The following is a 72,089-nucleotide window of genomic DNA, read 5'->3' on the forward strand; positions in this document are numbered from 1 at the left end:
TCTCCCTTATTTTTGTGTCTGGTTTGCTTCACTTAGCTTAATGTGCTCTGGGTTCATTCATCTTGTTGCAAATGGCAAAATCTCTCTGAAGACGTAGAAACGGAGTAGAACTGTGGTGGGGAGGAGGGGAAAAGGAGGAGATGTTGGTCAAAGGGTGTAAAGTTGCAGTAAGATAGGATGAAGAATTCTAGAGACCTCATATACAGCCCGATGACTATAGTTAATGCTGTACTGAATCCTGGAAATTTGCTGAGAGTAGATTTTTTTTTGTACTCTCATCACACACAAAATGGTAGCCATGTGAGGATCTGATATGTTAATTAGCTTGCCCATCAGCATTTTCCTATGAGTATGTCAATCAAATCATGTTGTACATCTTAAATACATCCCATCTTTATTAAAAATAAAACAAAAAATACACAAGTACTGCCAGAGGCCAGCTCCAGCAGCCAGGGAGTGTACGCTTTTTCCCGATGGGAGAGGGATGCGGCGTCGCGAATGAACAATTAAGGAGACAGCCTCTTTGTCCCTTCTTTCAGGGCGCTGGACTGCTCAAATTTTTATTGGCAACACTGGTTGAATATATAGACAGTTTTTCACTATACATTACATTACAGTGTTAAAAGTACATTGGTTAACTATTACATGGTATAGCAGCTATGCATCCTGTTTTAAGTTCTCTATCTTAACTAAACTTAGTGAGTACTTTGAAGAGGCCATAGACACAAGAATTTGGCATTTACAAACTTTGTTTGTAGACTGGTGTTTATCTTCAAAGCGTTATGGCAGGGAGACAGTGTGAGTAAATATAAACCAACTTAATTAAACTAGCTATCACTAAAAAGCTTTTAAAATCAAAGACAAAACTCACAGCTAGGTTTTTTGGATAAGATATGGCTAACTTCTATGGACCTCATTAAAATCCTAACTCTAAAGTTTGCTATATAACTAGTTAATAGATAAACACTATGTTTTAACTAAGTTGGATTTAAATAGGGGAAAAGTCTTTCAGGATGAAATTTTTATACTATTGTTGTAATTTTGTTAAGTCACAAATCACCACAGGACAATAAGAATGGGAAATAAGAATAGTAAGTAAATAATCAGGAAAGACTGAGGAAAACTGAATAACAAGACAGCAGGAAAGACTAGGTCACCCGAGAAACAATCCATGTTCTCCAGCGCAAACATGGAAATTGCTTTCCCAGAAAGGCCCCAATTCTTCCCCATCAACATCAAAGTGAGAGCTGTGTAAACAGAGGCCTGCCCTCGGCTTGTACCGTGGAGGCAGGCAGGCTTTCATCGTGACCAGAGGCCCACCTTCGGCATGCACCGTTCAGGTGAACTTTTTTCCTGACCAAAAGCCCACCTTTGGCTTGTACCGTTCAGGTGAGCTCCCTGTCTTGGTTAAGAACCTGCCTTCAGGTTTTTCTGACATCAGGCAAGGTCCTTGTTTTGAGTCCCTGCATTTTCTCGGCTCCCCACAAAGTACTTTTTAAGTGAATTAGTACATGAATAAGCTAATGAGTAAACATTTCAACAGATGATCTTTAAGTCTTGGCAACAGCAAGAATATAATATCCCTGGTTCCCTGGATATTATTTTGAAATATATGAAATTTTAAGAGAAGGAAAGAGAAAATGATATTTCCAATATTGATGTAATTACAATGAAACTGCAGAGTAAGCACTATACCATTTTCAAGATTGCTAATTTCTTCCACTATTAAACTTCTCCAGGACTAAAGACTGATTATAGTCCTTGCCAAGTTTCCTTTTACTTTCTAAGTAAAACAATTTTACTTCAAAGATGAGAAAAGTGCATCATATGGGAAGGTGTCTTGGGTGTGAAGTTATGGCAGTGCGTTTTGTTTTTGTTTGTCCTTTAATTTCAGTTCTAGCAGGTGATAGGTGTAAGACTCTGGAAAAATAGCTTCATTGTCCTATACGGGAAAATGAAGGGAGAGGATAGGAAAAGGTAATATTTTTATTTATTCATCATTCCAGCCATGTGACTTGAAACTGTGAGGGGCAGTACAGTGCAGGAGTTAGCAATCCAGTCTCTGATGTCAGGCGGTCCTAAAACAACAATAAATACCCATCAGTGAGAGATGAGAAGAGCCAAGCCTGCCTGACTGAAAAGCACATGCCTTTCCCAATCCAACCTCCTTTGGCCTAATAAATGAATGACTATGAGAACTAATGAAACAGCATTGGACAGAGAAGAACTATATTCATCCTTTAAAATTGCTGATATTTCTGCTTATCAGTAATACTATGAAACTTGACTGTTTTTCCCAAAACTGCCTTGTGTCGAATTCAGAATTGGTTCTACCTTTGTGTGGTACATGATTCTGGAATGCTGGCTGTGAATAATGAATGTGTCCAGGAAGAAGTATGTTTCCCAGATCACATCAGTTCAATATAGCCTTATCAGAAAAAGTCAGATCAAGGGTACTATTTAATAATGAGAAACATATGTAGCTTCGAGTCACACAAATTTAAGCTGCTTCTGGGTGATTTACAGAACCGTAGAACAATCAATGTTTTAAAAAAGATATGGCAGGATGAAAATAAGAAAAACATGCTTCCTGCTAAAAAATAATTTAGAGTTTTTTAAAGGATATCTTATAAACATATATAAAGATATATGTGTACATTTTTAAAAGAATAAATCATTGTCTGCACTTTTCCTCTTGGGAATAAATATCTTTCTTCTTGGGAGAAAAGTTAGTAGAAGATTCACCTTATATTTTTCCAGCAAAACTTTTACGTAGTAGTGTGAGTAACTGGTTAACAAGTACAAAACATTACTCTCAAACAGCATCAAAAACTCCTGGCTGTGTTGTAACTAGCTTGGATGAACTTTTGCACAAAGTTCCAATAAATGTCTTGATATCAGCTAATTCCAACACTTCTAATCTCTGTCACCTTCCAATAACTTGAGATGCTAAAACAGCTTAACAATCTATTCCCTTTGAAATTGTACCCATTATTCCTCTAATTTAGGCTCCTACTTTTGTCCTCTCTGCCACATTCATGTTTTTTGTGTTTCTGTTAGCTGGTTCTACCATAAATCAACTACCGTGACTATTCTGTCTATGCTTTCCTCTTCTTATACAAACCCTCGTCTTTTCAAAATCAATGCCCTGCCCTGTGGTCCCTCAACTTCATGTTGATGACCTTCCAGCCATCACACAACAGTGGCAGGGCGAGGCTATCAAGAACAGTGATGTTGATGTTGTTCTTCTGATAGTTATCATTCCAAACTAGTCATCTTTTATTCTTGAATAAAACTGTTGAGTTCGATTATCTCTGGTCATAATGCTGTCTTTCATTCTGTTTTCACTTTTACTCACTGAAGATTAAGTCACTGGCATTACGTTTTTAGGTCCCACCGTTATCCTAGGACATAACTATCTTTGTTAATTGACATTTATGCCTGATGTTTTATAATTGTTTCTCCTCGTAAATATCAATGGGTCTAAGCTTCATGTCATATACCTCCTCATATACTTCTTGGCAACAACCTAAAACTTTGTCATAACCCAGAAACAGACAATATTTTATACTACAGAATTCCATGATCTGACATCATGCTTTTCTAGGTCTCAGTTTCTCCTTTTAAATATGTCTACATTTTAAATTCAGAGACATCCTTTTTTCCCCATCAACTTGTTTGCTACCAATCCATTAGCTACATTCTAGCTTTCATTTCTTTCTCATTCAGGATTCCAGGGCAGGTTGATTGCTATTACAATTTTTTTCATTGCTGATTTTCTTATCTGTAAGTATCTCTCAAATCACCTAGGCTCAGTTAGAAAAAATCAGAATGATACAGAACTATGCCATGCCAATCCTATTTAGTACTATTTTAAAACTTGTTTAACATGTCAATTTCCAAAATATAGAGCTTTTTAATAAACCTAATTTTTGATCAGGTTAAGGTTTTCAATAAAATTGACATAAAGGTACAAAGACTTCCCATGTACTCCTAGTCCTCACACATGGGTAACCTCCCCCATTATCATTATTCATTGGAATGGCACTTGTTTTCTTTTTAAACCAAGGAGGAAGCTACATTGACAAGTCATAATCATCCAATGTCCATAGTTTCCATCATGATTCAATCTTGTTGAACATTCTATTGGTTTGGAAAAAAGTATGATGACATCTATCCATCATTATAATATTAAACAGTATTTTCACTCCCCTGAAAATTCTCTTTGGTTCATTTACACATCCGTCTCTCTCACCTTCACCTGTCCCCTGCCGCAATCAGTATTTTTTTTATTGTCTCTCCAGTTTTGTCTTTTCTAGAATGTCATATAGTTCAAATCAAATAGTATGTATTCTTTTCAGACTGGCTTGTTTCACTTATCAATATGCATTTAAGATGTTTTCATGTCTTGATAGTTCATTTCTTTTTAGTGCTGAATAATATTCCAATGTGTAGATTTTTCTACAGCTTACTAATATATACAGCTACTGAAGGACATCTTGGTTTTTTTCCAAGTTTTGACAATTATGAATAAAGCTACTTTCAACATGTATGTGTAGGTTTTTATGTAGATGTATGTTATCAACCCTCAAGTAAATAGCATGAAGCAGGATTGCTAGATCATATAGTATGTTCTATTTTGTAAGAAATTTTCAAACTGTCTTAAGTGGTAGTACCATTTTGCATTCCTACCAGCATGTACAGAAACTATAGTTAAGCATATTTTAAAAATAGGAATGTCTATTTAATTGATTTTTATTTACTGTTCTGTATAACATATATTCAAACAAAATAGCTTTTAAATTATATTTATGGTCTTTAATAAGCATTTTTCTCCAGAGTCATGTATTTCCTCTCAATTGTATTGACCTAGATAAATGGAAAAAAACAATCAACTTCTATAAATGTAATATTTTTCAAAGGCTCCTATTTTTAAATGTTGATTCTTTTGCTTCCTCTATGTTAGTGTCATTTTTATTTTAAGTAGCTATGAATATGATTTTTAGAATGTACATACATAAAATTGTACTGGTGCTACATAGTCTGCTTCTTAATGAGAACTGGTATTTGTATGCATGTTAAGTTCTCATAATGCAATACTAATACAAAAGTATATAAAATAATATTATGCTTTGAATTTCAATTACAGATAAAAGCAGTAGATTGATGTCTATTCTGGTATACTATACATGATATAAGGATGATTGTGAGTATGTATTAGGAGACCTTGACTGGAAGAGTCCCAGCTCAACCACTAGTCTTTTGTTATTTTTTTTTTTTATTTTGGCCTTGGATAATCGCTCATAACTTTTGCTTTTCCCATGGAATAGAAGAAGAGGAGATGCTCTCCTTTAACTAATGCAAGGGAATTTAATAAGATTCAAGTAAAAAAATGCATTGTCTGATACTCATCTAAACTGTGTACATTCTACAGCATTATACAGATATAAAATTTATAATCTTTTTTTTTTCTTTTCTTTTTTATCTTTTGCCCTTTTAGGGCTGCACCCACAGCATATGGAGGTTCCCAGGCTAGGGGTCTAATCAGAGCTGTTGCCGCTGGCCTACGCCAGAGGCACAGAAACACCAGATCTGAGACGCCTCTGCCACAGCTCACGGCAACACCAGATCCTTGATCCACTGAGTGAGGCCAGGGATGAACCTGCAACCTCATGGTTCCTAGTCAGATTCGTTTCTGCTGTGCCACCACGGGAACTCCTACAATTTATTACCTTTCTGAACTTGTATTGCCTTTTATAATATAGTTATTTTATACTAGTATTAGATATTTTTTAATATTTATTAAACAAATAGTGGGTCTAGTACTGAAGATAATAGCAACTACTATTTATAGAATATTTACTAAATACCAAGCCCTGTGCTAAATGTTTTATATACCAATATGTCATTTAAACATTAAACAACACTGTAAGTTAGACATTTAATTTTACATAAGAAACTGAGTTTCAAAAAGGTTAAAGAGACATCTGCTCTATGTAAGAGAAAGGATACAACATCAGTTTTATCTGACACCTATCTGTTGGGCAAATCTCAGCAAAAAATCAGAAAGGCATTATGAAGTGGTTCATAATTGAGTTTCTACGGTAGGACAGAAATGGATTTGAGTCTTCCTCTACTATTAGGCATGTGACCTCGGGCAAGTTAGTGTGTGTGTGTGTTTTCATTTTTTTTTTCATTGACAAATAGGAGAAAAGTGGAACTCACCTCATGGAGCTGTTATTAGGTTTAGATGAGATCATGATATATGTATGAAGAAATTGGCATTGCACCCATTGCATAATGCTTACACAAATGAATGTTTATTTCTTATTATTTATTCTTCTTAAAGTTCCTCATTTTTGAAGTATGAATGAAATAGCACTTCCTTCAGAAGGATGCTGCAAGGATAAATAAGATCATTCAAAATGTTCTGTGTATGTAAGTGCTCAATAAATGGTAGTATTTTCATCATCATTCCAAAGATTGATTTATTGATTTTATCAATCATATATTTATGTAGCAGAACTGTTTGTTAAATTTTGTGCATAAATTTAGGCAAGAAGAAATCCTGACATTTTAAATTTGTTTTATTCGTGCCTATCCTGCTGCCAGTGGAAAACAGAGAAGTCCACCCAAGTCTTATGATATATGATCTATCCAGTCTAGGTCTCTTGAGAATCTACCATTAAGCACAAATAAATATATTTTACTTTAATTTCCGTTTGTTGTGGATATTTTATCACCTCTTAAACCATGATGAGAAAGGTCCTATGACTCTGATGAATTGCCTAGCATTCTGTTAGGACTCATTTATATATTAATAGTTTAAGGAGAGAATATATTTTGTGTTCTTTTCTAAGCCCAAAAGACATGACCACCACCAACAAAGTCAACATTTGAGAACAGGGACTTTGCATTATATTTTTTTGTGTAACACTCAAAGTCTAAGTGAACATCCTTAAAACTGGCATTCAGAAAAATTTCTTAGTCAAACGTAATGAAGAAAATAGTTCTGGAATGAATGATAGTGTGATATTAAGACACAAAGATCAAAATGTACAAGATATATAAAGAGAAATATACGGTCTACTTCTGGAATAGTAGTTTTTTAGGCTAAAATCAATGTACTTCAATATAAAGTTGGAATTAATTTAGGAAAGGTCTTGGATTTTAAAAAGTGTAGATTTTTCCATCAGTAACTGAATAAAATGAAATCTACCTACTTGGTTGTTGATTCATAATGATATGATCATGAAGTATACAAGGGTACGACTGGCAGGGAATAAAGAATGGGATGCAGGCAAAGAGAACTAAGTAATCATCAGGGGAATGCAAACTGAAGCCACCCTTTGACATTACTTCATACCTGTCAGAATGGTGATTATCAAAGAGACAAAAAAATAGGATGCTTTGGTGAGGATGTGAAAAGAAGGGAACCCTTGTGTTCTGTTGGTGGGAATGTAAATTGGTACAGCCCCTGTGGAAAAGAGTATGAAAGTTCCTCAAAAATTAAAAATAGAACTGTCATTGAAATAAGCAATTCCCCTATTGGGTATTCATCTGAGGAAAGGGAAATTAAAAGATACCTCCACCCACAATGGTCATTGCAGCATTATTTACCATAAATGGTAATACAAAGAACTTAAATGACAATGGACAAATGAATAAAGATAATGCGATTTATGTATGTACAAACATATGCAAGGGAATAGTACGCAGCCATAAAAAAACAACGTGCTTTTGCCATTTGTAACAACATGATGGACCTTCGGGCACATGCTAAGTGAAATAAATCAAAGAAGGATAAATACCATACCATCTCACTTACTTGTGGAATCTTTGTAAAAAACAAACAAACCAAAGCAGGAACAGACTTACATATAGAGAACAAAGTGGTAGTTGTCAGAGAGAAGGAGAGATTGGTCAAAATAAGTGAAGGAAATTAAAAAGTAAAATTCCAGTTATAAAAAAATAAGTTATTGGAGATTTAATGTACAGCATAGGAAATATAGTCAATAATATTTTATGACTATATTCTGTATGGAATATACTATGTATGGTATAACAAATGGTAACCAGACTTATTATGGAGACCATTTAAAAATTATAAATATGGAATCACTATGATATATAGCTGAAACAAATATGAGATGGTGTATGTCAATCTTACTTTAATGAAAAATAAAAAATATACTACTGTAGAAAAAGAAAAGTAATCTTTTAAAGTTTAACAGGAATTCCAAACACTTTAATTACTTTCGCCTTCAGTAATGTAAACAAAAATTTATAAATTTTCTTTAGTTTTTTTCCAAATACTATCAACCAACTTTACTGTTTTCGTTTGAAAAATGAAAGTCAATCACACCTTCCTCTTGATTAGGGGGATGTCTCTATGTGTACATGCACACATATAAACACATTCTTTTCTAATGTTTGCTATGGTTCTACCCTTAATGTATTAATTTATTCAATAGTACATTTTTTCACTGAGTGCCTTTATATTCAGGCATTGTTTTGGGCATTGGACAGACATTAGTAAATAAAACAGAAAAAGATACCTTTCTGTGCTCTAGCAGGGTAAGGCAATATAAATGACATCATAAAACTAATAAGCATAACATTAAATATTGCTAGGTGATTAATAATCTGCCATTTTCTAGAATTACATATATTCTCAATACCATGGGGATACTCCCACTCTATGTTTGATAGCTTGATTATCTTATCTATATTTATTTCTTATCATTGAACAAGTTATACACATCTATTTGAATGGCCAACATCTAGGAAAAGTCCACATCATGTTCTCTTGGACAGCTGCGAGATGCATATTTTTACTATTTCAAGACTCCTTTAAATTTCCAATTTTCTATGCATCAAAACAAAGAATAAATTTGTATTCAGCAAGCATGGGGGAATGTTTCCAGCGTGTGAAGATGTATAAAGACATAGGAAAATGTGCTGTTCAGGCCACATGGAGGCCTGGAGTCCTGAAGAATTTGTTCCCCATAGATACTCAAGTGCTCCCTGTAGACACTACACACTTTATTTTAGTGGAATTTGTTTACTCATATATCATGTTTCTACCTAAGTCTGTGAATTCCTCATGGACAGAAACCCTGTGATTCATCATCAAACAGGCTAACAGCCACCACCACATCAGAGAGGGGCTCTGGGACAAATATAAAACATTAACTTTATTGGAATAAACCTATAAATATTTATTTTTCGGTGTTTTATTACTTATTAAAATTGCATGAGCATGTTTGTGTTGGTAAATGCAGTTACCTTTTTCTAAAAAAAAATTGTGATAGTTAATTTACAATGTTCTGCCAATTTCTGCTGTACAGGAAAACGACTCAGCCATACATTATACATACATTCTTTTTCTCATATTATCTCCCATCATGTTCTATCACAAGTGATTCAATATAGTTTTCTGTGCTATACAGCAGGACCTCATTTCTTACCCATTCTAAATGTAAGAGTTTGCATCTATTAGCCCCAAACTCCCATTCCATCCCACTCCCTTCCCTCCCCTGTCTATTAGTTAGTTTTAACGCAGTTGAGTATCTTCTCTGTCTTTCCTCTATGAATTTCTTCCATTCATAAATAAAAACTAGTGTTAAATTGTTAATTTTTGCTTTACTTATTCTTATTATGGGTTCCTGCCTCCCCCTGCTCTCTATTTCTCTCTAGGATCTTCCATTCTTCATAACAGTCCTTATTTTCCTTAATGAACTGACTCAGAGAATCTCTCAGACCCTCCCATTTGATTCTCCAGTAACAAGCTCACCTTTGCAAAATTAGTAATTGAAACTTCCCTCAGGCAGCAAGTTTGCTCCAGGATAAGGAAAGGAATACTTTCCTTTTGCTTATAAAGTAAGATGACCAAGTCCTATGATCTAAAGCCTGTTGCAGAAAAGAAAACCTTGGCATATGTGGCCTTGGGGATTCTCCGAGGAATGCTAAGAGGATTCCTGGCCATCCCCACACTGAGTCCTCATATCTCACTGAGTTAGAGCCAGTTTGTATCTGAATTTTACTGAGGTTTGATGATTTCTGTTTAGGAAAGTAGATTAAGGGTTTTCCATGTAAGACCAACATTTTTACCTTATAAATATAATTAAGTTATAAGAACTCATTGCTGACATTTTTCTCTTGCTTCCTCTTTTCAAGCTGTTTCTATAAGCTCCTTCATGCTGGACTTTTATAATTGAATTTAGCAATCAAGTCAGGGAAACAGAGTCATGTCACAAGCTAGCTGATCATGCAATTGAAATAATCGAGGTATGGAAGATGGGTCTTTGAAATGTTTCTGGGCATATGGACAGAATAGAGTAGCATGGTTTCTGATGTCAACTGGGGAAATTGTAGAAGTTCCAGAATTTAGTTCAATAAACAGACTCTAGGAAAGATCTGAAAGGTAGAGAGTAGTGCCAGTTTTGGCTTGTGGCAGAAAGTCCAAGCTGATAACCAAAGTTACATGGATGAGCTGTGCGCCAAGTTAGGTTCCTTCCACATTATTTGGGTCGTCAATACCAGGTGTCATAGCGGGGTAGCCAAATAGCCCAAAAGGTATTAGTGAGTCTATCTAAAGTAATTATTTTCAAATTGTGTAAAACTATCACATCATAATAGTGTGGCTTTGAGCAAGTGATGGTTTCTCTGATCCTTTAGTTTCCATGTCTACACAATGGGGAGAATAAAATGCTAACAATTTATAAGCACAATTTTATGCAAAGGTGATTTATAAATGTTTGCTTACAGAGGAAATTTTGCCTAGTATCTAAAAGTTGAATGATGGGAGCAGACAAAAGTAACAGTAAATATTTAATAGGACAATAGTAACGCTTTGCTTTTCTATAGTGCTTCACTGTTTAGAAAACAAATTTATATTTTCTCAAATTCTTATGCAATATATAGGATGCAGTTGTTCATTTCAAAATTGAGGATTAAGAACCTCTGAATTTAAATAAATCTATTAGGGATATTTAATTTGTAAGAGACATAAATTAAAACCCAAGATAGCTCGAGTTAAATGATATCTTATCGGCCTATGTAGTTAACAGTCTGAGATCAGGGAGGCTTTCAGGCATGATTGGATTCAAGGCTAATAAGAAAGTAGTTTTACATTATTTCTCAGAAATATCAATACTTCTTCTACTTCATTTCACTCCCAGGCACGGAGCTGTATCCCCAGCTGGCTCTAAACATACACCCTGTGGTAGGGGCAAGATGACTGCCATCTCTCTAAACAAAGTTATCATAAAGGTAAATTCAATTTTTCAGTAATGTCTGCAAAATTCCTGAGAGTAATTCTGATTTGAAAGGCTTGCATTACATGCCTTATCCCAACCAGTAGTTGGGTATGGAGGAATGTTGTTTGCTGTCAGTCAAGGCCTCAATGCATGGAAGAGAGAGGTAGAACACTCTCCATCTGAACACATGAGCACCCTCACTTTGCGGATTGATGGGTAACCAAATGCAAATTAGGGAAGATGTTTGAGAAGGAAAGGTTGCTGGGGCTGCCAACTGAAATGTCTGCCTCTGAGGATAAACAGTTAAAGCTATAGGATGCAGATAGCAACAGAATGCAGGCACTCCACATATATACAATGGAATGATTTTTCTAATTAGAGATTAAAAAATATAAAATATATGTGCAAGTATAAAGTGGCTAGAAAACTAAAAGAAAAAAAAATGGTTGCAATTATTACTTGAGTAAAGTTGTTTGAGTTATTGTGAATGAGCCCTGCAAAACTTCATGGAGGGCACCCCACTTAGAGAATTACACAGGCCTCCTTTGGATTTTCCATTGGCATTGTAAAATTCACACTGAAGGTATGACCAAATGAATGCGATAAATCATATTTCCAGGATAGACAAATCCAGGGAAATTCTTTTTCTAGTCAATGGATTTTTGGCTGCCTCATTTCACCAGACTATATGCATTAACAGGTTTAAACACTATTAAACAGTAATAGAAACATGCAATCATCTTTGAAATATGTGTATAGCTGATGGTATTTCCTACTGAAAGCTTTCAGCTCTAACTCTGAAGTTACAGCCTGTAAATGTAGGACCGACTCCTGAGCAATTACTCTTTCCTTTCAGATCAGAAGGAAAATAACCTCATATATTCAAGGCCAACTCTATTAGGTGGTCAATGATTATTTGTTGATTCACACATTGGTTTTTCATGCAGGATGTTGTTATTTGAAGGGATTTTCTCATGGGAAAAGATCTAATTGGATTGCTTGTATAAGCAGCATGGCCTTCATAAACAGCTGACTGTGCTATTTGTTGGCATTTGCAAATGCAGATTAGTGTGGAGGGAGGGAGAGAGGGGAGAGAAGAGGACTGATAATACATTTCCTCAGCTTGGCTTATTGGTAATCTGTAGCTTCGTCCAAAGTTGAGATCAGTATATAAATTTATTTACTTATTTTTAACAATATGTTGATGTGAAGAATAAAAAAAAAGCTGGAGCTAATTTGGTTACTTAGAGAAATAAATCATATTGATAGCAGCCAATCCAAACTACTGGATAAAAAGTGGCTAAACCTAGAGTTTAAAATACCAAGGTGATTGTGTTGAAGCCAATGTAGTGGCCATTTAACTCTGGAAAAATATTGCTATATTGGAAATAGATAATAATGATAAATGACTTAGCATGGCCTTGACAACTTAGTAATATAATAGGAAGATTTGTTAAAATTGGCCTGAAGAACTTTATGGGGCTATTTTGCAAACATGACCATAAATCCTAGTGGTCCTATTAACCTCATTTGGAATTGTCTGTTTCTTAAATGGTAGAAACATGAAAGCATTTAAGAATATAGGCCAAGTCATTTGAATGCATATTCTGTTGTCACTTCTTTTGACCCTAGGGTAAGTTAGAATTGTTTTCAAGTTTCCACATAGTCATTTGCATATAAAGGAATTTTAATTTGATATGATTAAAACATTTAGGCATTTTTATCCTAAAGACTGCTAGCAATGTGTCTATCCAGGACTCTAGGCAAATAGGAGCTTTGGAATGTAGAACTATAAGACAGGACAAATTCTGCAGTATTTTCTTCTCTACTTGATTCTAGAATGAGTTCTTGGTGCTATGGGTGAGATTAAACAAACCACTGAGAATTTCACCATATCTTTATTTATAGGAAAACTAAAGTACATTTTTAAAATAAGGAAAAGTTCAATTGCGTGAAAGTTTAAGATGATGAAAGTGAGGAAGAGATTTGGAAAGGAGAGGGTGGGAATAGGAAAACAGGACTAGGGGATGAAAAGTGGGAGATAAAATAATCTTAGGTCCTTGTTTTTCTGAAAGAGTCAGACCCAGAAGTTGCCAAGATACCATGGATTGCTCTATTAGTGTCTCGCAAAGGGTCTACATCTTTGTATTTCCTAATTTAGATCATTCTTTTCAAACTCAACCCATTTATTAAGTATGCAGTTTCTTCAAGAGAGCAGTGAAAATCATTAAGAACATGACTCGTGGAGCTGTAACAATTGAATTTGAGTTTTGGCTCTGCTACTTAATTATGATGATCTTGGGCAAGATATGTAATCCCTCTATGCCTCAGTTTCCTCATCTACAAAACAGAATTATTAGTATGATCTCCCTATGAGTTGTTGTATTTATATATATACATGTTATGGTATTCCAGGTATCTAAAATAGTACAAGGTACATATTGTTTTCTATTACTACTACCAACCTTATGCATTATTACTAGAAGGGATTTTTAAACATCTTTTTGGTTTTTGTTGTGTTTTTCTTTGTTTTTGTTTTCTTATTTTTTTAATTTTTTTGTCTTTTTTTTTTTGCTATTTCTTTGGGCTGCTCCTGTGGCATATGGAGGTTTCCAGGCTAGGGGTTGAATCGGAGCTGTAGCCACTGGCCTACGCCAGAGCCAAGGCAACTCGGGATCCGGGCCGCGTCTGCAACCTAGACCACAGCTCACAGGCAACGCCAGATCCTTAACCCACTGAGCAAGTGCAGGGATCAAACCCGCAACCTCATGGTTCCTAGTCGGATTCGTTAACCACTGCGCCACGACAGGAACTCCCTTTGTTTTTGCTTTTGTTTTGTCTTTTTAGGGCTGCACCCGCAGCACATGGAGGTTCCCAGGCTAGGGGTCCAATTGGAGCTGCCGCCTGAGGCCTACGCCAGAGCCACAGCAATGCCAGATCTGAGCCACCTCTGCGACCTACACCGCAGCTCACGGCAATGCCGGATTCTTAACCCACTGAGCGAGGCCAGGGATCGAACCATGAGCTGTCTCATGGTTCCTAGTCAGATTCGTTTCTGCTGCGCCATGATGGGAACTCCTTTTTAACATCTTAATACAGTTTTTGAACAGTTTCATATTTACAGATCATTTGAGAAGATAGTATAGAGACTTCCTTCCACACCGAGATTCTCCTATTAATGTCTTACAAATGTATGGTAAATTTATTATAATAAACCAATATTGGTACCTTACTGTAAAGACTCTATACTTTCTTCAGATTTTCTTAGTTTTTGCCTTGCGTCTTTGTATTGTCCCAGGATCCCACCCCAGATGCCACATTACATTAAGTTTTCATTTTTCTTATGCATCTCTTGGCTGAGGGAATTTCTCAAATTTCTCTTGCTTTGATAATTCACAGTTTTGAAGATTACTGGTAAGGTATTTTGTGGTAAATCCCTCAGTTGGGAATTGTCTGAAATTTTTGTGATTAGACTAGGATTATGGGTTTCAAGAGAAAGATCACAGAGATTAACTGCCATTTTCAACACTTCACACCAAGAATACATACTATTACGATGATATTAATAGATACAGAAAAACTATGTATATTAATCCTTTTATGCACAAAAAAAATTCCTTAATATAACTATCTGTATCTATATTAAGCTACACATGAGTTTAAACTGATGTATCCAATTTGAATCTATTACCATGAGAACCATCTAATCTTCCTCTCCTTGCTTATTTGCTACCTACCATTCCTAAAGTGAGAAACCTGGCTCCCACTGCCATTTAATTAATTATGTAATTCCTATTATACATATGGTATCCAAAATATTAATGCATACTACCGTGGGAAACTATTTTATCAACTAGAATACAGAACTCATATACTTTTTTTATTTTTTAACATTAAATCTTACAGACTCTAGACTCATTTCCTAAGATACCCAGGGCAGTTATCACTCTGCCCCAATCATGCCCCCACTTCACTGAGGTTACTTCATGCACTTTTAATACAGTTAGATAGTTTTTTCATATTCTTCATTGCATCATGAATTCTCCAATACTGTAAATTTTCTCAGCTTTTAAAGTTCTCAGAAACTGTTTCAACCTTTGTGCTGCAGTTCTATTGATTTTAACAAATGCATTGTGTCATGTGCCACTACTACAATATCATAGAAAATAATTTTACAACCCCAAATTTTACAATCCCTTTTGGTTCAATTATTTATCCTTCCCCATCTTCCACCTAAGCACTGAGCTTTCTAATGTTACTATAGTTTTGCCATTTCCAGAATGCCATAAAAGTTGGAACATACAATAGAGGGCCCAGTCAGACTGATTTCTCACACAGAAGTTCTTTGCACTCTTGTATCACATTTAAGATTCATCTAGTGTTTCATAGCTTGATAGGTAATTTATTTTAATCACTGAAGAATATTCAATTAAATAGTATTATAAAGCTATAGTAATTAAAACCATATGATATTAGCATAAAAAACAGACATATAGATCAATGAAACAGAATAGAGAGATGATAGAGCCACTCACATATGGTCAAGTAATTTATGATAAACAAGCCAAGAATGTATAATGGGGAAAGGACAATCTTTTCAATAACTTAGGTTGGAAAAACTGAACAGCCAAAGGCAAGAGAATGAAACCAGACAACTAGCTTGCCAATACACAAAAGTTACCTCAAGTGGATTAAAAACTTTAATGGAAGACCTAAAACCCTAAAACTCCTAGAAGAAAATGTCAGTGGTAAGTGCCTTGACATCAGTCTTGGTGATGATTTTTCTGATCTGATTCTAAAAGTAAAGGCAACAAAAGCAAAAATAAGTAGAACTACAACAAACTAAAAAGCTTCTGCACAGCAAAGCAGCTCATCAACAGAATGAAAAGGCAACCTACCAAATGGGAAAAAATATTTGCAAGTTATTTATCTGGTAAAGGTTAATACCTAAAAAAAAAAAAAAGAAAAAAAAAAAAAGCTTGCAGCCCAATGGCAAAGAAATAATCCAATTAAAATTGATCAGAAGGTCTGAATAGGCATTTTTTCCCCCCAAAGACATACAAATGGCAACATAGCAACCAGCACATGCAAGATGCTCAATATCACTAATCATCTGGGAAATGCAAATCGAAACCACAATGAGGTATTACCTCACCTCTGTTAGAGCGGTTATTTTCAAAAAGAAATAAGTGTTGGTGAGGACATAGAGGAAAGGAAACTCTCTTGTACTGTTTGTGGGAATATAAACTGGTACAGCCATTGCGGAAAATAACAGTTTCCTCAAAAAAAATAAAAACAGAACTACTATTTGATTCAGCAATTCCACTTCTGGGGGGTATTTATCTGTAAATGAAAACACTAATTAGAAATATATTTGCACCCCATTTTCATTTCAGCATTGTCAAACAAAGGTCAAGATATGGAAACAAGTGTCGACTGATGAATGGATAAAGAAAATTTAGTATATATAAACATAAGAGAATATAACTCAGCTATAAAGAATGAAATCTTGCCATCTGTCCACTTGTTCACTTGGTTGGACATTGAGGACATTATGATAAGTGAAATGAGAGAGAAAGACAAATATCATATGATTTCACTTATATGTGAAATAGTTAAAAAAGAAAAAAAAAAACCCTGAACTCAGAGAACAGTGGGTGGGGAAGTTGGCAAAATGGATTGAAAGGGGCAAAAAGGTACAAATTTTCAGTTATAAAATAAGTCATGAGGGTGAAATGGAGACTATAGTTAATATTGCATTTTATATTAGAAATTTGCTAATAGAGTGTATCTTAAAGGTTCTCAACACACACACACACACATCTATTTCATGGTGATAGATGCTAACTACATTTTTTTGTGGTAATCATTTCACAGCATATATAAGTGAGAAATCATTTTGTTGTACTTAAAAATATATGTTAATCATACATCAATAAAAAGATAAAGTAAATCACTGATATAATTACATTGATATCTACCATAAATACAACAATTTTCTATTTTTTATATGTTCATTGCTTTTCTTTCCCTTCACCTGCTTCTCTTATTTTTTTTTGTCTTTTTGTTGTTGTTGTTTGTTGTTGCTATTTCTTGGGCCGCTCCCACAGCATATGAAGGTTCCCAGGCTAGGGGTTGAATCGGAGCTGTAGCCACCGGCCTATGCCAGAGCCACAGCAACGCAGGATCCGAGCTGCGTCTGCAACCTACACCACAGCTCACGGCAACGCCGGATCCTTAACCCACTGAGCAAGGGCAGGGACCGAACCCGCAACCTCATGGTTCCTAGTCGGATTCGTTAACCACTGCGCCACGATGGGAACTCCTGCTTCTCTTATTTTAACTAGGCATTCAAGATTGTTGCATTTTATCTCTTTTCTTAGCACATGATTTGTGCTTACTTAAATATTTAGCTGTTATCCTAGAACTGGCAATATGAATTTTTAACTAAGTTTGCTTTCAAATAAATAGATTATGCCTCTTTATGTATAGCATAGGTACTTAAAATAATTTTCCCAATTCACTCCTGTCTCTTTTGATGTTGCTGTCCTTCAAGTTATCTGTGTGCTACAACCATCCAATCCATTGTTATATTAATTTGATCAGTTCCCAGATGAGAAAATTTTGGAATTCCCATTGTGTCTCAGCAGATTACAAACCCAACTACTATCCATGAGGATGTGGGTTTGATCCTTGGCCCCACTCAATGGGTTAAGAATCTTGCCTTTCTCTGAGCTGACATGTAGGCCCACAGACAAGGCTCAGATCTAGCATTGCTGTTCCTGTGGCATTGGTGGGCAGCTGTAGCTCCAATTCAATGGCCAGCCTGATAACTTCTATTTTCCACAAGTGAGGCCCAAAAAAGAAAAAAAAAAAAGAATAAGAAATTTTCTAATTATATTTACTTCATATATTTCTTTTTTGATTATATTTCTTTCTTCATGTAGATCTGAGTTTCTGACCCAGATAATTTTCTATTAGCTCTCTTAACATATTAATCATAGTTATTTACAATTCCCTGTTGAAATTCCAACATCTGGGTGTATTTGGGTCTTGTAATGATGGATACTTTTTCTCCTCGGAATGTGTTTTTTCTTGCCTTTTGGCAAGGCTTGCAACTTTTTGTTGAAGCCAGACATGATGTATCAGGTAACAAATTGAATTATATATGCCTTTGGTGTGGGGATTTATGTTACTCTGGGTTGAAATAGCGTTGTGTTTTATATTTGCCTAGTTGTGTATGCACCAGAGGAAAAACAATTCCTCTTGATTTTATCCCCGGCATTGTCTTTGGACTTCTCTACTAGTTCCTTCTCAGGGTGAGTCTGCATCCAACAGCTTTTTAAGCTGTAATTCACTGCTATTACCTTGGAACCTATTGATGTGGTAGTCATGTGAAGAAGAAAAATGTTGTATAATGCAGTAAAGAAATCAAAGTCTTTTATTAGTGGACTGATGGCCCTGTGTGTGACATTCACACATATTCCTAACTTTTTATCCCCAGTTATATGAGACAGGAAGGCTGGAGGGACAGAGTTGAGACGTGACCTTCCCTTAGATGGGCTAGCACTATTTTGTCTTTCCCCTTACAGATCAGAACTTTGTAATAGTAAAACTTTGGGTGTATTTCACATGGTTACATTTACCTTCCCATGACCAGTGCCAGGAGGATATCTTTCTTGGTTCCTCACACTGAGAGGCTGGGGGCGGGGGGGGGGGGGTTGTTGGAGGTAAAACCCAGAGGAGTTGGGTGGTCCCACTTCCACTAGCCTCCTGGAGGACTCCCTCTGTCTAGCTCTAGTTCATGCTCAGTTGTTGACACTCAAAGTTACCTATTCCTATCTGTTTATATCTCCAGTCCCCTCTGCTCCAAGTGAATAGATTTTGGCTATGACATTTAGAAGCAACTCCCTCTCCCTATTTCCAGGGGGTCAGACTGCTCTGTGATCTTAGTTCTCTGAGGAGTCTAAGAAAGGCTATCAATTTTTGGCTTAGGAGTTTTTAGGAAAAAAAACTAGAAGGACTGGTTTCCAAGCTCTTTACCGGTAGGAACTAAAACCACAAAAAGGACATTTTGTAAATGAAGAGACCAGGTTAAAATAGAGTCAATCATATTTAGTAAAAGTAAGAAATATTTCAATTATATATGTGTAAGTAATGGGTCAAAAATACTTTAATAAAAAGTTTGTTAAAAGTTTGATCCGTTTTGACCCATTACTCAAACTTTTTATTAAAGTTTTATTGAAATACAGTTGATTTACAATTCTGTGATAATTTCCACTGCACAGAATAGTGGTTCAGTTTTACATATACATCCATTCTTTTTAGGATTCTTTTCCCCCATAGATGATCAAAGAATATTGGGTAGAGTTCCCTGTGCTGAGCAAACGTTTTTAAAAAATCCAAGAAACTCTGACCTAGACCACCAGTCTACTTTTGTTTTCCTGTGACAGTTAGCATTTGTATGTTTGATGCACCCATTTTTTGAATTAAATTAGTATAAACCATAGGACAAAATGTCTTTTTTGAATTCCATATAATCCCAGTGTAGTGGCTATAATGCTGCAGATTTCTCTCAGAACCAGAATTTTGCAATACTCCCTAGAGAAATATTCCCATAGACATTAACTCACTTTTGACAATGTTGATCAGTAAAAATGTATTAATTTTAAAGCACTGCAGGAAAAAAAAATTGGACAAGGTAAAGCATAGCTCTGTAGGAAAAATCTCAGTGCCTCTACTCATACTGAAGTTCTTCAACTTTCAAATTAGTTTTCTATTATTTCGTTATTCTATTCTCACTGGGGAATAATAACCTTATTTACACTAATTAATTTCTACATATTTGAAGGTTAACTTTTTCTACTTAAAATTAACATGTCATTTAAAAATATCTGACTTAAACACACGAGGAGCTGTTTGGAAGACTTGTGTCGAGTGCTGACTCCTTAGCATCAGTCACCTTAGCTTGAGCCAAGCACTGAGGCTTGGTCCTGTTTTGGGTTCTAGCTCCTTTAAAAACTTATTTCAAAATTCTGTCCTGGGAATGGACTCTAAGGCTCTCTTTATTATGAGAAACAGGAGCTCTCCTGACATTCAGACTAAAATCAACCATACCTGATGATAAACTTTGCAAGAGCTTCAGATCCAAGGAAAATAGGTCCTGTGATTTTCATCTTTACATTTCACCTACTATTGTTGCTGTTGCTACTTTTCCTTTTAATCTTAATTCTAGTTTAATGATATGATCATAAGATATGCATGGTCATATTTGTTTTTCAAAACAATCTGTTTAAGCTTTTCCAGTGATGAAGTAATTGAGCATCAAAAAGTAAAGTACCTTAGACATAGATAAGAAATAACTGGTCCCCTAATAGAGTTAATAAGGGTAGAACTAAACTATCTAATTTCAAGATACATGATGCTAAAAACTGTCTTCATGTTTATAACTAGCTTTTGGAAGAAATTGCTTTTTCTTTTTTGACAAAACTAACATTTCAATAAAATTTAAATGGCCAAAACTCCAATATGTACAACAGCTGGGCCCTTAGAACAGTATATTCAAAGTTGTAAACAAAAAAAGTATATTCAAAAGTATTTTTTACCTGAAAATCTGTAAAATAACAGAAAACAATGTTATTAAAGAGATATTAAAAACATGAAATCTTAAGTGAACCCAGGTAAAACAATTTTAAATTATTTAAGCTTTCTAAATATTTGTATCTTTACCATTATCCGAAATTGGATCAAAATTTTACGGGAAAAATTGTAAAGTTAATCAAAATATATAGGAATAATTACTAAACTGGTAATTGAAAACTTTGATCCTGACCAAACGTGTGAGGCTAGGTGTTTTTGTCCATGCAGAAATTACCCACCATAAATCTCTCTTTCCTTTTCATAAACCAAAGACATTTAATTAAATTATATGATTAAGCCCCTTCCAGTCCTAACATTGTATATCTGGTTTCGTTAACACATTAACTCTTTCATAGATAGTAAATTTCTGTTCTGTTTTATTTCTCACTATAAATTTCTTGCACTTTCACATAAGAAAGAGAACTGGCCAAACTGCAGCTAGGTATCAAACAACTCATTAGTTTTTTTCCTACTGAATTATTATATTTTACACTTTTATCTTTGCGTAGCAAATCTTGATTCATCTTACAAAAAATAAATCTACACATGCCAACAACTTTCTCAAAGACACAATTGATTTCAGAAATGATCATAAAAAAGGCCAAAGGAAGCTGATAATGGAAATTGTGACTACATGATAGAATGCTTTCATTGGTTATGCTCACATGAAACAATCCTCGATGAAAATGTAGTTAAGAGAGGACTGTCACTGCATTCAACAGAGTTAGGGTATCTAAAACCTAAAAATTTCTAAAATATGTTCCTATGTTTTTTTAATGGACTTTTGAAACTGTCATTTTTTTAAACTATCTGAGTTTATATACATGATTTTCTTGATCATTATACAAATGCTATTCGTTAACTTTGTGTTGAAATGACAAAATTCAGTACATGGTGGCTTAAAACCACAGTTATTTATTTAAATCTATAGTAGTTGAATCCACAGTTTGGGCTGAGTTTCTCTATGTTTTTTTTTACTAGTCTTAGCATATAAAAACAAACGATTGGGACTATAGCAAGTTAAAAAGCTCTGCACAACAAAGAAAACCTTTCAATAAAACAAAAAGGTGACTTAGTAAAAGAAGATATTTGCAAGTTTTATGTGATGAGGGGTTAACAGCCACAATAATTAACTCCTACAACACATGTGGGAAAAGCAAAATTTCCAATTTAAAAAGTGAGCAGAGGATCTGAATAGATATTTTTCCAAAGATGACCTAAAAGTGGCCAACAGGTCCATAAAAGTGTTTTGTCATTACTAATTTTCAGGAAAATGAAAGTGAGATATCTTACATCTTTCAGAATGACTCTCAAAAATACAAGGGATAACAACTGTGGATGAAGATGTAAAGAGAACTCTAATGCACTGTTGGTGAGAGTGTGAATTGGTGCAGCTGTTATGGAAAATGATAGGGAGTTCCTCAAAATATTAAAAACCAGAACCGAGAATCCTACTTCTGAGTATATTTCCAAAGGGAATGGAAAAGGATATTGAAGGGATATCTGCATTCCCATATTCATTGCAGTGTTAGTCACAGTATCCAAGGTATGGAAACAGTCTTAGGTGTTCATCAGCTGATGGATGGCTAAAGCATTTGTGGTATATGCATATACTTTGAAATATTATTCAGCCACAAGAAAGAAGGAACTCCTGTCCATTGCAACAACATGGATGGATTTTGTGGGTATTATGCCAAGTGATAACAACTCATTAGTATTTTTCTTACTGAATTATTACATTTTACATTTTTACCTATACGGATTGGGGGTTGATAGATTTTGTTATAAAGACTGATTATCAGCCTGAGAGAGAGAGGCAAATATGGCAAAGTATCTCTTTTATATGAAATCTAAATTAAAAAGTCAAATTCTCAGAAACAAAAAAATAAAAAAGTAGTTGCTAGGGGCTGGGGTTGGAAGAAATAGGAAGAGATTGGTGAAAGGGTAAAAACGTTCAGTGACAAAATGAATAATGTGTGAGGAATGAAACATAACACGGTTACTATAATTAACAGCACTATATTGTGTAACTGAAATTTACTGAGAGTAGAATTTAAATGTCATACACATAAAAAAGACAAATATGATAGGTGATAGATGTGTTAAAAATGTATTGATAGTTGATCTCAGATAAAAAGTCTTGGACTGACAAAAATTCTTTACTCGTCTGTGTTATAGTATTAAAGGTTAAGGGAAAGACAACTTTCTAAGTATAGCATAAATTAATCTGGCACATGCCAGTAAATCTGAACTGCTAATTCACTGATGTATCTATGAATAAAAACTGAATGCCAAATGCCAATGTGCATTAGTATATAGTTAACTTATGTACAAATTCCTTTGAAAAGGTACGCAATTCTAATTATCCAATTTACCTCTATGCCACTTAATGTGAAGATTAAATCTTCTAAGTGTTAGATCTTTAAGTTAGGACTAAAATCACTGTCATGTGACAGATGGAACATTCTCAATGTGCAAAGTAAACTGGCTAAGAATTAAACACACCTGTGCTTTTCTAATATTTTGGTTACTCTTTCCCACTAATTCTATATACCCACTTAAGGGAATAAGAAAAAATTGCTCACATCCATAGAATTTTCTTATTATTTAAAGAATTTTCTTATCTATTTAAGATCTGTTTCAGGAAAAAAATATTTTTAAATGAGCAGAAATGTAAAATGTTAGTACATTTTGTTCTCTTAGTAGAAATTAACAGGTCAAAATTAAGCTTTATATCATAGTGGATTTGATTTTGGCATTGAGTTGTACCCATATGAACATTTAAAGATTTAAAGTTTCTCATTGCTGTGATTTACAGAGTGGGGGTTGATAGATTTTGTTACAAAGATTGATTATCTACTGTGTCAAATGCAAAAATACACATTAAGGACATGGTTACCTTAAGATCCTCTACCATCTGATTTTGACTCCATTTTACTAACTTTCAATAAATAATTTCCTATGCTTATTATTTCAACAAAAGACAAAAAAAGTTACTTCTAAGTAACACTTGAAAAGGAATAGAAATTCTTTCTAGGAGAAATAAGATGATTTACATGGCATAATATCTAGATTATGATTTTAAGTGAAAATATTATTTCCATTATACCCTCATGTTTTTTATTAAAAGAGACCATTCAACAGATGCAACTCTTCCAAGTGTAGGAACCTAGCTCTGCTTATAGTTTTAGCAGATCCAGATATTAATGAAATTTAGCTCATATTAGAATTATATTTTTAGAAAATGACTTTAAGTGGGACTGCTATGCAGACTCTATGCAGTTACAAGTTTTTCTAGGACACAAAATATCTCCTCTAATAAAGTCAACTGAAAATTATAACCAGAAAAAAATCAACATAGTGCTAATAAAATAAACATAGCACATTTACTTTTTACATAACTAGAAATTATTATTCTTACAGAATGTTTGAAAAATACAGAAGACTTTGTTAAGAAATTGAAAAGAGATGGTGTTTGGCTAAAGAGAATCAGAGACCATTTCTTCTATAACTGATTCCCATCTAATATATTACTGTGTGGGTTGATGATTTGAACACAAGGCAGTCAGGGTAATCTTAATAAATTAATATTTTAACCACTTAGTAGAAATTTAATTTTGAAAATCAAAATTTATATTAACTTTTTAGTTTAACCAGGTCCCAAAGGAATAGAGACACTGAATATGATACTCAATACGGAGTTGAAAATTAGCTGAACTGGCACACAATATTTCTGATAGAAAATAAAACATAATACCCAGTTATTCTGATATTCATGAGTGTTTACCCATAAAACAACTTATTTTTTGGCCAAGAAATCAAAACATTATTTTTCTCAAGAAGATGTAATCCAAGTAGCCAATATATTTTCTTCTGAAACTAAAATTGTTCAGTTTATGGTTATAGAAATATCACTGTACTTGCTGCAGTGAAACATACTGAAGCAAAAAGTGCAGAATTCCCAATAGGTCAAGGAAGGTATTAAACATTTCTTCACTACAGTGAAAATGTTAGTGGGATTTAATATGTTCACAAGGAAAATACATTATATCAAGTCACTGAGAAATTGAAATAGTAATGACAGTAATATTCTCTAGGGAGTTCTTACCATGGGCTAGGTACTATGCTAAGTACTTTACATGATACTAGCTAACATGTTAAATATTTACTAATTGTCAAATTCTGTGCTACCTACTTTTCCTTTGCAAGAGCAAAAGATGAAATACTAGGTCTGTCCCTAAGTTTCCTTATCGTGCTCTCCATAATCACTTCCCTTGAGGCTGGGTGGGCTGTGTAAATATGATGGAATATTGCTACCATGATGAAGTTACATTATAAGGTAAAGATGAAGGACTTTTGCAGCTATAATTGAGAATCAAAATCTTTTGAAGTAGAAAAGGAAATTTTTCTGAGTTGGCCTACTTATTCAGGTGAAAACTCTTAACACATGGACTGGGCCATGTCCAAAGTGAAATTCTCTCAGTGGCCTTGAAGTAAGCAGTTATATGATGCAAAGGCCAGCTAAGAGCTGGAAAGAAAACAGATGTCAACTCTATAATCACAAGAAGATGAATTCTGCCAACTACTACATGAGCTAAAAAAGGACCACAAGCTCCAGAAAGAAATAGGTTGAACAGCACCTACATTCTAGCCTTGTGAAACCCTGAGCAGAGGGCCCAGGTAGCCATGGCCAAACTCCTGACCCATAGATTCTATGAGATGATAAGCAGATGTTGTTTTAATTCACTGAGTATGTGTTGATGTATTATCATTTGGAAAGGAGTATAACCATCATGATTAATCCTTACAAAGGTGTCTTAGTTTGTTCAGGCTGCTATGGCAGAATACCATATACTGGGTGGCATTTCAGCAATAGAAATATATTTCTCACAGTTCAAGACTGGGAAGTCCAAGATCAAGGCACTGACAGATTCAGTGTCTGGTGAAGACCAGCTTTCCTGTTTACGTGTGAGTGTCTCCTTCTTTGTGTCTTTACATGGTGAAATGGGCAAAGGTGCTGGGATCACTTTTTTTTTTCTTTGGTCTTTTTGCCTTTTCTAGGGCAGCTCCCGCGGCATATGGAGGTTCCCAGGCTAGGGGTCCAATCGGAGCTGTAGCTGTCAGCCTACGCCAGAGCCACAGCAACGCGGGATCCGAGCCGCGTCTGCGACCTACACCACAGCTCACGGCAATGCCGGATCCTTAACCCACTGAGGAAGGCCAGGGATCGAACCCACAACCTCATCGTTCCTAGTCGGATTCTTCAGCCCCTGCGCCACGACGAGAACTCCTGGGATCACTTTTATAAGAACACTAGTCACCTTCTATAGGCCCCACATCGAAATATCATCACATTAGGAGAATATATCTCAACATATGAATTCAAGGAATACATATACAGTCTGTAGTAGGAAGATTGAAAAAATCAGAGAAAATATTAGCATTCATATGCTATGTATGGGGCTCAAAGAGGTTAAATAACTTGCTCCAAGAATACAGTTTATTACGGATTGAGCCAGAATAATCAGAGTTCAATAGCAGCCTCTCTAATTCTAGCATTATCCGTGTTCTTAATTCATGCCGTAAATTCTGCTCATTTCAATCCTTTCAATAATCCTATGAAATTGGTATTAATATCTTCATTTTTACAAAAGAGGATACTGCCCCAGGGATATTAAATAACTTTTCCAAAGCCACATGAATATATTAGGCAAGTGAAATTTAAACACAGGACTAATTGGCTATAATTTTTTTCTCTTAAGTAACAAGTTCTATGTGAGAGTTACTCATCTGTTTAAAGGATGGTATGAAGACAATCTAGGAAATTATGTTTCTGTTACCCAGGGGAAAAATGCACCATTAAAATAATGTGATTTTATGGACCAAGGTCTTTCAGTTTATTTCATAAAATTTTCAGATGGGAGGTTCTATTGTCTCAGCAATTAAGAACCTGTCTAGTATCCATGAGGATGAGGATTTGATCTGTGGGCTCGCTCAGTGGATTAAGGATCCAGCATTGTCATGAGCTGTGGTGCAGGTTGCAGATGCAGCAGATCCCACATTGCTGTGGCGTAGGCTGGCAGTTGTGACTCAGATTCAACCCCTAGCCTGGGAACTTCGATATGCCACAGGTGCAGCCTTAAAAAGAAAAAAAAAGAAGAAAACTTGAGACGCCTATTAAAAAATTAGAGCACTATACTGATATATCAATAAGTACCTTCCTTCAATATAAGGATCAACAAAAGCTTTGGAAAAAAATCAAATATAGGTTTCCATTTAGGCCTTCGTAAGTCTTTTTGTTGTTGCTGTTAAATAATATCATTAACTATTGCCTTTTGTCAATGGTGAGAGCCAAGAGGCTGCTTTGAAAACCAGTTGTAGGGCTTTGAAAACTAGCAATACATCTTATTTTTTTTAAGTCACTTTGTTTTAGAGTGTTCATATCTTTGTTGTCATTATTATTAATACTTAATAAAAAGAAATATTAAGACCATAGAGGTGATTTTGTCATAAAACCTAAGCAATGGGAATGTTAGAAGAAATACAAATAAGAATAAATTAGAAAAGTATGAAGTATCATATTTAGTGTTACATTCAGCATTAACAGTTTTAGAATGTGAAGGCCAAAATATCTTTGCTAAAATCCTCCCAGTTTAGAGATAGTGTATGAGACTTCCTGAAATCACAACTGTGGTTAACTGTAATTACTTCAGAAATGAATTGTAGGCTTAGATGTATTATAAAGGGAATATGTTCAATTCTTAGCGCTTGACATGACATGTAAGTGGAAAAATGAAACAAGGGATAGAAATATTTTAAATACATGGTGTGGAGGAATTAATTCTCTTAAAACATTCTAGACCTCTTTTTAGATTAATGGGAAATACATTTTGTTGAAAACTATAGCTTAAACTTGTTACTAAAAGCCTGAACAGACAATCTCTTGCATTTTTGGTGTCTAAATTTCATTAGCAAGCCCTATTTTAAAATGATTTCTAACTCATTGATAATCTCTGAAACCATTTCTGCCTTCTGCAGAAACATCTAGATTTGTCCCCTTTCGAAGGCACACACGATACTAAAAGATTTTACAATTTGCCTGTAATACAGAAGAACACTTTCAGAGAAAATCACTTTGCTCAATATTTTATCTTTGTATGTAATTAAAAGAGATACCTTTCAAATGATAGTTTACATTTAAAACAGCTTAAAGAAATGACATTTTTTTTTTTTTCTCCCTAACAAACCACCTGGGAGAAGTGCCATAATACATTGTAACAACTTTTAGAGTTTTAGTTCCTTGAGTTTACTAAATCATTTTTCTTTTCAAAATATTGGGTCATCAGTAGAGGTCATGATGGAACTGTGAAAACTCCAGTTGAAATATACTTTTAGAGATTAGGAAAAAATATTGATAAATCTCTATCCTGGAATAGATTAGCCTTCTTAACATCTCAGGGGGATATTTTGTTGTTGTTGTTTGTTTTTTGTTTTTTCATTCCACATTAATTCTTTAACTTTTAAAGAATAAATAAATATATGAGATATTCCACAAAAAATGGTAAAAAATTAAGAGAACTCTTCTCCTTGCTATTCAGGCAGCTGGGGGTAAGGTGATGTAAGAATCTCAAAGAAGATTCAAAAAGCTTGAGAGCTGCTGAACAAAATAAAATCAATGTTGGCCTTTAAATATATCTGCTTCCACAAATATAGGGCACACACCCAGTTCTTGCAGCATTATGAATTTTTAACTACTGCTTAAATTCTGTTTTAATAGCTTGACATACACGTTTAGGGTGGTGGTTTCTAGTTTCTAAAGACAAAAATTTCGGTGGAACTATGAGGGGAAAACATGACTGGCTATATATTCCTCAGAAAGTGAAATACATGAAATATAATCTGACAGTTTAAATTTAATCAGTATGTCATCGTTTTGCCTTAATAGAGCAAATCACCCTAGGTTGAGTACTTAATTTACTCTCAGCAGCTAGAGGTGGGTAATGAAAGCAGGAGTCAGTCACTAGTTGGGTGTAGAAGGTAGTGCAATTAGGGCTGCTCATAACAATTCAAATTAGATCTGAATCGTGGAATGGGTTGCTAATTTAGACAAGTACAAGTTTGGAAGGCTTCATGGCTTCAGCATATCAAGTATGCGTGGCAGGCACTTCTGGATTCCCTGACATTTCAATGCAATAGTTTTTAAAGTGTCGGTAATGTTAGTTTGCAAAGCACAAGGGTTTGTAATAAAAAATACACACTGCGTGTGTGTACAAATAAGATTTGCTCTTCTCCTCCTGATGACACTTTCAAGCACTGAAAAGGGCAAAGGGGAAACAACCAATTAGTAGAAACAGTCATAAGTAAAATTATCCACTTTGTTTCAATACCAAGGGAATAGAGTTAGACAAAAGGATTAGGCAAACAATCCAAGATAATTTAGATTCTATTATGGGATTTGATGCAAAATGAAACATTCTTAAGGAAGTTACTTTATTTCACAATTCATTTTCCCTTTGTAGAGTCATTAGAAAATATACTTTCTAATACACGATGAGATGAAATTTGTTCATGCCAGCACTCAGTGGTAAATCTGGATTAAAAAATACTTGTTAGAATAAATGATAGCAAATAAAGGTACCTCATTTTGTATGGCTTTCTTTGGCAATGTTTTACAACTTGTAAGTGAATAATGTTACAGTAAAATAAATAGTGAGTTGGTGCTGCTAAAAATTCTAATAAATACTGTAATTTCCAGAGGTCCCTAATTATTGAGCATCAGAGAAAGAAACCTACTTCTTTGGGAAGGTTGGTAAACATTTATTATAATAAACCAAGAGAGGTCAATTATTCAAACTCTGGGGCAAATTTTAGATGTACAAATGGGAAAGTATATAATTTGCTATGTCAACTCCCAGTTACTGACGTATGGAATTATGTATTTTGCACAGCAAGGTAGAGGAATTTTCCCTATCACTTCAGCTCTTACCCAGAAGAATAAATGGTTATCAGAACCCAGGTACCATGACATAAAAATTAGGTAAACTGGGGAGTTCCCGTCGTGGCGCAGTGGTTAACGAATCCGACTAGGAACCATGAGGTTGCGGGTTCAGTCCCTGCCCTTGCTCAATGGGTTAACGATCCGGCGTTGCCGTGAGCTGTGGTGTAGGTTGCAGACGTGGCTCGGATCCCGCGTTGCTGTGGCTCTGGCGTAGGCCAGTGGCTATAGCTCCGATTGGACCCCTAGCCTGGGAACCTCCATATGTCAAGGGAGCGGCCCAAGAAATAGCAAAAAGACAAAAAAAAAAAAAAAAATAGGTAAACTGTTAAAATGTTGGTTTGCAAAAACAAGATTCTTGGTAAGATACATTCAGTGCACAGCATGTAGTAGTGATGGGAAATTAAGAAGAAAGAGAGAGCCAAGTGCTAATCCGAAAGGCATTTCCAGAATAAAGATGGAGATGCCCTATTTGATTTGAGAAGCACAAGAACATATTGAGTAATTTTTAATGTTTGGCTTCACATACACTCAAAGACATATAATCACTAAATTTTCATTTCAGTGGTGCCTATAGTCTTCTTTCCTTTGGTACCTACACTAACATAGTAAGTTGAACATCATTTTGTATAATAGATAATCATAATATACACTATTTTTTATTGCTTACTTGACCTCTAGACAAACCTCAAAATTAAAATCATTCAAATATTTAAATATATTTGCGTTTAATGAAGTGAATTGCCATTTAGTAAATATGTATTAAAAATTTACACATAGCATGCTCTTGGGACCCAATGGGGTGAAAAGACATAATTCCCTGTCTCCCTGAACCTTACATTCAAATGTGAGAACAATCAATATCCAATGAAAATATGTGTGTAACTAATACATGTATAAGGGGTTAAGTGATTGGACAGTAACAGAAAAGGGAGTGTTATCAGTAGTATATGTGAATATATCATCTGTGGGGGTTAGTAGGTGTCATTTTAAACAGAGTGGTCAAGGTACACCCAATGGAGAAACTCATGTTTCTAATTTGGAGGAAGAAGAGGGGGCAGTTATTCAGATATCCGGAGGGAATATTGCTTCTAGAAAAAAACAGCATCTGGCATAAGCATCCTGAGTTAGGAGCAGACCTGTCATCCCAGGCCCTGCAGGAATGGATCTGAATGAATGTGTGGAGAGAAGGAGGTAAGAGTGTGTGTGGTGAGGGGAGAGAGATTATGCAGACAGACTTGTATAGATCCTTGCAGAAAGATGTGAAGACTCACCTTTCATCTAATATAGCACTACATAGAGAAGGTATTTTAGTGGTCATTATATAAATCAGTGTTTCTGAACCATGGCTCTAATTGAGATTTGGGGTCAGATAATTCTTTTTAGTGCAGGCATGCCTTGCTCACTGTAGGATGGTCAAGCATCAGAGCTGACCTGTATCATTAATGACAGTAGCAGTCATAAATAAAATAACTCCGGATATTGCTAAATGTACCATAGGTGGGAAGGGCAAAATTTCCCCTGCTTGAGAACCATTGATAAAATGTACTGAGGCACAAAAATGTTAAATAAACAATCCAGAATCACACAGCTAATAAGTAAATCTGCTTCCAGATGCCTTATATTTAAGGATAAAATAGTTACTCCATTGCTTGGCTGTACCATTGATTTCTTTTCTGGTTCATTTGAATCAAAGACTGTTGACTAGAGTCATATTGCTGTAAACCCTTGAGCAGTTTTTATCAGCTTCACATAAAGTAAAAATTAGCTTTAAGTGGCCAGACAGGTTTACCTGTAATCAGGTCCTGGAATTTAGCCAGAACCGCAACTCTGAATCCCTGTTCAGAGTGCAAAGAGTAGAATGGATCACAATAGGATGTGCCAACAGCTGTTACTTGGCAAACTGGAATGGAGGAAGGGAAGAGAAAAAGATCTGACACATGAAAGGGCAATTTTGGATGAAGCAGTACAGCTGTGGCAGTAAGGAATCTGTGGTTTATGACTGATCAGGCTGGAATGCTACAATGGCAAAAGGTATTTTCCCTTGGTTTGAGCAAAAATAGAAGGACAAACACTATTCTAAGATGTCAAGAAGTAGGAGTTCCTGCTATGGCACTGCGGGTTAAGAATCCAGCTGCAGAGGCTCAGTTTCTGCGGATGTATGGATTCAATCCCAGCCTGGCACAGGGGGTTAAAGGATCAGGTGTTGCCACAGTTCTGGCATAGGTTGAAGCTGTAGCTTGGATTCAGTCCCTGGCCCTGGAACTTCCATATGCTGTGGGTAAAGCCTTAAAAAAAAAAAAAAAAAAAGAAAGAAAGAAGATGCCAAGCAAGAGGTAGATCCTAGAATGAATATGGTTATCAGGAGATCAAAAGAATTTTGTTCATAAAATATAGAAATTGTGCTAGTAAGCAAATATCCCTGAGAAAAATGAATATCTATACTACATATAAATTCTCATAGGTATGTTAAGTATATGCGTGTGATGAAAAGGTTTGGCCTGTATTTTCCCATTCATCATAGTGGGTAATAGTGCTCATTAACTAAATATGCTTCTGCATTCTCTTTATTGGTCCTAGAGTTCACACTACATGCAACCATAATTTGTAATTATTCCATATTGTATTATTCTCTATCAATTTAACTTTTTTTGACAATGACACAATCATACATATACTTTCTTTTTCTCATCTTGTTCTATCTTCCATCATATTCTGCCCCAAGAGATTGGGATATAATTCCTGTGCTATACAGTAGGATCTCATTGCTTATTGACAGATGTCCATTGACAGATGAATTAAGAAGACGTGGTACATATATGCAATGTAATACTACTCAGCCATAAAAATGAAATAATACCATTCGCAGCAACACAGATTCAACTAGAGGTTCTCATACTAAGTGGAATAAGTCATAAAGAGAAAGACAAATACCATATATCATTTATATGTGGAATCTAAAATATGGTACAAATGAACCTATCTACAAAACACAAACATTGCCACAGGCATAGAGAACAGACTTGTGGCTGCCAAGGGGGAGGGTGGAGAAAATTGAATGGACTCAGAATTTGGGGTTAGTAGATGTGATTTAGCTTTTTTAGGAAAGGGTAATCAGAGGCTCTACTATATATATCATGGCAACCCCTAGCATAACAACTTAGTATTAAGTTATGTAAGTAAACATTTGTTGACTATATTAACAACGACCAAAGGTGTCTTATGTTTGGATAAATAGATGGGATCTTTCCAAATTAAAATATATGTTGACTGACTCTCAAAAGGTATTGAGTAACGCAAATATTCAGTTCTATGATTTAGTGAGCTTATGAAAAAAATTATTTTTTAAATTTATTGGAGTATAGTTGACTTAAAACGTTGTATTAGGTTCAGGTGTACAGCAAAGTGAATCAGATATAAATATATCCATTCTTTTTTCCCATATAGGTTATTATAAACTATTGAGTAGTTCCCTGTGTTATATAGTAGGTTCTTGTTAATTTTCCATTTTACACAGTAGTGTGAGAAACAAAAGATATAAATCACTGAATATCTCTCTCTCACACACATAAACACATACCCCTCTGAGAATCTGGTGTATCAGTTAAAGAAAAAATGAACTTCTCTGTTTATTAGGAAGGGCTATCTTGATATTTGAAGATGGAGTGAGCTGTCTACAAATGGAGAAATTTTTTTTTTCCTGATACAGTTGTAGCCTACATAATAGTTATGTGTTATAAATTTGATTACTATTACATAACTCAAGAGCATATTTTATGTTAATCTTTCATTATTTTGATTGACAATCTAGAGTGTATTAAATTCTCTACCAGAGACAATATTAGCTTGACAAAGAAGGTATGATTCCCTATCAAATATATCCTAATAGGGCATTATATATTTTTTCAAAGTCCAAAAGTTAATCCATTATTTTTAAATATCTGAGAGATATTGTGCATATATAACTAATTCCAACATTAACGTAGATGGACTTTAAGGTCATATTCTTATTTATGCTTTTAAATTGACTTCATTGGGAGTGCTTAGGAAAAAAGACTGCTCTCTTCTATGCATGTGTTATTCTGCATTGCAGAGTGAATGGAAGAAAATCCAATAAATTTTTTTTAATTCATTGGTTAACTTGTTTTATTCATGTGACTACAAATGCTTATTAATTTCCCATCATTAAAAATGCATAACTCCTATACTTTATAGTAAATACTTTATTTTAGATATGTGTATTTAAGATATTACCTAAGAAACACAAGGAATTACATCTTTATAAGATATGCTTATGTAAGTAACCTAGCTCATGGGATCTCAATCCATGTCTGAGTTTTCAAACGTCAGGTCAGTAAGCCTTTTCTCTAAATAAAACTGAAAGAACCTTGTATAAACTCCATTAAGTAATGTGATTAAATAACAAATTTCCATGAATTCACAAGTACCTCTTGCTTTCCTTCTATCCAAGACAGCCTAACCATCTTCTACTTTTACAAAACAACAAATTGAAACATTTATCTCATAGACTGAGGTTGGTTCAGATTTCATGCAGTAGGAAACAGGACACTTCACTGACGTTATTATCAGTGTTTCCTTGTCTGCTGAAATTCTGAAGGTGTTGACTCAGGACTCTCCAATTCTGACTCTGGTACACCTATCTGAGTGACAAGACAGGACAAAGGCTCAGAGAAAAAAAAATTGAGGGAGAAAAGGCAATACAAGGTATTCAGAGAGAAAATAAAGGAGTTGAAAGAGAAAAAATAACTTAATACCCTGTGGACACTATATATCACCCTCATTTTCGTTTTATAAAATTGTCAGTACAGTATATGCCTGCAGCAGCTGTGCCTTTTTTCTTCTAGACACTCTGACAGCAGGAACAGTGACTCCCTGCTCAGAGTAAGTAGCTGATGTGACTGGGGAAGTTGTGAAGCTAAGATTGGGAAAGACACCTGGCATTGAATCTAAGAGACCGTTTTGATCCCCAAAGATTGCTCTGTTTATTACAAACTTTGAAGATTCTTTTTTTTGTTCTTTCTGGCTAAAGTGTGAAAATATCCATGACTGACCTTCCCTGCCTATATAAAAATCCTCAATCAGGCAGAGTTTTCAGAAAGCTGAGCACTATTTATGGTGACAAAAGAAAAAAAAAATTAGGGTGAGAACAGCAGTAAAAACATCAAGAAGAACCAGTTCTTAAGTGAGCTAAAAATGTCTGTATTTTCTCAGTCACATTTAGTTTATTTCCTTTTCATATCTACTATGGGATTCCTATGTGCATGTCTTATAAGTGCAATTATACAGAAAAAAGTTATTTTGACTGAAAATTATAGTCACAAAAGAAAATTTTAGGAGTTTGCCGCTGTTTTTGATAGTTACATCAAAGATGACTCCTATTAATAGCTATAAAGAGAATTAGGTCTTCTTTGGCCATAACTTTGATTTCTAATCACGTCCATCTCAAAGGTTTTAATAAAGGAGAGATAACTGATTGGCACTTAATTGTTTCAGTTCTCCCACTTTCAAAATTAAAGCAGCACTGCAACAAACTCCAGTACAGTAATAAGGAGGGTTCTAAACTGAATTGTGTTTCCCCCAAATTCATAGTTTGGTACACTCACCCCCAATGTTACCCTATAGGCCCAATCTCCAAATACAAGGCCTACGAGGAGGTAATTAAAGTTAAATGAGGTTATAAAGGTGGGGCCCTAATTCAGTAGGATTGGAGTCCTTATAAAAGGGCGTGCAAACATAGAGAGGCCATGTGAGGATATGGTGGTGAGAAGGTGACTATCCATAGTCCAGGAAGGGCACTCTCAGCATGATCATGGACTTCCAGCCTCTAAAATTGTGAGAAAATAAATGTCTGTGGTTTAAGCCACTTAATCTGTAATGTTTTGTTATGGCAGCCCTAGTAGACTGATTAATGCAAGGAGAAAAGCAGCAATCTGGAAAATCAGCTGTACTAATAGGGACATTTGTTCACATTGCAAAGTATCTCAGCCAAAGACTGGCCTTCAGTGGCATTGAGCTATAGCAGGTCATTGGCAGGTTATTCTCAACTTGATTTTCTCTGCAATATTAAATGATTGCCTTTTGTAATTTGTAGGTTATTTACTTATTATTTATTTATTGCTTGCAAGTGTCTTGGGATATATAATCAAACACATAATTGGACTTACTTTTTCTGCCCTTTGAATAAAGTAATATTAGTAAAATTAATATAAAATCATGTAAAGAAGCAAACTATCAAAACTGGGAACTTGCCAAGGGTATTTGTTTCCTCAGGCTTCTGCAAAAGTTACCACAAACATGGGAACTTAAAGAGTCATTTACTCTCATACTGTTTTGGAGGTCAGAAGGACAAAAATCAAGGTTTGGCAAAAACATACTCCTTCTGAAGGATCTAAGGGAGAATCGTTCTTTCCTTCTTTCAACTTCTGGTGGCCTTTGGCATTCCTTAGCTTGCAGCTGTAAAACTCCAATGTCTGTCTCCATCTTCATGTGGCCTTCTCTTCTCTATGAACCTCCCCTCTGTAAGTCTCTTAAAAGGGTGTCTGTCATAGGATTTGGGGCCCACCCTGCTAATCCACTTTGATATCATCAGGACACTCTTAATTACATATGCAAAACTTTTTCCAATTTAAGGTCACAATTTCCAGGATATGGACATATCTTTCAGGGGCCACCATTCAACTCACTATACCAGGAAAAAAAACATTGTTAGGATAAACACTTCCTCATAAAAAGAATTAGATTTAAAAAAATAAACATTCAATTTTGATTCTCTATGGCAACTTTAAAATCATTTAATTTTGTTCAAAAATTTTTATTATTAGGGAGTAAAATGGTAATCTTCGTTTTGATCTTCCAAAAAGATGAAATTTGAAAAGTACAAAGTGAAACTCCAGTTAGAGAAGGTCTTTTTTAAAGTCTGAAAAAATGCCTAGGATATTAAATACAATTGAAATCTCCAAAAGTCAAGGCAGAATATTTTGATATATTTTTTAAGTTCAAGACTCTCTTTTCATAATTTGCATATAAAACATTTGTAGCTACAAATATACTTCTTGCATTGGCAGTTTTGAGATTTAATTTTTGCCTTAAGTCCTAAATAGTAAAGGACAGAGAATTTGCAGTTTCCCAAATAAGATCAAAGGGGCTCATTAGCTAGCAAATTGAGATGTTCATTATGAAACATTTGGGGAAAAGACTGATACACACCCAAAAAGAGGGACTAAGCAAAAAGTTGTGTTATTAAAATCCAGCTTCCTTGATGTATATGCCAATGTTTTATTCTTACATTTCTTGCACTTGAAACATCACGAGTTCTCTTAAACGTATGGTTAATCTTCATAAATATTTTAAAGACCCATTTAGAAATGATATGAAAATGAATATATTTGAAGCTAGAGAACAAATACTGTAGATTCTGTCTGATTTAGGTAATGATTAATGATGTTGTTTTCTAATTTAACCATGATTAGATGGGGAAAAGGCACTTCTTTGTTCCCACACCCCTCCTCAGTAGGTACACACTGCACCCTTTGCTATCCATTTCATAGTCTTGGAACCCTACTATATACACATTCCTTGTGATCTATTTTTTTTTTTAACTTAAAAAACATATGTAGGAGTTCCCGTCATGGCTCAGTGGTTATCGAATCTGACTAGGAGAATCTGACTAGGAACGACGAGGTTGCATTTTCGATCCCTGGCCTTGCGCAGTGGGTTAAGGATCCAGCGTTGCCGTGAGCTGTGGTGTATACATTGCAGATGCGGTTCGGATCTGGTGTTGCTGTGGCTCTGGCGTAGGCTGGCGGCTATGGCTCCGAATAGACCCCTAGCCTGGGAACCTCCATATGCTGCAGGAGCGAACCTAGAAAAGACAAAAAGACAAAAAAAAAAAAGATGTAGCTGATTATATGTTTTCTATCATTTTAACCTCTTAGAATCCACATTAGTCCTTAAATGTATTTCAGAGAAATGCTATAATAATAGTTTGCCACCTTTCTCTTGTTGAATTCTTGTTGAGGTCTTATTCTGCTTGGCTGCCATAACAAAGTATCATAGGCTGGATGGTTGAAAAAAACAGTAACATATTTTCTCACAGTTCTGGAACCTGAGAAATCCAAGATGAAGGTACTAGGGGATTCTTTTCTTGGAATGAGCTTGCATTCTTGTTTGCAGAGGGTCATGTCTTCTCACTGTGTCCAGAGGGAGGGGTGAGAGCCTGGTATCTCTTTTTCTACTTATAAAGGCAGCAACCTCATTAGATAAATCCTCCCACCCTATGACCTTATGACCTCATTTAACTTTTTCTTATTCTTTTTTTGGCCATACTCATGACATAGGGAAATTCCTGGACCAGGAATCAATTCCAAATCCCAGCTGCAGCTGCAATCTATGCCACAGCTGCAGCAACACTGGATCCTTAACTCACTGTGCCAGGGCCAAGCATCAATCCTGCAACTTAGCAATGACCTGAGCCTTTGTAGAGATAATGCCGGATCCTCAACACATTGTGCTACAGTAAGAACCCCCTCATTTAACTTTTATCACCTTTTAGTAGGACCTATTTCCAAATATATTCACACTGGGGTTTAGGGACCCAACTTATGAATTTTGGCAGGGGTCAGGGGTGGGTATGACACATTCAGTTCACAACATTGAATTGCACAGACCAAGGGAGGAACCAGAGTAATATTTCAAAATCATGTCATTGTCTTCATGGACTACATGAATTAGTGGGGTTATAGATAAGTGAAATAAAAATGATTACAGATGATTAAACTCAGTGCATTATCAGAATTTTAAAATTAAGAAAACTGTTTAATTCAACAGAATACGATCAACAAAATATGACTTATGCAAGTCATGATTATGTCTCCACTTTCTTATAAGGGTCAGTATTTTTAATTTGGTAATTTAAAACTACAGCATTGTCAACAATGATAAAAAAAGCTACAGAGTTATTAATTATGGGTTAATTTGGAAGTTTATTTTAGGATAAGAAAGGCAGGATAAAATAGTGGAAAACTCATTACCATGCAATTCAAAAGACTGGGCAAATTTCCTAAAGATTTTCATAGCTTCTTCACTCATAAAATAGGAATCAAAATATTTGCTCAAACTACTAGGTGTTGTGACAAACAAAAACGCTTCAAGTGGAAAATTAAAAAAAAAAATCTACCTGTCTATGCAAATGTAGAGTTATATACTAAAGTGACTAAATGATGAGGCTATGCTCAATTCATTCTTATTGAAACTATGACAAAGTACCTTAGAGTTTTGCATCTGGGTCTAGAATTTCTTAATACTTATCAAAAGGAAATACTGTCAGGAAATGCTGTGAGTACTCTCTAATGCTTTGCATCAGGAAAATGAAATTAGAATCCAGGAAACAGACTGACCATAGCCAAGGATTCATACACAGAGAGAGTGGGATATAGGGGGGCAGTAGAGATTTCCAGCAAGATAGTCCAAATGAGAGAAGAAAAAAGAAAATGGGTATGGGGAATATTAAAATGGCCAGGTGGAAATCTAGGACCTGTCTGCATTTGAAGAGCATGGAAAATACAGAAAAAGTGGTGCAAGTCACAATCCTAGGAAAATATGAAGAGTGAACCATTAGACAAGGTAAATAAAAGTTTTGAGGAAGATAACTCAACTATTACCAAGTGCATAGATTGGTTAAAAAAGAGTTGATAAAACCTGAGCAAAGGATACAAAGAGTTATTCCACTGAACAAGACAAATCAATTTAGGATTGCTTCAATTAATACAAAAGAGGATTGAAACTCTTTCTATTTTAAACTATTGCTTCTAATTAGACTTTCAACTCTTGAAACATGTTATGCATGTTCTCCACATTTATTTATATATGTATATAATTGTTTCATTAATTAAGCTTCATCACAGATATAAAGAGAAAGAAAATAAGCTGATGAGAATCTAGACCAAAATTACAGTGGAAATGGAAGACAAAATTAGAAGCATGATTTTAGAGAGGAAAATGTAGCAACTTTTATGCCACATGATATAACATTTGGAGAAGGAAAGAAGAAATGGTCAATAATCACACCTGTGAAAGTTACAAAAAATAAAAAAGTTACTGGTATAGAAAGAGATGGGAAATTTCAGAAGGAGGGATAAAATGGAAAGGCCATTTGATGGGCTAATTTTGGACATGTTAAGTTTGAGAATGAAAAAAAAGCATTATCAGTCTGTAGATGACTTGTCTGTACATGAATTGGAAAGAAGGAAAGACATTAAGGATTAAGGATAGATTTACCTGTTAAATTAGAAAAGGTTTTATTATACATAACTGTGTTAGAATATAATGACTGTTTAACCTATATGATAGCCTAGTAAATTCATTACCTAATTATGAGACAACCTACTTAGCCTAAGTTTCAACCTAAGCAAAGTAAAATAGTTGCCATCTAAGGCTTGCTATTATCCGTATTTTACAAAAGGAAATTAAGGTTCTGACTCGTTACGTACTTTTCTAAGGTAGAAAATCCTGTCATTGGCTAAGCTAAAATTGAAGCCAAGATCTGCTTGACACTCAAGTCTGTGGTCCTTCCACGGGCTGAGAAACAAGTAAAATGGTACATAACGAAAAGGAAGACACTGAAGTTCTGAGACTGCTTCCTGGTAGTGATGAAACAGGAAGGAAGTGGGCTGGGCACAACTTTTAAAGGAATGACATAGCCATTGAGAATATGACAAAAACTGATGGAAACCAACTAGGTCTAAGATGGAGGAAGATTCGATTGCCAGTAGACTGTGATTCTCCTTATATGCTTACTGTAATACATTAGCATACTAAGTGACACACTCTCAGGTGTCATGATAGTTCCTGGCCAACCAAAAAAGGCCAAATTGTGGGTGGTGGCCCAATGACTGGAAATCCCCACCCCTCCCCTGAAATGGCTGGAATAACCCTCCCACTCATCAGGCTATGAAATTACCCAGCCTCTAAAGTCTCACCAGCCCATATTTCTGGCCTTCTATGATGGCCTGTATTCTGTGCAGTGTGTTTCTCCCAGGGCTACTCTCTCCTTTTGCCATATGAATACTATTAGCAGTTAGAAGGTGTTACATGCACAGAAGTCCAGTAAATGTTTTGGAGGCAATTGACTGAAGAATACTGAATGTTTTATTTTTAACCTTGCCAACTTGGAATTGTTTTAATATTTTGAAGATGACGTGAATACAGGTGGCTTTATTCTGAATGATGTTTGTAGTACTGGCTAAACTGAAGTACAATTCTTACCAACTTCTAAAACCAAAAGGGGGGAAAAAAACACTTCTTTTTTTTCTTTTTATCTCCCTATTTTTCTCTCTGAAACAAATTCAGAATAGAAGGTAAGGGAAGAATAAATGTTATTTATAAATTTGTAGCTTCTTGATCATTATTTTAATCATGTATTTACTCAAATCACTTGGCAAGTATTTATTGAATATACATTGTTTAATTAAGCTAAAAAACTCATCTTTTTAAATTTAGTGATGACAATAAACCTATAAAATATTACTGTACTCATTTTACTGATGAAGAATTGGAAACTTAAAAACTAAAAAGTGCCTGATATTACATAATTAGAAGTGTTCTGAGGGTCTTAACCCAAGTGATTCTTACTCTGAACTCCATGTGCTATTTCACCACAAATGCTTCTAAGAGTTGTTAGCATGCTTCTAACAGTTGTTAAATGGTAAGTATTTTAATTCTTAATTCTAAAAGATTCTTTTCCTATGTTAAGTAAAATTTGGATTTCTCATTTCTGTTGAGGGCAAACTGCAACTTGTTTGAGAATACAGTGCACATAGAGGCCTCTGATTTGGTTCAATCCCACCCCTGGAGCAGTGGGGCAGCCTTTCTTCTGGCACAGATGCCCATGGCTGGTTTTTGTTTCACAGCAGTATATCACACATAAGGGCAAACAATTTGATCTGTGTTGGAGTGACTCATCTAAAACTGACAACTATGAGCTTTCTTCCTGCAATCCTTTACCATGTATTTAGTTAGAAAAATCAACATTGTATAGCTAACATTTACATGAAGATTTAATAGGTTGAGTCTTGATTATGAACTTATCTTCAAACACAACAATTTGTTTTTAATTATGACACAAATTTACTGTGAATGCCATAATTTTTTAAATGTACAGTGTACTTCACAGTATAATTTTTTAATGTACAGTAATTTTTGTGGATTAAATTCTCTTCAATTTTTCTAGATCAATAGTTTACAACTGGGGGATATTTTGCCGCTCAGGGGAGAGTGAGTGCTACCGTAACCTAGTAAACACATAAATCTAGTGGGTGGGTTACAGTAGCCAGGAGTACAGCAACCATCCTACAATATACAGGATAACTCCCTACAACAAAAATTTGACAGTTCAAAATGTCAGTGGTTCCACATTGGTTATTCTAGATATTTTGTATCAATAGAACCAGAATTATATTCTAAATTGTTTGCTATCTTCTTTTAGCTACTGTATATGGTTAAAGAGAAGGAAACTTCTAGATGTTTGCAAGCCTCGACAGACAACCATAGGTTAAAATAGTGAAGAAAGAGAAACTGCATCAGCATTTACTTAGATGTTGAAATTAGAGAATTGAACATTAAAAGAGGTAGCCAAATTCTATCTAGCAGTGAGCTAATGAGAAGACCTAGAAGTTCCCTCTTAAAGGGTAAAGGACAGCCTTTCATTCTCACTTTAACTTTTCTTGGAAGCTGAGGTAATGAAGGAAAAAATCTTTATGTACATATTTTATTTGATGGCTAGCCAGGAGAACTGACAATTCTGACAAGAACAGATGTGACTGGTTGCAAATAACCATGGCCCCACCAAAAAAAAAAAAAAAAGAAAAAAAAAGGAAAAAAAAAGAAAAAGAAAAAAAAAATAAAAAGAAAATCTTAAACTTTCTAACTTGTAACTTTTATAACCTGGATATCTAAGTACTTCACGTTTGTTCTTTTAATCGTCATTTCACTGAAGTGGCAGAGGCTTTAATGCTCCTTTTTAAGTCAAAAGAGATGTTTTCCACAGCGGGTGCTCTCCATTTATGTGAACTTAACGTGTTTCTGCCCTGACAGTTAAAAAAAGGGAAAAGACAAACCTGTAGAAAGCAAAAATCATTTGCTGCTGCTTACCACCTGGGGAGAAAAAACATCCAGTCCTTTCTATTATCCAAAGTAAAAAATAGCATAAGTAAATTTACTTTAAACTTTGACCTTAACATTTGACCAACTATCTCTGTCTCTTAAGTGTACACTATGATAACATTTGATGCATCATAAGATTAAAGTTGAAAATAACTGATGCGAAGTATTAAGCGCCTATCTGTAAAACTCTCAGTTTCAAATCCTTGATTTGATATTCAAACTCAAATCTTCTCTTTTAAAACATTTATCTTTAAGCCAATTTCAGTGGCCTATGAAAACGATTTCGTGCTTTACCACCACTCCTTTCAATACTCTCTTAATAATTATTCAAGTAATGTATTATCAAGGTAGATAACAATCTATATTGCAAAAAACAAGAAAGAGGAAAAAAAATGGAAATACCTGAAAAGTCATAACACCAAAGATAAGCTCTATAGATAATTTTGTGAATATCCTTCTGGAATTTGATATATAAAACATTGAAGTTCCTCATTATCAATTTCTCTTAAATATATTGTCAACAAGTAGTTAAATAAATTGATATATCCTCCTTAATTTTAATTGCATCTAGAACTTTTTCACCACTATAAATTATTGTACTAATCCTGTAGTTTTGAATATTTAAATTATTTCCAATATTATAATTCTTTAATGGACACTCTTTTATACATCTTTGTATATATTTCCTGAAGACAATCCCAACAAATGGGATTGTCGGGTAAAAGTATGCATTTTTATCCATGTTAACCAATTACTTACAACTTAACTTACATAAGGTTCTGTTCCTTCCATTTGAGTATTTGAGTAATCACTTACTAAAAGTTCACTACCACCTAGTAGTACCTAAATATTTTACTTAAAGCCTGGTTTGCATTCAAATTTATTGAGTGATAGGGATGCTAAACTTTTCTTTGTACCTATTTGTTCCTCATTTCTATTTCTCAATTATCATTTGTTGAATTACATATTTCTACTAATGGTTTGAATCTTAATATTTTATAAAATTTCTTCGGAAATATATAAAAATATTAACCTGTTCCAACTTTTCTGATAATTCATTTATTTCACAAACACATATTAGCATTCACTATAAGCTGTGCTATGTCCTAGTGACACAAAACAATAGATAGGAAACACTAAGGTCCCACTCTCTTTGAAGAAGGGCTTATTAATTAAACAATCACTGAAGATGAATGTAAATTACAAGTTAGATAAATGTTTTGATTGAAATGTTGATATCCTTTTAAAATATAATTCAAATGTATATATGTGTGTATATATATGTATATATAAATTAGCTATGGAAACATTTAGTGTTTTGAACATAACATCAAAATAATGGTTGAAAATTGGTTTTCTCTTGGGAGCAAGAAACTGTGGGGTGGGGAAAGGAGATTATTATTTTGCATAAGAAAATTTTGGGGCTACTAGACTCAAATATTTAGACTTGATAAGTTAGGAAAGGCTTTTCAGTAGAATGATGCTTAGAACAGGTTCACAGATGAATTGGTAGAGAGCTCTTCCAAGGACTGGTCAACCCCAAATTAATGCTGCATTTCACCATCTGGATGGCTAACTCAACATGTCTGAAACAAAAGTATCTCTGCTGCAGATAACTTTCTCTGTAGGGGAAGAGAGACCTGGGTAACTATGAATAAACTAATAGCAATAGGGTATCATAGTCACCTGGAATTCTGAGAGCTAAATGAATAAATAACATAATGGTATCCTCAATATGAACTTAACAGTTAATTTATTAGAGTTTAAAATTATGAAGGCAATTTAACTGAAAAAAAAATAAAAGCAATGTTCTTATTTTTCTTTAGAGATGAAGTTCATTGAACCCTTGCTAATTACTTTGCAGGGCTGGAAAACTATTTTTCTCAATTTAAGATAGTCTGATGATTTCTATTTCCCTTATTTTCTTTCTTCCCAGGATAATCTAAATGCACAGTAGGCTTACATATCATCTGTGGTGTGTTGGTAAATGTTTAACAACTGACTCTCTTGAGGGAAGTGAGGAAAAGGCCCCAATTTAATTTGTCTGGTTTCCAAGTTGATGGTGTAAAAACTCTTGTGGTGGTCAGTTTTGAGCTTTCAACTGGCTACCACCAAGTGCAGAATTGGAAAGAGATACCCACACTGGGCTTTAATGACCTTGTCTGTGCCAGCTCCCATGTACCACTTATTATAGTTCTGAATTGAGGAATGCTTATGCTTGAGTACTTCTGTTCTCTCACTGGCATCTGCCAAAGTCCAGCTTTTTCCTGCCTGATACTGAGAATTAGCTTTTGTCTTCATCCTGAAAGCCAAGGGCTAGTGTTTGATCCAATCATGTGGAACAGGCAAAGCATGGTGATTCTTTTGGAAATAACACCATTATCCCTCTGGATGATTCTGCCCCAAATTTGGCTCTTGATCTCTTTATAGCTCCTGCCATGGAATCCATAATCCCCATGACAATATCATGGCAGCTGGGTTAGTATTCAGTTCTCTCAGAGACTTGGATCCCAGGAATTTTGAGATATTTTCTGTGTCCCATGTAAGTGGACGGAAATTTGGAATGCAGGGTCTATATTAGACTCTCATTGACTAAATAGGCCCTGTTGCCAATTCTACTCTACTGCAGCTATGTGGGCCTAGGGCTTTCTACATTTCTGTATCCATTTCAAGCGTTCCAGATGAGCAGTAGCCCCAACGGCCCCTATTCTTCAGATCCCAAACCTAACTGTTGACTTCAAGAGATACCATCTCCCTTACCATGTCTGGGATTTGGCTGTCCTGGTGGTTGGGGGATAGGACATTAGCACTAGAACCTAAACTCTAGATTCTATTTTACTAATCCTCTTGAGGCTTGTAATCCCACAAGAGATATGTCTTCTTCTTGCTTTTAGGAAAACTAGCTCTGATTTAATGACCACACTATTTCTGATCTGGTGTTCCTACTCTAACACTGAGGGTTCTCAGGTTTCACACATGATAAAAGAAATCCTGATATTTAGAATTCCATTTTATAATAAACTCTCTCAATTGCCTAGCTCTTGAGAATCAAAAGCACATTGGGTTTCACATTCCTGTTTTCATATGATTTTAAATATATACATTTGAAAATAAGAGCCTACTGATCCTTTTTTCATTATTTTCCTTCTTTCCTTTTGAGGCAGTGAATGCCCCTCAATCAGTGAAATGTGAAACTTTAAAAAAAAACAAGTTAAAATACCCTATACCATACTAAAATAGGTGTTCCTATTGCTGGGTAACTACTGGGTATACAATGATGAACAAAATAGGTATGCCCCCTGCCTTAATAGAAACAGTCATTACAGAAAAAAAAAAAACTAGGAATGTGGACCCATTTCTTTAAGAAAAAGTTGCAATGTGCTATTGTACCTAGTATATAAGAGAAGTGCTGAGTGTTGTGTGAGCTCATTAAGAATCACCCCTATTCTAACCTTGTATAGTCAGAAAAAAAATATAAAAAATTCTATTGAAAACCAAAATGAAGGACTCTAACAAACTAGCTCGGGTGAGTGTGTGTTAGAAGTTGTCCAATTTTTTCCCCCAGTTTTATGGAGAAAAAACCTGACAAAGAGCCTTGTATAAGTTGAAATGGCTTTTCAATGACTTACATGCATCATGAAATGATTCCAACAAGAAGTTACCCAAACAGCTATCATATACATACATAGTGAAGCACAAATACAAAAAAAAAGTTAAAAAAAGGTTCTTCCTGCTTATGAGAACTCACCTTTCATATATAACATAGAACAGTATTGATTTATATTGATCACATGGTACATTACATCCCCAGGACTGACTTATCTCAACTTTGAGCACCTTCATCCACTTCCCCTCCTCCCCATCTTCTACTTCTTTTAACCATAATTATGACATCATTTTGCATCATCTGTGTAAATATCACAACTAAAAAATGTCAAAATTATCTTACTATTATGAGAATAGCTTTGATCAGCCTTACCTTTAGAAGTTGTAATGGGTGCTTTCTCTGCCTTGATCAGTCTTTTTAAATTTTATTTTATTGAAGTATACTCGATTGACAATGTTATGGTAACATCTTCTATATAGCAAAGTGATTGTTTTACATATATATACTTTTTCATATTCTTTTCCAATATGGTTTATCACAGGATATTGAATTGTTTCCTGTGCTATACAGTAGGATCTTGTTGTTTACCCATTTTAATAGTTGTGTATTTGTTAATTCCAAACTCCCAGTTTATCCCTTCCCTACTCCCCTCTTCCTTGGCAAACACAAGTCTGTTCTCTAGATCCATCTTTTAAGATATCCAAAGGGCTGACTCCCCAGTGTCTAACAGCTAACTCAACCATTGTTCAAACACTGCCTTACCAATAAGGCTGCTCTGACCATGCTATTTAAGACCAACTCTAAGAACTGATTTGACTTATCCTGTTCCATATTTTCTTCATAGCATTTGCTACATTCTATCGTCACGTTTATTATAGTGTTTATTGTTTATTTGGTATCTTGCATTATCAATAGCAACTCTGTGAGGGCAGGGATTTTTATGCTTTGTTTAAACTGTTTAGGTATTTGCAATACAGCAATAGAGCATGGTACATATAAATATACATTTGTTGAATAAAAGAATGAATGATTCCAATTGTATGTCATCTCATTTAATGAATGCAATTTTTCATTTCTATTCCAAACATAAATATTAATATCTATTGATAATTGAGTAGAAAATTTAAACATTACCTTTTCACCTCTAAATTCCTTATTTTCTTTTGTCTTTCATGTTGGAGATTTCTCAAATATGTAATGAATGTTTTCTATCCTTTAGTACTTTAGGGAAAGTTAAGGAAGTTTGCTAGAGGCTCTAAATGCATGTTTTCATGATAGGACTTCACTTTAGATTGATTTGGGGGAGATGGAATGGTTTGTCTGGGGTCTCCCAAGGAGCAATTATAGATAGTTCTCCATCGGACAGTCAGTACCTTCAGAGAAATTTTTTAATCTTACCTTGAATGGTATATATTTATCTATGTCTGGTTGATATATATTTGGTTACCAAGTTGGAAAAGATTGCTAGTGATATTACTCTTTAAATGCTTAGACTTTATAATGCAAAAGTCAGTAAACTACTGCTTATGGGCCAAATCTAGCCCGTCATTATGATTTTTATTAAAACACAGCAATGCCTATTCATTTCCATATCATCTATGACTACTCTCCTGCTACTTCATGGTTAACTCATTGTAATGCAAACCATATGAACCACCAGGCCAACGGTATGAACAATTTGACCCTTTATGGAAAATAGATGCCCACCATCACTCCCCGATTCTGGTATGGTAGCTCTCAGCCATTATCCCTGTTGCCTTGTCCTTGGTGTGCAGTAAACTCTGGTTTAATTTCATACAGGTGACAAGCAATCCCCCGCTGGGTGTGTGCGAGGTAGATCTTATCCTTACTGGATGGAGGAACATTTGTGAGTTTACCGGCTCAAATAATCTTCCCTGTTTAGTCTCACTCACTTTTGTTTTTTAGGCAACAAAATTCGTCTTCCCTTCATCTTTCCAGGATAAAACATCACAATTTTTTTTACTTTAATGCCATAAGTCCTGTAAGCCACTTTAGTAACATCTTTCTTTTTTTGATAAAAAAAATTACCATCCTGTTCACTTTTGTTATCTCAAGAACATGTTAACATGTTGTTGTTTGATTGACCTTTGCTATTTCTAGTTATCCCTATAAGTTTAAGTTCTTGCAAATTTTTTTTGTTTTCTGGAAGAAATATACGTAAAAATTATATCCAATCTAGTGTGCTTAATTTGAAGTCACCAGTACTATTTTTAATTTATTATGTTTAAGATGTAATTTTTAATTTTTAGCCTAATTAAATGGCAAATTTAAGCAATTTCTATGAGATTTTAGTGCTCCATTTTTAAAAAAATCTGACCTATGGCACATAAGTACTGTGTGTGGGAGGGCAAATGAGTGTGTGTTTTTACTTTATTAAAGACTGGGAAAGATATGTAAGTTTGCTTAATATTTTTACTGGACTTTGTGTGTCTCAATGGTATACAATTTAGTGAATAAAAATTCATGACATTTTTAACTGGACTGCAGTTCAACAATAAAAACCGTTCCTGGGGCCCATTTAATGCTTAAAATTTTTATTGTGCATAAAAGGAAAATATTTCCAAAGGGCTTTTACCTTAAAAGCTCAGAATCATAGCTCTCTCTTCTATCTTGCTGCCCAAGAGAAACTAAGTCATTTAGTAATTCTTTTTTATATTTATGTTCATATATATATGTTGATATATATATTATATACAATTTTAACATTTATGTTATACTAACATGTATATATAATTATCCATTGGTAGCATACTGACCACCCCCCAAATAGCTTCATGTCCCAATGTAACTTATATGTGTACACGTATGTCATGAGGTATCTTGCAGATACGTTGGAAGACAAGAACCTTAACATGAAGGAGATCGTCCATGAAACAATATGTTTAGGAGAAAACAGAAGAAAATTATAACATTTATATAGGAAAACTGTATTTAACCTAAGTATTAAAAAAAAAGTTCACCAACCTGAAGAGGAAAAAAAACCATAGACATTACAGTTAATAATTTGTATTTATCCAAAAAAAAAAAACCCGCACTATTAGTAGAGTGAAGATTAGAAGAGCCACTCTTTGAGACAGGATAGTTCTAATATATATAATTAATCAAGGACCCAGAATATTTAACAGACTCCTACAAATGATTAAGAAAAAAATAATTGATAATTGGTCTCATTCAATCATGACACACACTTGAACATATGAAAAGTTATTAAATATGTGCTTCATTACCAAAAACTGCTAAAAATCCCAATGCAATACCACTGTCCACCCTTTAGGATGGTGAAAATGAGGAAAAATAGATGCTAAATGGGAAAACTAGCATCGGGGAACAACTGGAACTTGTCCTGGGAAGTGTGGAAATGTGTAAAAGCATTTTGGAAAATCATGTGAAGGTTGTAAAGCTGAAGATATGCTTACCCTATTAGTGAGCAATTCCCATCCTAGAATTCTACTTCAGAAATGTGAGCCCAGGGGTTCCTGTCGTGGCTCAGTGGTTAACGAATCTGACTAGGAACCATGAGGTTGTGGGTTTGATCCCTGGCCTTGCTCAGTGGGTTAAGGATCCGGCGTTGCCGTGAGCTGTGGTGTAGGTCGCAAATGCGGCTCGGATTCTGCGTTGCTGTGGCGTAGGCCAGAGGCTACAGCTCTGATTAGACCCTTAGCCTGGGAACCTCCATATGCTGTGGGTGCGGCCCTAGAAAAGGCAAAAAGACCAAAACAAACAAAACACAAAAAACAAACAAACAAACAAAAGACAGAACTGAGAAGTCACACTTTCAAGTAGCATTGAGGCAAAAAGACAAAAAAAAAAAAAAAAAAAGGAAATGTGAGCCCCAGATACTTACTCAAGGTTCTGTGTTAGAACATAAACAACTTGATTTGTAACAGCTGAAAACTGAGGACTATGCAATGGTCATCACCACTGGGATACACAAATGAAGTCTGGCACAGTCATACAGTGCAACTCTATAGCAATGTGAAGGAGTTAATTACAAATAAGCAACCTCTTGGATAAATCTCACTAATATTATATTAGTAAAATAAACCAGACAGAAAAATAGTTTTTACTGTATGCATTCATTACTATAGGTTCAAGGTAGACGATATCAATCTATGATATCAGAAGACAGGAAAGTGATTACATTTGATTGGGAGTAAAGCTCAGAAAGGAGAGGCAGGTGAGGGCTTCTGGGATGTTAGTTCCATATCTTGAAACATGCACTGGTTATGTTTTATGTTTCTCATAATCCATAAAGTTAAGTTTTTACGAGGTGTGCATTTACATGCACTAATACATATCAATCAAAAGCTTCCTATTACAAATCCTCCCCCCCAAAACCTGCTAAATTACTGGCCCTCCTCCCCCTCAAAACTGCTAAGTTACTGGCCTATCAGTTTAACAGTGAATCATACCAAGCTTTTGATATTTAAAAAAATAAAATCCTACCATATTTATTCCTAAGAAAACAAAACACAGTTGGGTCCTGCAATCAAGTGTTTATTAAGCACTTTGTTACTTGCACTATTATGTACTGTGACAGTGAATGCTAAGTAGAACCTATATTATTTAACATATCCTGCCCCTCCCCCACCGCTCTCTTTCCCATCATTAGAGGATAGGCAAGGAAATTACAACCTGGAGGCTGAGAAAAATCCATGGAAATATGTCAAACAACATATACCCCCAAATAAAGAAATATACATTTGTGAATTTTATACTACTAAAGCACTCCAGTAAACAACACGAACACGGACCATGGTTCACTTTGTGCTATAATTAAAATTAAATGGAGACTCATTCACCATTTACTTTTCTGTCAGGTAAAAGAAATTACTGTTAAGCCATCATTTTTCCAACACAAGTCTGGGGCATCACTCTTCCAGTAGAGTAAAACTTTAGTAATATTACAGTTTCTTATTTAACTTCTTGCGTGGCATTTTTTCACATAAATAGAAATAATGAAAACTTCCACGAGGCTGTGACTTTCCATGTATACTTCCCCTAAGAAGGAGAGAGTTTTGAGGCTGCTCGGTAGAGTTAGGCCTGCAACGATAGTGTCCTATGGCTCCCATACCAAATTACGACAACTTTAGTGAATTAAAACAATAGAAATGTATTATCTCACAGTTCTGGAGGTCAGAAGTCCAAAATGAGCATCACTGGGTTAGAATCCAGGTTTCAGCAGGACCTCACTCCTCCTTAGGGGCTCTCGGGAGGGAGACACTATTTTCTCACCCTCTTTAGCTTCTAGAGGTAGACTTTCTGACTTCCTGTGCCCTTCTTTCCTTATAAGGATGCTTGTTATTGTATTGGATCCACCTGGATAACCCCGGAAGTTCCATCTCAAGGTTCATTAAGGAGCCACCTGAATTCTATCTGTTACCTCAATTCTCTGCATGTAACAACGTGTATTCACAGGTTTCAGGGTTTAAGCTGCAGACAGTGTAGGGGAGTCAGTGTTCTACCTACCACACCTGTGAATACAGTCACTTGACGTGTTATGCCTTGTTATATATACATATTGATACTACAGAAAACACATGAAAAAGGACATGCCAATGTTGTCTAAGTCAGACATAACTATACTAATAGCCATGGTCATTTGAAAAAATAATTTGATGTTCTGTTTCTTTTTTATCGAGATATAATTGACATATAACTTTATATTAGTTTCAAATACCCAACTAATGACTTGATATTTATGATGTTCTATTTTTGGTGGAGTATATTGCAAGACATTGGAGGAGGAACTTGAAAGAAAGTCTGAAGAAAAAATAAAACTGAGGACAAATTCAATTTTAAAAAATCTAGGGAATTCCTTGATGGCCTGGTGGTTAAAGGACCTGGCATTGTCACTGCTGCCACTACTATGGAACAGGTTTGATCCCTTGCCCAGGAACTTCTATATGTTGTGAGCAAGGCCAGAAATAAAAATAAAAAATAAAGAAATTTAAAAATCGGATCCATATATATGCATTGTAATCATTCAGGCCATTGTATTTTTTTCTTTTTTCTTTTTAGGGCTGCACCTGTGGCATATGGAAGTTCCCAAATACTCAAAATACATAAACTGAAATAGAAAATAAGTGATTTGTTTCAAATTATTAAAACCCCCAAAATAAATATGCAAAATCTACCAAGGCATTCATGGAATGCTTTAAAATCCAGAGAAAATGGAATAAGGATTAAACTTGAACTATTCTGTAGAGGATAGGATTTACTATATGAATAGTTAGGATTGCTTCAATTCAAGCAAAACATTAAATGATAGTGTCAAGTTCTTAGCTTGGAGCTTATTTATTAGAAAATTTCATTTCTTGGTAGTAGCATTAAGGATGCATTAATAAAAGGATAATGTATATTTAATGCTATAGGAAAAAAAAAGTTAATGACCCTAAAAGATGATCATAGCAGCTTGCCCTTGAGTATTTAAAATAATTTTTCTCACCTGGATAGTTACAAAAAAGCTTCTGAAATATTATTGGATTTCATATGAGATGTAAATCCTTTAATTTCCCAAGAGCATTAAGTGGGCAAACTCTCAAACCACATTTAACTTTCATTGGCCTGTCAGTTTGATGACTGACATCATTTACTTTTTGAGAGTTTTTAAGATCAGTGCTGAGGGAGGCATTTGTTTCTTCTGAAGACCTTTGCCTGCATTGACAATAACCTGTAGCAAGGTGTGGTTATGGCCTCATGGTCCAAACTCCTTTTTTTTTCTCCTTTCAGCCTGGTTAAACTGAGAAACAGAATTTGCATGCTTTCTCACTCAGTGATTTCTTTTAATTAAAAGGGTAGTGTTTTTATTGAAACTAAGGCTATTTTTATCACTTTACTGAGTTTAATTGTTATACAAAAACGTGCACACATTTAATATATGCAATTTGATGAGTTTAGACGTATTCATAACAGCCAGCTTGATTTTCAACAATATTACTCTATACTTGTTAATAAATGATGAAATATAGTTAAGAAAAACATTTAGTAAATATAAATACAAAGAAATCTCTTTTTTATTCCTTTTACTGGTATGAATATTATTTATAATACTGCTATTTTAATTTTTTTTAAAAAAGGAAACAGTTGTTATACTGCCATTTCATGTCTCTGAGCTTATGTACTACTCTTTCTTTTCAAAGAAAAACTGATTCTCAAGTTAAAACTGAAAAAGTGAAATTTGTGTTTTATATTCCCATGGATAAGCCTTAGCCTAATTGGAGGTCTAATTGGAGCTGCAGCTGCCAGCCTACACCACAGCCGTAGCAATGCCACTTCCAAGCTGCATCCACAACCTATGCCATGGCAATGCCAGATCCTTAACCCACTGAGCAAGACCAGGGATAGAACCTACATCCTCATGGATACTAGTAGGGTTCTTAACCCGCTGAGCCACAATGGGAACTCCCATTAATTCTTATTTTTATTACATCTATCTCTATTGAAGATAGGTAGAAATTGCATAATCTTGTATATATACTCTTCTGAATGGAACATTTTTAACTTTCAGTTTGAATCTATATATAAATATGATATTCCCAACTTGGAAATATAAAATCCATGATTTATGTCATTTCTAATGAAATATAATATTAACAGAAAAAGATAATTAGAAACAAAGCTAAACATACAATACACACAATATATAATTATAATACAATACATATAAGTATATACTGTATGTATAAATACATATGGTAATATGTTTATAGATTAGTATGTTCATACACATCCACCCATATATATATGTCATATTATATCTTTTACTGTATTCAATTTATCTTTTTTGCTTGTATATGTGTGTATATATATATATAACTGACTATATGTAGTACATAATTATACTGTATCATATAGTACATTCAACTCTTCCCAATGTATCTTTTCTGCTTGTGTATATTTATATGTGAACATCAAATTATTTTTTCAAATGACCATGGCTATTAGTATAGTTATGTCTGACTTAGACAACATTGGCATGTCCTTTTTCATGTGTTTTCTGTAGTATCAATATGTATATATAACAAGGCATAACACGTCAAGTGACTGTATTCACAGGTGTGGTAGGTAGAACACTGACTCCCCTACACTGTCTGCAGCTTAAACCCTGAAACCTGTGAATACACGTTGTTACATGCAGAGAATTGAGGTAACAGATAGAATTCAGGTGGCTCCTTAATGAACCTTGAGATGGAACTTCCGGGGTTATCCAGGTGGATCCAATACAATAACAAGCATCCTTATAAGGAAAGAAGGGCACAGGAAGTCAGAAAGTCTACCTCTAGAAGCTAAAGAGGGTGAGAAAATAGTGTCTCCCTCCCGAGAGCCCCTAAGGAGGAGTGAGGTCCTGCTGAAACCTGGATTCTAACCCAGTGATGCTCATTTTGGACTTCTGACCTCCAGAACTGTAAGATAATACATTTCTATTGTTTTAATTCACTAAAGTTGTCGTAATTTGGTAAGGGAGCTTCCTTCTTTGCTTCCTTGCTTTTTTCCTTTCTTCCTTTTTTGCTTTTTACAAAGTTGATGCCAAAGTTAGTCAATCGGAATTTTGACCATTATATAATTTATATTATGTATACACACTCTCTTTGCTTTGACAGTCCATTATTATTTATAGCAGAAATTCTTTACTAGGTTTTACTATTGCCAGAAAAATGTCCTTCAGCAATCAAAAATTGTCTATGTGCTTTTCTTTGGCAGTTTGCTGAAGATCCTAGGATGTTTACTGGCTAGAGCTTGGTTGCCCAAGAAGTACGTCTCATGAATACCTAATTTGTTAAATTTTAGAAATATTGTGTAAGTTTCATATTGTGCTTAAAACTTCTTATATGGAAAACCTTATTTTTAAATATACGAATTCAATTAGTTTACTAGTTAATTAAATTGCCATTATTTCCAGAAGTGGTAGTTTTGAGAATGTAAACATGTGTTCATCTAAATCGAATTATATTATAGCAAATATCTTTTTAAATGATTCTTTTGAACCTCACAGTGTGCTACAAGTCAATTGGAAACAATTTACTCCACAAAATTAAAAGTTATATATATTGTCCCCACCCTCTCCAACTGCTTACTCTGTTTCTATGTCCCGCCTGCCCCAACCAGCTCCAAAGGCAGCTGTTCTGAAAGTTGAATTCTTTTAGTATATGTTTTATATTTCCAAATAAATAAAACTCTGGCCAAAAATTAGAACATTTTCTTTGACAAACTCTTCTTTCATAAATTATCTGGTAGGAAAAATAATCAATTTACATCTGAGTCCTTCAAACTTAAAACATGGACAGTTGAAGGAATTGCAGTTTACCAATGTGTTTCTGAAATATTTTGTCTAAGGTTGTAGTGCCATTTTCTCTCAGATCTATTCTAACTTTCTCAACCCTACAAGATTTTGACCAGTATCTATGCTCTTTCCTGAGGTGTGTTTCCTGCCGGAGTAGACAGATATTTTGTACCATTAAATCAGCTTCCCCAGTATTGCTCTGTCTAGAACACCAGAACTGTTTTTTGAGCATATACATGAATATACAATATGGACTGGTTCATATTACAGCTCAAATACCACCAGTTTCACATTAAGGGAATGCTCACCTTGATGACCAGAGGAGGCTGGGTAAGATGAACAAAATTTTGCATAATAGATCATTGTATTTTGACTTGTGAAATATGATGACTGTAATTACCTTATTTATCCTTCATGGTTCCAACCCTTTAGAATCAGCTGCTCTTTGAAGTTTCTCATCCTGACATGATATGACTTGTGCTTATCTTCATGGACATAGTAAATGATATGACTTGTGCTTATCTTCACGGACATAGTAAATGAGGTATATGGTACACCTGGTGGAAAATTACCCACTAGGATTCTGCTTCTGTCTGCCATTAGGAAGTAACCATACCTATCCCCCTTCTTGGAACGTGTCACTTGGCTAATCCTTTCACACATGACAGGAGTAATACTCTTCCTCTTACTACTATTAAGTAGTTCAAGTGAAGGGAGGAAAACTCTTGGGGCAAGTTAATTATTTTGAATTGCATGGTTATACTAAAAAGTACTAATTACAGTTTGATTAAATTTAATGCTCAAATATAATTATTGTTTCAATAACAACAAATACCAATTTGAATGTAAATATGTGATTATTATTATATTGACAAAAATGGATTAGGAGGCACTTTTCAGAAATTAAGTGTGACTAAAAGATATGAGCATTACAATATGGTTCAGGCTTCTAAGGGTTAACTAACTTGTGTATTTGGATTAAAAAAAAAAAAAAACCTGATGTTGCATAAATTGAACTTAAGGAAATGGACTGACTTGAATTGTGAAGAATGCCAAATTTATCTACACTTATTAAAATGAAGGTGTGTTGTACAGACTTTGAAAGTTTGCTCGGTCTGGAAAATGCTGTTAAAAGCTGTATTAGAAATTACCTTCTGGAGTTCCCGTTGTGGCTCAAAGGTTAACGAATCCGACTAGGAACCATGAGGTTGCGGGTTCGATTCCTGGCCTTGCTAAGTGGGTTAAGGATCTGGTGTTGCCGTGAGCTGTGGTGTAGGTTTCAGATACAGCTCGGATCCCGCATTGCTGTGGTTCTGGCGTAGGCCGGAGGCTATAGCTCTGATTAGACCTCTAGCCTGGGAACCTCCATATGTTGCAGGATCGGCCCTAGAAAAGGCAAAAAGACCAAAAAAAAAAAAAAAAAGAAAAGAAAATAAATTACCTCCTGTGAATTGTGATTGTGGTTCTCTACAGATCCCCTGTCATTAAAAACTGTTAAATTTAACAAAATGTAGGTGGCAACTGTTTTCAGGCATTGGAAAAATGGGAAGCATATATTCTGAGCTCTGTATTTGGCCCAGATCTCTATCTGTGGATAATTTTCTGGTTGTGACACAGGAAAGTATTCCACAGAGATTTCATTAAAGAAGAGACAGCTCAGAGAATGGGGCTGCTGATGGGGTCTCTGGAGCATGATCCTGGAGAAGAAAAAGCAGGTCACTGGTCAACTCAGACTGGAGGTTTTCTGCAAGAAATTGGATAAGGACTGGGCTGCACAGATTCAGGGTAAGATAATATATAGTTTACTAGAAAGTAGTTGTTACAGAGTTAAGAGTAGAACAGATGTACTATTTAAAAGATCAAATAGTTCCTGGAGATAATTAGAATTCTGGGCTAGTTAGAATGGAGAGGCCTCATTAGTATGAAAGAATCTAGCTGGCACAAAAAACAAACAAAACAACAAAAAACCTTTGGAGGAATGTCTTAAGTTCCAGAAAAAGAACTACTCTAGACTTGATCCATGAAAGTCTAAAATCTAATCTGAACAGATTCACAGGGAAAATAGTCTGCAGCCTGATCCTTCCAAATTAGAAGATTGGTAGATACCTTGGGCTTTCCACAAATCTACCTTAACAAAATAGTAGAGCAAGCCTATATAAGCACAAGGTGGCTAACCAGAAATTGAACTGCCTCTTAAAAGAAATTTCTATGCTTTTCCAAAGAGAATAAATGAAACTAAGCCTCCGCAATACATTTGTCACTACCAAAATAATAAAACAATTAAAATGTTATTTACACCTGTACCAAAGGAAAGTCCCAAAACAGCAAAAACAAGTCTTCCAAAATGTCTATTTCTGTTCCAATGATACCCAACTTCAGCTGAGTACAAATTAATGTTATGCTGGATTTTGGGTAGCATACTAAAAATTTTAATTTCAATTGTCTTCAGTTAACATTAATGGTTAGAGAAGCCATCAAGATTTATCTCATTACTATACATTTAGAAGATTCCTGGGAAATAAGATTCCTAGTTTCTAAAGAATGAAGATTGTATTAAAGGAGTTCCTGTCTTAAGAGGAGTCCGATGCTTGAGTTCTTCAAAAAATGTCCTTTTCAAATGTCCTGTTCAACTTAGATGAAGACCTTCAGGGACAGAAAGCTCATTTGCTCATAAGAAAGCTAATTGTATCTTTGAAAAACCCTAATTGTTACAAGTGAACTGGAAAAAAAATTTGTGGTTGTGACTACATCTGCTGCTCATAACTCTAACTCTTGCCAATAGTCTAACTATCATGGTGTTTGCATTCAGATGTCACCTACATTATTGATTCTTCAGATAATTAGCCCATAATTCATCCACTTCTATTATCTTTAACTCTGTTCCAACTCTGTTCCAATACTACATAAAAATGACTATTTGGATAATCAGTTCTTTATTTTTTCCCCCTTACTTTATCCTTTATCAGAATTTAAAAATCATTTCCTTCCTCTATTCTTACTACCATAAAGATTTTTGTTTTTTTCCCTTATAATGTTAAGTCCTTTGGTCTAAATATAAGATGAGGAATTTTCCATTTCATGGTGAGAAGTGCTATGAAAAATAAAATCATGTTTTTGAAAAGACTTTGTGATATTCTAAATGTTGCTTATCAATATTTAAAGTTCTCGTTTCTTTTTTTTTTTCTTATTATCAAAACAAATTTTGAACAGCCTTGTCTCTGGAATTCTGAGACTCACCAAGGGAACGCTAATGAACAAGACACATATGATCTCTACCATTACAGAAGTTAGTTTGGTCGGAAAGGCAGACATTGAACAGAAAACCATACAGTCAATTAATGACAGTGATGATAACCAGTGAGATAGGTATAGTGGAAGGAGGATCACATCTGATCTGAAGGATCACATTTAAGAGAATTAATTACATATGTTTATGAAATATTTGGAAAGTCTCCCAACGTATATAATTTCTTTGCAAAAGTCTTCATAGAAAAGAATTTTTGTATTCAATTATATTAAATGAAGTTTATAAAAATCACCATTTTATTTTGATTTTTATCTTTTGCCTTTCTGAGACATAAAGTCTATGATGACACCATAAATATAAGCAAACATAGTTGATAAGTCTATGGAATTTGTTTCATCTTGAAGCAACAGGAAGTAGTAAATCATATACCTTTTCTTTTCAGAAAAATGGTAACAATTTAAGAAAGAAAGCATATACACCAGTATTATGTTAAGCTTGCCTTCATTCTTTCTCTTCTCACCTTCCCTTTTCCTCTCTCTTTCTATTTATCTCTGTATTATCTCATTTGTTTCAGAGAATAACACAATACAGAAATAGTGTAATTTCTTCTGTTGAAACTGGCAAAGTAAAACTTTGAGACTTTTAAGTAATTTTCTCAGGACAAATTCAGTAAGTGGCATAAGGTAAAACTCAAACGTGTTTCTCTCTGATAAAAAGCATATATTCTTATTTGATTGGTTGTGCTTTCACAAGTATTTATTAAGTGCTTACTTTGGACCAGAGTTTATTTTAGGCAAGAGAGAAATAAAGATGAATTTGGTATGAGTCTTGACTGCAGGGTGGTATCATAGATACACATAGAAATAAAAGAGAACAGTTTCTTAAGAGGAAAAACAGCACTGTCAAATCACTAAGGGCTAGAGGGTTTAAAAAGTCTTCACAGAAGATGAACTCGTAACCTAAATCTTAAAAGTTGGAGTTTCCCCTGTAGAAATTAGCTGCATGTGTAAGGACATTACAGGCAGAAGGAATAACACACAAAGCAAAATTACAGACTCAAAATTAGCCTTATATCACTGGAGTATATTATGTATTATTAGAACATTTTTCTGAAAAAAAAAAAAATATAGGGAGCTAGAGAGCCAGTGTCTCTGCAAGCAATAGCAGAGTTCTAATTAAATTAAATTTATTTGATTCTCAATATGAGGAGGAATTTAATATATTTTTAATTTTTGTTTTAAATATTAAAGAAGTCTGCCATCTTTCTTAATGTGCAATTTATCGAAACCTCAATCTGGAAAATTCTCTCTAATTGGGTAGGAATGTACATGTGCTTTGTGGGAAGAGTAATAGATGGCTCAAAGCAATCGATTACACAAATAGTTTGTGGTTTCAGGTTTGCTTTTTCTATTTATTTATTAAATGGCTTTGAGAGAATCTGTTTGACATGAAATCAAAAGAGGCTTGTGGAAATTGTATTATCTATTTCATGACAATGCATAATGAGCTACCGAATGAAGGATTAGTTACCTTTGTCATTGAATAGTTAAAGAGAACGTAAGTTTATTTTGCTGTCAGCAGAACACATCTACTTAGATGTTCTTTGCATATTTTGACATTCCAACAGTGTTTTTCTTTTGCAATAGAGAACCTCTAAATGCTGTATCAAAAGCCAAGGTTACCCTTCATCTTTCCAGTTAGGCATGTATTTCTATTCAATAACACTTTCACGGATACCAAAAAGCTGTTTGAGCAATTGCAATCAGCATTTGCTTCCCCTTGTGCCCTCATCCATACTTAAATCATTAACCCTTGTTAACAAGCCAGTTATTTCCAAAGGAGATGCTATTGTCTTCTTTCTTCATATGGAAACAACAGGAATGAATAACTGCTATATGGTAAATAGGAGATGACAATTCAACACCGTAAGGGGCAGAAATGTGTTATTTCTCCCCCCAAAAAAGTTCCTATGTTGCAACTCTAGTCCCCTATGTGATTATATTTGAACATAGGGACTTCCATGAAGTAATTCAGGTTAAATGAGGTCATAATGTTGAACCGCTAGCCTGAAATGACTACTGTCCTACAAAAAGAAAAAGAAACAGGAGAGATCGCTTTCTTCTTGTGCACAGAGGAAACACCATATGAGGACACAGTGAGAAGGCAACCATCTGCAAACCAGGAAGAGAATCTCACCAGACACCAACTTTGCCAACACCTTAATCTTGGGCTTCCAGTCTCTGGAACTGTAGAATAATTTTCTTACTCTTTAATCCACCTGGTGAGTGATATTCTATTATGGCAACCCTAGGAAAGTATCACCTACCAATAGTAACCAGGCATTTTCTAGGATACAGGAATGAGAAAAACTTATGTCCACACACTTAAAGTGTTCCAGTGGAAACATCTCTGATGTTGTTTGTTGATGAGTTTATAACATATGGAATCTGTAAAGTGGGTTGAATTCTACAGAACTTGTCTTTGTGTAGCTTCAACAAAATCTACTGTTGCATTATTCCAGGCTGACCATCACGTTTTTGTTCACTTTCTGAAGCTACCTTACGTTTGCCTCTTGCCAGTGAATTGCCAGCAAATAAAAACCAGGTGCAACTTATACAACTGTTTCTTGATCAAATTAACAAAGATTTGGAAAAATGGATTAACAATTTCATAATGTTCAAAAAATACTGTCATATGTAGGATATCAAATAATACCTAGACTTACTAGTTGACAGGTAATTTAATGCATTTCGTTGGAAAAATACAGTCAAATACTTGATCCCTACTTTTTTGTTTGTTTGTTTGTATTTTAGGGCTTCACCCACAGCATATGTAAGTTCCCAGGCCAGGGGTCAAATCAGAGCTGTGGCTTCTGGCCTACACCACAAACACAGAAATGCCAGACCTTTAACACACTGAACAAACCTGCTTCCTCATGGATACTAGTTGTGTTCATTTCCACTGATCCACAACGGGAACTCCTTGATTCCCACTTTTAATTTGTCTTTGAGAAAGTGATTCGGTATTTATCTACCAAAAAATTAAGGAAAGTAGCAATTACTACCTGGATTTTGTGATGATTAAATAAGAAAACTATGTAAAGCATCTAGTGTAGGATACGATACATAATAAGATCTCCATTAATGCTGACCAGGACTCATTAAGAGAAATGTACATATTTTGAGGTATGTAGGAACATATCATCATTTTTTCCTCCATTATAATTTTACTTATCTGGTTCTATGTGTTAGTCTTTTATAAGAATTTTATTTAAGTCAAATTTTCTTTTTTTTTTTTTTTCTCCTTGTAAATCTATTCTAAGTTGTGTCTGATAAGCCCAAGCTCCCGATCTCTCCCCCTCCCTTCAGGCAGCCACAAGTCTCTTCTCCAAGTCCATGATTTTCTTTTCTAAGGAGATGTTCATTTGTGCTGGATATTAGATTCCAGTTATAAGTGATATCATATGGTATTTGTCTTTGTCTTTCTGGCTCATTTCACTCAGTATGAGATTCTCTAGCTCCATCCATGTTGCTGCAAATGACATTATGTCATTCTTTTTTATGGCTGAGTAGTATTCCATTGTGTATATATACCACATCTTCTGAATCCAATCATCTGTCGATGGACATTTGGGTTGTTAAGTCAAATTTTCTTAATGTCAATTTCTTATTCACCTTATTCAAATATGACATTAAGCACTTCTCTTGAAAATAAATGATTGGTACCTTTAAAAAAAAAAAGGAAAACACTAAAATCCTTAGGAGTATTTACTTGTTTTAAATGTTGTACTCAAAAATACCACAGCAATAATAAACTATAAGGGAAAAAAATTTGAAAAAAAATATATTTATGTATAACTGAATCACTTTTTTTGTACACCTGAAACATGACATTGTAAATCAACTATACTTCAATAAAAAAGTAAAAAAAGAAATACCACAGCATTGAATCTTACCTTGCCAAACCCTATAACCAGTTATTACCAGTTCCTGAAATATTATTATTAAATATAATTATTTTTATAATATATTAAAATCTTAGACTTGACTATTGTGGAAAATTAAAATTATAAACAAATAATTCTATCAGTATGGCATTGATGAATTTTTCTTCCCATGGGTTGGGTTAATAACTACAGCCATGTGAACCTTAAATATTTAATACTTTATCTCATTTCGTTCTTAGATCAAATTTATAATGGGAATTATAATTTTCACTTAAAAATTGAAGGGCCCAAATCTAAGAGGTTGCTATTATTAAAAGAGAAACTGAGGCATATTAAACTTTAAAGAGTTTCTTTGAGCAAAAATTGATTTGAATGGAGCAGCAATCTATCAGAAAGGATGTCTGAGGAGCTCTACAAAATGAAAGACTATAGGCAGAAGGGAGCAGGAACAAGTTATACTAAATAACAACAACAAAAAATGGGTCAGTTATTGCAGTTAGTTTCCTTTAGGAGATGGCAGGGGTTTACCAGGCAGATTACTTAACTAGTGCTGATCAGACAAATTCCTGAGTGACTGGTTTCAGATTCCATTTCTAAAAGAGCTGAATCTGTAAAGTCTCAGTTTCCTGATCCGGGCTTAGCACAAGCCATTCCAGTTTGGGTCTGTTGTCTTGTTTTTAACAATATTAAGTGTCACGGTTGAAACAGGTTTGAATTATTTCATTCCAATGCTCATGCACTTTTTACCGCTACTAAAAATTTAGATTTGATAAATTGTTTTTCACACACAATTCTTTTTTCAATGTTTTTCTTAATTATTTTGATTTCATTTATTATAACTGACATTGGATTATCAATAAACAGTTCAATAATATATCTGGAATGGAAGAAGAAAATAGTGATTTTAGTTCTTAGGAAAGTGACTACAAAATTCTAGTGTATTGATATCATCATTTATAATACATGAATATTTTTAAATATGAAATAGATTATTACTGAAAACTCTTATTTTTAATAGAATTTTTTGCACCTCAGGTAAAGTTAATATTTCTAGCATCTGGAATTATATGCTATATCTTAATGTAAGTGAACCTTACCTGAAATTATGGAAGAAAACCAGAATGGTAAAGAAAATTCAGAGCCCTTGATTTACTAAATATAGAAAAAGCATTTTTAGCAGAAATTTTCTTCAGATGATTATTTAAATATAATGTCAAAGATTCTAGGTTTTACAAACTAACGTAATTAAGAGTAGGTGATGCTAACACCATTAGCTTGGGTTCTTCAGTGATTAGATATTAAAGTATTCCAAGAAATTTTCTTGTTTTAATCAATGGAAGAGCATGCAAAAGGTGAATTAAGTATGGTATTATTTTACTTAGTTTACATATGATTAACCTTTAAGGAGAAGAAGATACAGGTTCAAGTATTTGCTTTCAAATTAACAAGCATTCATTTTTAAATCAAAGGAATTTCTTTGTTAGTGATATGAATGAAGTATTTATTTCAAATAAAATTTCTTCTGTAGGTTTTATAACCACCACCAAAAAAGTAGATCCTAGGGGAGTTCTCTTGCAGCACAGCGGGTTGTGTATGCGGCATTGTCACTGCAGCAGCCTGGATCACCGCTGTGGGGAGCAGGCTTGATCCCTGATCCCGGAACTTCCCATTGCTGCAGGCATGACACCCCCCTCCCCCCAAAAAAATGTGTGTGTGTGTGTGTGTGTGTGTATCCTGAAAGTCATGGAATAGAAGAGCAATTTCAGGTCCTATAGGATGGCCAGATACAATACAAAACACACAGTTAAATTTGAATTTCAGACAAACAATAGATAATTGTTTAGTATATGTTACAAGCTAAAATTGTGCTCCCTCCCAAATTCATGCATTGAGGTCCTAACCCCCAATGCATCCTAATGTGATTGCATTAAGAGTTAGGGTCTATAAAAGGTAATTAAGTTATAATGAGGTCATTAGAAGGGACCAATATGATCAGTTGCTTATAAGGAGAGTAAATCTGGACAGAGACAGAAGGAAGACCATGTTCAAACATAGAGCAAGAGAGAGAAACAGAGATAAATTAGGAGAAACAGTAAATGCGTAGGTATATATAAATGTACCAAAAATGCTAGAAAACAACAAATGCTGTGGTGATATTATGGTAATTGACTGGCAAATATTATAGATTGAATGGGTAAGGAAAAAAGCCTCAAAAATGTGTCAGTTAAGGGAGACTTCCCTAGTAGGAATTAGCCAGAGTCGTCAGCCTTATGAAAGTCAAAGGGGAAATCTTACAAATTGAATAACAGTGAAAAGGCCATAAAGCAAAACTAGGAGGGCACATTAAGGACCAGAAGGTCAAGCAGAGATAAAGAAGGTTAAAGACACAGGCAGAGCTGGACCAATGAAAGTTCTATTGTATAGTGCATTATATTTGGCTGTAAACCTGGATAGCATGTCTGGATATGTGATGGGGATCATTGGAGGATTTTAAGAACGGGGATTTTAGGATATGATTGTGTTTAAAAAGACCATGTTATCTTAAAAGAGATAACCAGAGGCAAGGTTAATAAAAAATATATGTATTAGAAGACTATTCTACTACTCCAGAAAATAAGTGGTGGTGATTACACCTGTAGCAACAAAGGAAGTGAAAAATGGACTGTTTGGAATGAGTTTTGAAAAGAACTTGCTGATGGACTGTATTATACAGGAGGGATCTATCATGGATAATGCCCAGATTTGGAGTTTGTGGATGGAAGTCCTGCTTACAGTGACAAGGGTGGGTAACATGTGCACATACTTTAGACATATTTTCACCCCTTGCTACACAAGGAGATATAGATTTGTACCCAGGTACATGTTCTGGGGCAGGGTTAGACTGCTGCCCAGGCTAAAGGTAAACATCAGTGAAAGGGTTCCATAGCAGGAGAGGTGATGCTTGTTCATACCAGGATGGAACCAATATAAGAGAAGTCCAGTGTCCTCTGGTCCTAGGAGCAACCTCAGAGCTCAAGAGCACATAGCTACATTGGTAGAACAGCATCAAAGTACATTTGTGAAATTGGCATTCCAGAAGATGTTCCTGTTCGTACAGCTTGATCTGCCCAACTAGCAAAAGCCAAGAGCAAATCTTTTCACCACAGGGAAGGAAGGCTCAGCATGGAGGAAGGGTGAGTGGTGGGAAGGAAGGGGACCACCTTACTCATCACAAAATCTCTAAACATAGCATAATATATATAGTCAATGATATGTAATAAATATAGCATTAAATAAACTGTTACATATGTTAGATCCCCAAACACCTTCTCCTTTTAGTGTATTTATCAAATCAGAATTCTTATTATGGTCAGATTAAAACAAGTCATCAGTCATTACTCGGAGAAGTAATTGATGGTGTACTATAATTTACAGTGTATATGGTGTAATAGTTATTACCTGAGCATGGGCAACCTTAGTCATATGAAGCCCATATAGGCACTTAACCATCAGCTACCTTGAATTGTTCGGATTTCTATTCATTACATTTACATTTTAATTTCAATTAGTAAAACCCAATAGTTACTTTAAATATTTTCAAAAAATCACAGCATGGTCCTGTATCAAAACAAGTATGGACCCGAAGAAGATTGTCACAAACTAAGCAAGGCATCTAAATGCTGCAGACATTTTTAAGTCTTTTACAATAGATCCCAGAAAAGTCACAGCCAGAGGCCATGTTGATAGGTCTGACAAAAGTGTAATTCTTATACTGAAAATCTGTTAAAATCTTCTGGGTGACTCTGAACACAGATGCTTAACTTTCAATAATGTGTGGTTCAATTATTGGAATGAAGTAAAACTCTTGTGTTTCACCAAAGAGGAAATGCAGGCAAAATCCTGGAATTGCTCATGTCTTTGAAAATATGCTATGAATTTTAAAGAAACTAGAGAATTCAAGGTCCTGAATATGGTATAGGAAGTAAAACCTGTCTTTATGAAGTCTCAAAAAATTCAGAAGACTATTAAAATTTAAGAATTTGGGGGGGGGGTTGTTTGGGGTTTTTTTTTGTTTTAATTTAATTTTTTATTTTTTGGCAGCTCCCATGGCCTGTGGAAATTCCCAGGCCAGGGATCAGCCTGAGCCACAGAAGTGACCCAAGTTGCTGCAGTGACAACACTAAATCCTTAATCTGCTGTGCCACAAGATAATTCCAAAATTTAAGAATTTGAATAAAACTTAGACTTGATTTAATGTAATACTAAAGGGAAAAGTTTTATGTAATAGGAAATAAAGATATTCTATTGTTTTTGGGTAAATTTTTATAAAGTTAGAAATATTTCATAGATTTCCTTTGTTAGAGAATAAGAACTGCTTACACACACACAAAAATATTATTTAAAAAATAATGGGTTAGGAGTTCCTGTCATGGCACAGTGGTTAACGAATCCGACTAGGAACCACAAAGTTGTGGGTTCGATCCCTGGCCTTGCTCAGTGGGTTAAGGATCCGGCATTGCCGTGAACTGTGGTGCAGGTCGCAGGTGCAGCTCGGATCTGGTGTTGCTACAGCTCCGATTAGACCCCTAGCCTGGGAACCTCCACGTGCTGCCAGAGCAGCCCTAGAAAAGGCAAAAAGACTAAAATAAATAAATAAATAAATAAATAAATAGGTTTAAAAGAAAAAAAAGGAGTTCCTGTTGTGGTGCAGTGGTTAAGGAATCTGACTAGGAATGATGAGGTTGTAGGTTTCATCCCTGTGAGCTGTGGTGTAGGTCACAGATGAGGCTCGGATCCCGCACTGCTGTGGCTGTGGTATAGGTACAGCTCCGATTAGACCCCTAGCCTGGGAATATCCATATGCTTCGGGTGGGGCCCTACAAAAGGCAAAAAGACAAATAATAATAATAATAATAATAATAATAGGTTCTGCATTTTAAGGAAGAGTGATAATTCTGACCTAGTAAATCTATTGCTAAATACTCATGTGATTTGGTACAAGGGATTTCATCTTTCTGACCTTTTGTTTCTGCATTCATGCCTTCTAGATGGCTTATTCCTAAGACTGATGGATGAAATGAATGAATTTTAAAACACCGAACACATTACATAGTTGGAAAAGAGCCTCTCAGTAGCTACTTAAACATTTCTGTTTTTTTTGTTTTGGTTTGTTTGTTTTTGTTTTTTGTCTTTTTGTCTTTTTAGGGCCACACCCATGGTATAGGAAGTTCCCAAGCTAGGGGGTCCAATGGGGGCCTATGCTACAGACACAGCAACCCCAGTTCCAAGCCGCATCTTCGACCTACACCACAGCTCATGGCAACGCTGGATCCTTAACACACTGAGTGAGGTGGGGGATGGAACCCACGTCCTCATGTATACTAGTCAGGTTCAGCACTGCTGAGCTGCCATGGGAACTCCCATTTCTGGTTATTAATCCTACTTAGTAGCCAGAAAGCAGTGTCTTTTTCCTATTGATGCTTTTTTAGTGAAATAATCTAACCTTCATTAATAAAAATGTTTTTCATGGAGTATAATAAAAAATGAGTGGAAAAAGAACGACTTTATTATATTCCATGAAAAACATTTTATTAACAAAGGTTGATTAATTAATTAGTACTCTGTAAAATTTTCTACATTTTTTTCTGAAGTAGCATTTTGAGTAAACAATTTATTTTCCTCATTATGCTAGCCTTTCTCATTTTATACATTTCTTGCATTTCCATGTTTTCATACTCATTTTCCTTAAATGTGAATATAAAGGCTACATCTATTACATAGATGTGAGATAGCATGTATAAATACTGCCTTGTTGGCTTTTAATTTTTACTCTTATTAATAATGCTGTGGTGGATGTTGGTACACATAAGTTGTGTGTGTGTGCGTTTAATTCTTTGGGAAAGTTAACAGGAATGTTATTATTGCATCGGAGGATATGAACATTTATAAGACTTTTGATACACACTGCCACATTTCCAACAGAAAGTATATTGGCGTTTTTAGTCCCACCAGTAGCATCTGGAGGTCTCTTTCAGGGCACCCTGATTGTGCCACTGCTATTAACTGTATTACTTTAGACATACCACTAACATCCTCTAATTTTCTTGTTGGTAAAATGAAATATGTACCACTGACTTCAGCACAGTCATTATGGGCATTACACGAAGTAATATAGTAATAAATCATAACTCTCCATGTTTTTTGCCATATGCCCCTTCTCTTTTGGAGAGACCTGATCTATTTTAATGGTTTCACACATCACCTTTACCACTCTGCTTATGGCTCCCAAATCTCTCATTGAAATTCTTCGTGATAACTTGAAAATGTTTCCTGAATATATTCTTTTGTATATTTTGTGGTCACGTGAAATCTCAAAACCTATTTTTCTTTTCATCCGATCTTCATCCTAGCTTTGTGCTCTCTTTCCAAATAACTGTCAAATTCCCAGTGGGTGGTGTAAACCGAAAAGCTGTCTTTAACTTCTCCTCTGATTATTCCTGATGCATCTTCTTTTTTTTCACTAAACATTTATGATTCTTCTTTTGAAATGTCTCTCATATTTTCTTAGAAAGTCCATTGGTCATTAGCATTGTTCTGGGCTTCGTGAACTCATGTTCAGATGTGGCTGAACTTTTCTAGTGAGCAACCACAATTCATTCCATTTTCATTTATGTATAGCTTTCATTTATTTGTACGTTGCCAATTCAAAAAAAAAGGTGTGTATTATTTTATCTCTCAAATAGCATAAACTGTAAGATATAAGTAAGGGCAAGTGTGAAATAATGAATAGTTTGTGGTGTTATATGTGTATTTTTTTTTTAATCTAGGTTAAGTGAAACTTTTAGATCTGAGAACAACATTTAGCTTTGAATTATCTCCCAGACTCAAAAACCTCCAATTCACTCTGCACATAGCTTCAGGACAGAAAACTACCAGAAATGTTTTAAGTAATATTTCTTTAAATTACTGCTTTCATTGTGTTGCTCGTGAGGGTAAAAATCGTCACTGACTCCCTTATCCTACCACAGGAGTCTAAATTATCTGATTTTAAAACTTTCAGTAATTTGATGTCATGTGACATATCCAACTTAATTTCCCACACACAACCTTTACTCTCTAGTCTTGCCAATTTCCCCATTATCTCATGCAACTGGCATAATATTTTTGTGCTTTATTTCTCTTAATTTGTCATTCAGTCTGGAATTCCTTTTTACCTCCATTTTTTTTTTCTTCCAAATCTTTACATTTCAACATCTTTCTAGGTTCCTTCTAGCCTCACCACCTCTGCAAAAAAAGTTCTGATTATTCAAGTCTCCATTGATTCCTTTCTCCTATTTGTTGATTCAGGATGTTTTTTGTTGTTGTTGTTGTTTTTTCTTTTTGTGGCCTCCCCACAGCACATGGAGTTCCTGGGCCAGGGATCGGATATGGGCCCAGTTGCCACAATTGCAATCTATGCTGCAGATGCAGCAGTGCTGGATCCTTTTTAACTCACTTGCCAGACTGGGGATGGAACCTGTGTCCTGGCACCACAGAGGTGCTGCCAATCCAGTTGTGCCACAACAGGACTCCCATCATGTATTTTTGAGGAGCTGTTTATTATAATATAAACTCCTGGTATATAATAACATTAAGCCAAACATGGTTTCTGCAAATCACACATTCTACTGAATATACAATTTGTGTGTGTGTATGTGTATAACATAAGGTATATATAAAAATTCAAGAAATATCAGAACATATGTATATATGTTCAAATATTCAAAAATATATAATTAAAAATATATAAAAAACATAAGCCATAATTTGAAAACATAAATTAAAAAGGCAGAGTAGTATGATGATTTAGAATATAGACAACGTAACTATTCTTAGGGACCAGGTGAATCTTTCTTAAGGCTCTAACTTTATTTTTTTTCCAGCAGTTGCTTTTGGACTGAGGGCTATCAAAACTTTTGTGACTCATGGCATTTAGGCACAGTTCAGAGTACAAGACAATTGCTTAAAAAATATTCACTCACAGTTCGTATTATGAAAAGAAAAAAATGCATATACCTTTGGTTTAATTTACTTAGAAATTAAAAATACTTTTAGGGAGTTCCTTTTGTGGCGCAGAACAAACAAATTCAACTAGGAACCATGAGGTTGCAGGTTCGATCCCTGGCCTCGCTTGGTGGATTAAGGATCCAGTGTTGCCATGAGCTGCGGTGTAGGTCACAGATGTGGCTCGGATCTGGTGTTGCTGTGGCTTTGGCATAGGCCAGCAGCTGTTAGCTCTGATTCGACCCCTAGCCTGGGAACCTCCATATGCAGCAAGTGCAGCCCTAAAAATAAAAAATAAAAAATAATTTTTAGAATTACATTTCAGATAATAACAGTATGGGAACTTGCAAAAATGTTAGCATCTGTGGAATAAAATTTCTGGAACCTACACATTCAAAATAATGGTTCCTAGAGGAGTTTACTGAGTAATGGAAGAATTACACTTTATAGGAAAGGCTTGGCCTTATTCTCTGGAAGGTCTTGGGTGCAGTCATTGGAACTGCAGAGTGTATATCTCAGTTTAATTTGAATCAGTTGAGATACTAGGAGAATGATAAATGTGATATTTGTGAAGACAGAGGCCTGAACTGGTTAATGAATGACCAGAATGCTTAATAAATCAGAAAAAGAACATCTTTCTTAGTTGGAAATAATCAAGATTGAAATTACAAAATTAACAGAGAGAGATGAGAGAAAGAGATGATAAAAATGAATTAGGCAAGTAGGTAAAGAATGTAGAGAGTCTCAAGGAGTGATAACACCAATAAAGTGAAGAGGTAATACAAATGGTTAAAGAATACTACTCTGAATTCAAAGAAGACCAAGATGCTTCTAAATTTATAATATCTTACATAACACAGTGCACCTGTTAAGGCATACTTTTGGTTAA

Source organism: Phacochoerus africanus, chromosome 10 (genome assembly GCF_016906955.1).
Source record: "Phacochoerus africanus isolate WHEZ1 chromosome 10, ROS_Pafr_v1, whole genome shotgun sequence".
Taxonomy (NCBI): Eukaryota; Metazoa; Chordata; class Mammalia; order Artiodactyla; family Suidae; genus Phacochoerus; species Phacochoerus africanus.